The sequence below is a fragment of the Tauraco erythrolophus genome, chromosome 2 (assembly GCF_009769465.1).
Source record: "Tauraco erythrolophus isolate bTauEry1 chromosome 2, bTauEry1.pri, whole genome shotgun sequence".
In the NCBI taxonomy this organism is placed as follows: Eukaryota; Metazoa; Chordata; class Aves; order Musophagiformes; family Musophagidae; genus Tauraco; species Tauraco erythrolophus.
In genome coordinates, this window is record NC_141466.1 from 35,118,934 (window position 1) to 35,179,881 (window position 60,948).

Here is a 60,948-nt window from a genome sequence, read left to right on the forward strand (position 1 = left end):
CTAAGCTTTTCATTTAAAACAAACATGGAAAACTAGATATACATTCCACAAGTCACCTATATATTATATGAGCCAAGAGGGAAAGATATCCTTTTCCTCTCACAAATTAGGTAAACATTATTCAGGAGGAATGAAATACTGGATTTATTACATATTTACTACTCTCCACACCTTCTTCACTACACTTTCCCACAGAAAAACATCAAATGATTATTTGCTTTTTCATTATGTGTTTCCATTTAATCTCAAATTCCACCAAATAGGCTTGAATAATTAGTAAAATGAATATAGTTTCTCTCATTAAACACTCATAAATCATTTTACAAACATCATTGGAGTCCTTGAGTTTTCTTTACTTCACAGTTATGCAAAGCTAATAGTATCTAAGATGTTATCATTTTCTTATTGGGAAGGAGGATTTTTGAACTGATGCTCGGATTGTGATGCTGATCACCCAATTTGTGATGCTATTTCTGGGGAATACCTAGGTGACTTGCAGACTGACAGGGCACTCATGCCCCAAAGCAAAAGGTTCTGTAACATGCATGCTTAGCTACAGAATTAATTGTATAGGGGAAGGAATTTAAATTGAATCTCCCTAGCTATCTTGCTGAGGAAAACAGTAGTAAAGCAAAGTAAATGTCCAATGGGAGGTAATAGCTGGAGTGTGCTCCACCACTGCTGCTTCTGCACCGATTATGTAAAACAGCTGTCAGTCAGGAAATTCCTTTGGGAAAACTGCTCTTCCTTCTTTCCAAATTAGTAACATTAAATGTGGTGAATTACATTAAGGAATGGGAGCATGGAGGAATGGTTGTAGGAAGTGTACTTCCATGCTAACAAAAAGTTTCAATCAGCTGTATTCATGGAGATGCACAGTGTAACTGAACCTCCCATACTAGTTTCTTGTCCAGCTGGGATAAACATGGAAAAGACTTGGAGTTTTCATTTTAAATGCATGCAATGTTGTTTTATTTTGAAGAAAAAATCCTCACCTGCTTCCTTCTCATGAGCTATGAAATGATACATACTCCTGAACAATTGCCTGTAATCGGCTTTCAATACACATGCCAGCATTGATGTTCCTCATATTCATATTTATAACCTTTTCAGACTCAGTCTTTCGATAACATTGCCTCCACACATCTAAGACAGATGTTCCTCAATGGTCCAACATCCATTAAGCTTAGCATAGAACAACAAGCTGACAAAACTATTCACGATATATTTAAAAATCTAAATGCTGCTGCATGGCCTGTTATCTTGACATCTAGCTATCTCCTTCAGAACGAAAAAAATAAAAGCTTTTCTTCAGTATTCTCTTTAGTTCCACGTCTTGTGTCCAAGGAAGATGGTATAAGCTGGCTTTACTTGTGCCTACAAAATTTTCCAAACAGATTCTAAAGGCCTTCTGAAAAAAACATCATTCTGCTTGCTGAGGTTTGTGGATTTTTTTCAGTGTACATGTTGTTTGTCTTGAATTCAGATTGCCATAGCTATTTCCTATGACCAATAATCACTTTTATCACTAAACTCTCCCATTAATTTACTCGCTGCTTCACTTTGTGGTACAAGTAGTTCAACATGCTGAATAACTCTGATTGTATTTATTTTTTAAGTTAGCCATTACTTTTCTGATCCCTGAATGGCAGGAGGCTGGATCTAAAGGCATCATTGAAATGTATGTCGCTGTAGTTATTTAACATTTATCAGTATCATTGTAGCATAGTCTCTACATGGCGGCCGAATTAACTCAGTCAAGTTTGAGGCCAAAATGAGCAGAATTTCACAATATTTATCACTATATGTATGTTAAGGTTTGCCATTTTACCAGTCAGTCGTTCCAAGCTATAGGTATCCTAAAGTTATGGCATTAATCTTATGGTACGAATTTTTCTTCTGAAGCTAATGAATATTCAGGAAGCTCTATAAATATTCCATTGCAAGAGATCTCCAGTGTCTCTACACAGAGGTCCCACCCTACATGCACAGGCAAGTATTACTACTGTGTTCAGTGTAATTATTCAATGTTCATAAAAATCAGAAGTAGTGGACAGAGTGGATGAAAATCCACCTCCACTGAAGACAAGGTATTGATGTCAACAAGACAGGATTTCACTCAAAGTACAAGAAAGATGGTCTCTTATTATATGGTCTATGCATCTGGAGTATACCTGAGGAAAAGCAATACTCTAACCATAGAGATAATTTATGTCATCAGAAATATTTAAAGAAAATCACTGTTTTAGTTAGTGAGTTATAATAACTACATCCAGCTGTTGAAATTGCTTATGATGCACCAAAACCAAACTCACAAAACATCTGTGATTGAGAGACCAATCATTTCCTGATATTTAACTGAAATGTAGCCCATTAGAACAACAAACAGGATCACACAGATTTTCACATTGTATCAGCAATTTATCTTTCACGATACATAGCTTTGATTATAACCAATTTTTTTTCACTGAATTCTGTCTAAACGTTCTCTTGGCTTCTCAGTTCAAAACTCCTTTAATGCATTTTTTAAAATGTTCTAATTTACCTGTTTCTGCTGCTGAACTCACTTGAGCTCTTGAAAATAATTTGCAGAGTATTAGTTTCTGTAACACATTATCTTTGCCCTTCATGTCATATGGCGGGTGCTTGTGGTACAAAGTATATTAATTTCAATATTGTAAGTTCCTTTGGTCTGAAGGATCATAGACAGCTCCAGGGAACACAGACAACCACTTCAAACCATTTTAACAAGTATTGTCATTTTATCTCGACTAGAAAGAAAGTTTAATCAACTTCAGTGCCAGATAGTCTGATCACCATTCACACTCAAAAGGATTTGTGGTCTCCAAGTATGTCTAAAATTCTGGTTATCAGGCAGGATTCATTTTATTCAATTTTAGCTCTCTAAAAGGAAGGGGCTTAGTGTAAGCCAGTTTCTAGATTTTGTCTTCTCTCAGTGAAGAGAGACAGGCACCTCCAAAATGTGTTTCATCCTGTCTGTCCTAGAAACTCGTGCTGTGTTCCTCCAGAAAGGGTCCAGCACTGATGAGGCTGTGAATGGTAAAAGAATGAGAAGATGAAAGTACATTATAGGAAAGCTATTTCTATGGAAGCAAAAGCAAGAAATCAAGAAATTGAGACTAAGCAGTGCAGCAATGCTACTCGAGCTCTCTCACCAGCTTGCCCCACATATTATGACTGGCCACAGATTTCATAGTCAACGTCTTCACAACTCTCACCCACCGCTGCTCTTCACAGCCACTGCTCAACAGGACGGATTCCTCCGTTCTCGAGCGTTGCCTACATGTTCTGTCCCACAGATGTACAGTTTCCCTCAGACTGTCCTGAAGTGCATGTTCAACACACTTGAGGAGCAACCCATGCTGCTGTGTGCCTTAGTCTCTTTGTTACTCATGGCTTTCACACCTTCTTGTGTGATCTTCAAATATCCTTAGTATCAAAATTTTGTTGCAAGTCCCCCAGCTAAACCCTGTTGCACCTGTAAGAAGCACCAGGTCACTAGTGATTTCAAATTTATGACTACATTTGGACACTGTCAGTTAAACAGTTTATCCTTCTTTTATTACATACCACATACATATCAGTACACTTTAGATGTGTACGATTCTCAGTCAAAGTGTTATGACATAACAAGTCATGTATTTTTTATTTATTCTATTACCTTTATAGATTAAACATGAAATCTCATTTTTTTTAAATCAACATAGTAGTATTCAATTCATTATCAGTAAACCCCTGTTAGCTGGTATTAATTATATTCCCCTCTTTTAATTCTTGATGAATCAGGTCCTGTATCAGTCATTCCATTAATTTGCCCAGGATTGATATCAGGCTGTCAGAACTATAATTAGCTGGGTCATCCTGTTTGGCTTTAGTGTAAAAACTGGTCACGCTCTTCTAAAGTTCTTATAACTAGATTATGCTCATTCTCTTTAATTAAAAAAAAAATCCATTAGCTATGTGATTAGTTGCTGTAAATCTGAATTGCTTCAAAGCAATCCTACAAAGCAGAGCTGTATAGTATTAAAGTATCACATTAACTCACAGTTTTCTTGAGGCCAAGAGAAGCATTCAGGAAGGATGTTCTCCATACTTAGGCTGACAAGGACTTGGCTGTAGCTTCCCTTCACAGCCTTTGTAAACATAATCATTTGTGGCTGTTTGTGTGGCTGTTAAGGCAACCTCATCAAGCACAGAGACTAGTCTTCTCAGTCTAATGAGAGCGGGGCTGGTCCCCGCAGGCACATTTCCAAACTACAATCCAGCTGCTGCCACAGCTGTGCTTGGCTGCCAAGCAGAAATCAGAAGTTATCTCAGACTCCTGGTCTTGAACGGACAAAGCTCACAGTATCATAGAATCACAGAATCATTTAGGTTGGAAAAGACCCATAAGATCATCAAGTCCAACAGTTAACACTGCCAAGACCACCACTAAACATTAAGCACCACATCTACATGTCTTTTAAATACCTCCAGGGATAAGGACTCAACCACTTCCCTGGGCGACATGTTCCAATGCTTGACAACTCTTTCAGTGAAGAAGTTTTTCTTAATATCCAATCTAAACGTCCCGTGGCACAACTTGAGGCCATTTCCTCTCATCTTACCTCTTGCTACCTGGGAGAAGAGACTGACCCCCACCTCACTACAGCCTCCTTTCAGGTAGTTGTAGAGAGTGATCAGGTCTCCTCTCAGCCTCCTTTTCTCCGTACTAAGCAACCCCAGTTTCTTCAGCTGCTCCTCATAAGACTTATGCTCTAGACCCTTCACCAGCTTCGTAGCCCTTCTTTGGACACTCTCCAGCACCTCAATGTCTTTCTTGTAGTGAGGGGCTCAAAACTGAGCACAGTATTTGAGGTGCAGCCTCACCAGTGCCGAGTACAGGGAGACAATCACTTCCCTCATGCTGCTGGCCACACTATTTCTGATACAAGCCAGGATGCTATTGGCCTTCTTAGCCACCTGGGCACACTGCTGCCTTATATTCAGCTGGCTGTTGAGCAACATCTTTTTCCACAGGGCAGCTTTCCAGCCACTCTGTAGTGTTACCTCCTGTAAGCGTTGCATGGGGTTGTTGTGACCCAAGTGCAGGACCTGGCACTTAGCCATGTTGAATTTCAACAACATGGTGTGAGATATATTCTGAAAACTGTATCTCATACCAGTACTTTGCAAGTGTGGGACATGGCTTTCGAGTTCTTCCATTGCTACTATCCTTCTAGGTACGAACATAAGAAATGGATCGCACCAGTGGTCCACCTAGCCCTGTGCTCTGTCGCCAAGCGCAGCAGTAGCAGAGGCTGTTTAGAGTGCACACAGGGGCCTTGCCACCTTCTGAGTTCATTTCCTCACACATCTCCGTAAGTCACCCTCATTGTGTCACAGGGTACATCCTTGCTTGATTTCTTTAGTATCTGGCTATCAGCCCCTTGGCCATTAATTTGTCCAGCCCCTTACAGAAGTTCACGGTCCACTACATAAAGATGTACTTTCTTATATGTGCTTTAAAATGCTCTATCACTCATTTCAGTGAATTTCCCTAGTTCAAATATTGCAGGTTTCAGTGAATAACAGTTCCATTTATCTACTATCTAGATGATTTTTTTTAATCCCCATTAGCTTTCTCCTCTTCAGACTGAAGAGTCCTGTATTTTTGCAGTATCTCTAGCCTCTGGAAAGGAAAGAACAGAAGGTTTTATACCTGTCACCCTCTGTTTTATCCCGTTTCTCACTCCAGAATGGCCATCCTTTCCTCTCATTCCAAGTCTGACAGAAACACAGATAGCACCGATGCTACTGGATGGGAGTGGGATGCAGAGGTTGCAAAGAGGTTTGACTTTTCCTATGGTTGTGGCACAGCCCTGTGGTTCACAAGACTCTTCCATATATCCCAGCTCTGTACCTAATCCCTGCAAACAGCTGTCCCCACAGGACTGCTATTCTCACAGGATTTGTGACTAGGCAGTTCATTAAACCCATAATGTTGACATACATATGAGTGAGAGGCTCAGTGCACTCTTTCCCCATCCATGCTCTGACTGAGGGGCTGGAAGCTACTCATGATGGTGCTGGTGTAAAGCAGTTTCTTCAAGGGTGACACTGAGTGCTAGTGAGACTCCTCAGCAATAGATCATCTTTTGAAAGTCCATCAGTTGAAGACGGATGTGCCTCTTTGTCTTTACAATTTTTTAAACTGCTAGTGCTTAACACTGTCTAACATGTGCTTAGTAATATATATTTGGCCAATTTTCTGCTTGTCAGTCTGGAAAATCAGCATGGAGGCATCTTTCAGTATTGAGCTTCGTACACAGCTAATGTTAAGGGAAAACACGGGACTATTAACAAAGACAAAGAGCATGAGCTGACATTATTTCCTTCAAGCCTCATTCAGCAGCAATGCCCTGTCAAGTGGAGAACATTATTCCCAAAAGCATTTTGGAAAAGAATGGGTGAACATCCTCTGTCATTCTGTAACACTTGTCAAATATCAACAATGCTGTTGGGAGGGATGTGCAGCACCGAGGGTGTAGCTAGAGGGCTGACATTCCCAAGCAAAGAGCAATACAACTCTTGCAATTTTTAGTTATGTTCTTTGTAAAATAAATAAAGAACAGTTTAAATTGGTGAAAGATTGAATATAGCCTGGCCCAAGTTTACGGCTGGAAGGTATGGACATGGAAAATAGAGGACAGAGCCCTCTCCAAGCGAAATAATCTGCCTGTATGTCAATGAATCTGTAGTACATCATTTACAAAAGCAAGAGTCTTACAAACGTTTCTTTAATGGTTTCCTTAATTATTCTAATTAATGAGTGTCTAGCAGGTTGCTTCAGTCATTGGTGAATTCATGTGCTGTGTTTCTATGCCTGCCTTGTCTTCAGGAATCCTGTAAGACAAGTCGTCAAGAATACAAAACAGTGATGAGGAAGTGGCCAGTGACTGGAGCTTGAAGGAAAATAATTTTTAAAATAATTATCATGATTTAAAATGTAGATACAGTGCTGGAAAAAGGCACTGCTCCCAAGAACAGAGGAAAGACGGTTTACTGTCTTACTGCATGGCACGATTAGTTGTGTTGTGGATTTCTTTGCTTTTTTGTTGGTCCTAGTGAAAAGAGAACATACACTTGATAGAGCCTTTTTATTCAGTATATGTTTAGCTGTAACCTCGCATTTTGAAAACCATAGAGAATAATGTATTACTAGGCAATCTAATATCAAATGATGAGCAAACAATTCAGGAATAAATTAAAGTCCCACTGAACCCAAATTGCTGCTTAAGCTGAACAAGCTATGAAAACATAATTATATTTTCAGAGTTCATCTTGTCTTTCTGAACAGCTCTAAATATTTATTTCACAAATCTGTTCATAGGTTGGTTTATTTAAAACTTTCCTAAGTCACTTAATGCAGTATAACATGAGAGTATTCACAGTGTAACAGTGCCATAACACTAGAGATGCACGTTCATGTTTCTTTCACTCATGTGGCTCTAGAAAGAATACTCTAACATGTTATAGACTACTAGGGCATCATTGCTTTGCAATGAAATCCTGGTTGTCTGAGTCAGCTAGGTGACATCAAGGATTTGCAGCTAATTGCAAATCAATACAAAAGTGGAAGATAATAGTGAAAGAAGTACCTCGTTAGAGGGCGAAGTTTTGGTCACAGCTTTTCAAATACTGGGGTTCTGTTGTGTAATTAATCTTTGTCTTCCCAAGGTAAAGCAGATATCTGCTGTAAAATAATACTACTCATTTTTTCTTTAGGAAGTATTCATGGTGGGAGCCAAAAGAAGCAGGAAAGTCATTAAGGGATGCCAAAAAGGTGGTTCAACGGGCTTTATTCAGAACACACGAGCAGAATTCTTTTTGCTTGAAGAAATAAATCCTTTTTCCTACTAACAATGTCTGAGTCCCTAAAAATCATAAACCCTGACTGTACAATCTGATCCTTATGAGCACAGTGTTATATGCATGAAAAATGCTCCCGAAATCCATGCTGCTGACAGGGGTCCATTACACTGATCACCTTAGAAAACCTGCCCACCACGGTTCATTTCTAGTTGATTAACTTAGTCATGGAAGAGAGACATGATTCTGCAGTCAGCCCAAAAACATTAGCAGCTCTGATGCTGTTAGTTCAAAAAGAAATTATTTGTAAACAGAAGTAGAGCCTCTATGATCTGATCACTAATGTCGAGAGAACACAGTGAGCATAGCTGCAATTTTAGAGCAGGCAATAGCGCTCTACAGCTCACTAGCTGAATTATTTTCCTTTTAATGTCAGACCGAATGTGCTGCTAGAGGACATTCAACATAGTAACACAGAGCATTGCGTTAACTCTTTGCTTAGCAAAGGCTGAGCTTCCCAAGAAAGGATGATAGCAATAGCCAAGAGCTAGAAATCCATCCCAGTGAACTCTCTCTGTCTGTATCTCTCCACTTCAATGAGAGCTTTTGAATTTTAATTTCTTGGTCTCCATTTTACATACTTTTTTTCAGAGTATAGAATTATCACAGGAAATGTAGCATTTTTTTCCTCATAGTCTGTCTAATGATGGGCTGCACACGGCTCATTCTGGACCCCAGATGTAATACATTGTCTTAGAGACCCATGTCAGTTTTCGTTCCTCTCTTTTCCTTTCATAATTACCGGTGACAATATAAAGTGATCTCAGGAGTGAACAGAATAAACCACTTCATTTCTGCATGAGGACAGGAGGAAACATTCAGCAATCTTTTCTCCTCTTCTCAGTGTACAGTACTGCCAAAGTTAGAATCATAGAATCATAGAATCATAAAATCATAGAATGGTTCGGGTTGGAAGGGACCTCAAAGATCATCTAGTTCCAACCCCCCTGCTATGGGCAGGGAAACCCTCCACTACACCAGGTTGCCCAAAGCCTCATCCAACCTGGCCTTGAACACTGCCAGGGATGGGGTATCTACAACTTCTCTGGGCAACCTGTTCCATTACCTCACCACCCTCTGAGTGAAGAATTTCTTTCTTATATCTAACCTAAATCTGCCCTCTTTCAGTTTAAAGCCATTGCCCCTTGTCCAATCACTACATGCTCCTTGTAAAAAGTCCCTCTCCAGCTTTCCTGTAGGCCCCCTTTCAGTACTGGAAGGCTGCTATAAGATCACCCCAGAGCCTTCTCTTCTCCAGGCTGAACAGCCCCAACTCTCTCAGCCTGTCTTCATAGCAGAGGTGTTCCAGCCCTCGGATCATCTTTGTGGCCTTCCTCTGGAGCCACTCCAGCAGCTCCATGTCCTTCTTGTGTTGGGGACTCCAGAGCTGAACACAGTATTCCAGGTGGGGTCTCACGAGAGCAGAGTAGAAGGGCAGAATCACTCCCCTCGACCTGCTGGCCACGCTCCTTTTGATGCAGCCCAGGACACGGTTGGCTTTCTGGGCTGCCAGCGCACATTGCCGGCTCATGTTGAGCTTCTCATCCACCAGCACTGCCAAGTCCTTTTCCTCAGGGCTGCTCTCAATCCATTCTCCACCCAGCCTGTACTTGTGCTTGGGATTGCCCCGACCCACGTGCAGGACCTTGCACTTCGCCTTGTTGAACTTCACGAGGTTCTCACAGGCCCACCTCTCTAGCCTGTCAAGGTGCCTCTGGATGGCATCCCTTCCCTCCAGCGTGTCCACAACATCACACAACTTGGTGTCATCTGCAAACTTGCTGAGGGTGCACTCAATCCCACTGTCCATGTCACCAACAAAGATGTTAAATAGCACTGGTCCCAGTACCGACCCCTGAGGAACACCACTCGTCACTGGCCTCCACGTGGACATTGAACTGTTGACCACAACTCTTTGAGTGCGACCATCCAGCCAATTCCTTATCCACCGAGTGGTCCATCCATCAAAATCATGTCTTTTCAGTTTAGAGACAAGGATGTCATGTGGAACAGTATCAAATGCTTTGGATAAGTCCAGGTAGATGATGTCAGTTGCTCTTCCCCTATCCATCAATGCTGTAACCTCATCAGAAGGCCACCAAATTAGTCAGGCAGGATTTGCCCTTAGTGAAGCCATGTTGGCTGTCACCAATCACCTTGTTTTCTATGTGCCTTAGCAGAGTCACCAGGAGGATCTACTCCATGATCTTGCCAGGCACAGAGGTGAGACTGACTGGCCTGTAGTTCCCTGGGTCTTCTTTTTTTCCCTTTTTAAAGATGGGGGTTATGTTTCCCCTTTTCCAATCAGTGGCAACTTCACCAGATTGCCACAACTTCTGAAATATGATGGATAGTGGCTTAGCAACTTCATCTGCCAGTTCCCTCAGGACCCGTGGATGCACCTCGTCTGGTCCCATGGACTTGTCCACCTTCAGGTTCTTTAGATGGTCTCGAACCCGATCTTCTCCTACAGTGGGCGGTTCTTCATTCTCCCAGTCCCTGCCTTTGCCTTCTGTGACTTGGGCTGTGCCGCTGGAGCTCTTGCCAGTGAAGACTGAGGCAAAGAAGTCATTGAGAATCTCAGCCTTCTCCATATCCTGGGTAGCCAGGTCCCCCGTTTCCTTCTGGAGAGGGCCTACATTTTCCCTAGATCTCTTTTTATCACTGACATATCCATAGAAGTTTTTCTTGTTGCCCTTGATGTCCCTGGCCAGATTTAACTCTATCAGGGCTTTAGCTTTCCTAACCTGATCTCTGTTTGCTCGGACAATTGCTCTGCATTCTTCCCAGGCTACCTGTCCTGTTGGAGACTTTCTGTGAGGCATCAGCTTCTAGAACTGAACTGAGATGTTACAGTTGTCCTTTTTTTCTTTTCCTGTAATGTATATTTCTTATACTCTTGTTTGCACAGAGAAGTCTTGAAAGCAAGACCTGAATGCATCCAGCAGTCTTAGAAGCCATAATTTCTTTATTTTTTAATTTATCTTTGAATGCCACAAATTGGGGGACTTTTACATGTGATTGGTTAGAATTACTTGCAGCTAAAATATATGATTCTTTTTCCAAATAATGATTTCACAAATGTTCCCTACACCTTCAGACCTCTTCTGTCCACAGCAGTGAGGTCACTGTGGACAGCAACTGGTTAAGATAGTATGGGAAAATTTTGCCTTAGCCAAAAATGGTAAAACTGATTCTACAAAAATCAAAACAGAGGAGAGAAAGGGACATCCTGTATCCTCAAGTTCAACATGGAGTGCATGATATATGAGGACAGGCTGAGATATGAAAAAGCCAGAAAAAGAAGGCTTAGGGGACTACTAGGACCTATAGAGAAGATAGAATCAGAGCCTTCTTCAAAGTAGTCAGAAAAAAAGATGAGAGGTAACAGGAACAAATTGTTACCAAAAAATTCTGACTGGATAAAAGAAGAAAAAAAAATTAATTCACAGGAGAATGGCCAAGCACTGGACCAGGTTGCCTAGAGTGGCTGTGAAATCAGTTCCTGGAAATACTCTAAATTCAACTGGACAAAAACCTGAGCAACCTAATCTAACTTTGAATTTAGGTCTGCCTTTGAGAAAGAAGTTGAACTGAGTGACCTCTAGAGATCCCTTCCAACTTGAATTATCCTACAGTTCTCTTTGTGTCAATTCTCATTTTGCTAAGCTACCCAAGACAAAGTTTTGTCTCCTCTCATAAAAAAGGAGAACCTCAAACTCATTTTCATCCAAAGTGGTAGATTATCATCTTTTCCTGTGTTAGTCAAGAATCTATAATGAATAGGGTGTACTAAACTCATGTAAATGTTTGTAAGAAGTACATTATCCTATTTACAGGTTGAAATAAAATAGAAGTTCAGTAGATGAAGACACGTCACACTGAAATGTAAACACAGCGTCATGACAAAGAAAGATGTTTTACTCCATGCAAAGTCAAGGTCAGTGAAGTACAGATGACACCTGCTCTGGCAATGCAACATTTCTGTCCTTGAAAAGATGAGTCTATTCCTAAATCAACAGCAGGAAAATGATCTCTCAAATAACTAAGTGCAAGTAATTTTTTGGGCAGGATGTCTGAAGCTGAATGGGTCTAAAACATCATCATAATAATAACTCTGGTGTGTGGGTGTGTATGTCATAGGATGAGGTTCAGTTCAAAGTGAATGTAAGGACTGTGCTGGATGGAGCCACCAGAGTGCTGCTTTCATATCATGATGGTGAAAGTAAATATTGCTTACTCTGGGGGCTGGCATCAGCCCAGTGGAGTTCAAGTGTGTCTTAAGCCTTCTGGGCTAGTGTTGGAGGAACATGAAGGCCCAAGGAAGCAAGATCTAGCAACTAGAAGCCATCTCTGGCTGCAGGGAACAATCCCTGGGACAAATGATTGCCAGAACTGCACAAGAGAATAGTAGTCCATCCAAAAGAGTCCATGGACAGCTTTGCTCATGGTGCTGAGCATTCCTGACACATCCTGGAATCACATTTGTCTCTTTCACAGTCATAGTCTCTGGGATCTGGGCACCACATAGTTCTCCTGTGGTCATCTGATGACAACCTATGTAATAGCAGAGATTCCTGTTCTTTGTTCCTAAGTCTATTGCTTTGCACTTAGCATTGTTAAATGCCATTCCATCCTCAAAATCTTCTCCAATCCTCTTTTATACCCTCTGATCCTGTTTCATACCCTCGATATTCAAATCATAGAATCATAGAATCATAGAATGGCATAGGCTGGAAGGGACCTCAGAGATCATCTAATCCAACCTCCCTGTCATGGGCAGGGACGCCTCTCAACTAGATCAGGCTACTCAAGGCTCCGTCCAACCTGGCCTTGAACACCTCCAGGGAGGGGGCATCCACAACTTCTCTGGGCAATTTATTCCAAAGTCTCACCACCCTCACCACCACTTCTTCCTAAGATCTAATCTAAATCTGTTCTTCTTCAACTTAAACCCATTTCCCCTTGTCCTATCAGTGGACACTCTTGTAAAAAGTCCCTCCCCAGCCTTCCTGTAGGTTCCCTTCAGGTATTGGAAGGCAGCTATTAGGTCCCCCCGAAGTCTTCTCTTTTTCAAGGCTAAACAATCCCAGCTCCCGCAACCTGTCCTCGTAGCAGAGGTGCTCCAGCCCCTGGATCATCTTTGTGGCCCTCCTCTGAACACGCTCCAACAGATCTATGTCTCTCTTATGGTGGGAACCCCAGAACTGGACACAGTATTCAAGGTGGGGTCTCACAAGAGCAAAGTAAAGGGGGAGAATCACCTCTCTTGACCTGCTGACCACGCTTCTCTTGATACATCCCAGGATGCGGTTGGCCTTCTGGGCCACATGAGCGCACTGCCGGCTCATGTGAGCTTCTCATCTATAAACACCCCCAAATCCTTCTCTTCAGGGCTGCTCTCAACCCACTCTGTGCCCGGTTTGTATTGGTGCCTAGGATTGGCCCGACCCAGATGAAGGACCTTGCATTTTGACTGTTGAAGCTCATGGAGTTGGCACTGGCCCAATTCTCAAGCCTATCAAGGTCCCTCTGGATGGCATCTCTTCCTCAAGTGAGGTCCACAGCACCACACAACTTGGTGTCATCGGCAAACTTACTGAGGGTGCACTCAATGCTGTCATCCATGTCACTGACAAAGATGTTGAACAGCACTGGACCCAGAACAGACCCCTGAGGAACGGGGCTTGGACACTGGTTTCCATGTAGACATCACATCATTGACCACAACTCTTTGAGTGCGACCATCCAGCCAGTTCTTTATCCACCGAGTGGTCCATCTGTCAAACCCTTGTCTCTCCATTTTAGAGACAAGGATATCATGTGGACAGTGTCAAACGCCTTGCACAAGTCCAGGAAATGACATCCATTGCTTTATTCCACGTCAACCAGTGCTGTAGCTTTGTCGTAGAAGGCCACTAAATTAGTCAGGCACGACTTGCCCCTAGTGAAGCCATGTTGGCTGTCACCAACCACTTGGTTATTTTTTATGTGCCTTAGTACAGCTACCAGGAGAATCTGTTCCATGATTTTACCTGGCACAGAGTATTGCCTCTCAATTTCGCATCATCATCAGATTTCATTAAGATATGCACATTTTCCTGTGACAATATATACTACGTGAAAACATTAAATTAGAGATCAAGACAGAGAAAAACTGTTCCTGGAGGAATTTTGCTACATACTTCCCTCTAGTATTATAAGTGTGTTTTCAGCACAAACTCCTGTCATCTGCATTCTAACTATCCTCTTTTCATTTCTTATATATATCATTTTCTTCATAAATTGATGATTCTCTGTGTGGAATAGAAAGTGAGTAAGCAACATCCAAGTTGATTAAAGCTATTGCCTTTCAAGAGGAAGAAAACACAGATAAAATATTTTTGTCTTAAAAAATATTGTAGTGTTATTCTATAATCTACTTCTACTGAACACAAAACAGATTTTGTTCCATTTATCCCAGACATACTGGCAAAAAGCAAGTAAACTCAACTTCGCTACATAAGACCCTCTCTTCTTCTTTTCTAGTTTTTTTTTCTTGATACAGCTGAAATGAAATTCTACTATTTTAATTACCTTTCCAAGATCTAATTCATCTTAATTTTCAGCAATTCTTAAATTAGCTCTACACTCTTGTCCTCCAGGAAACTGTTCAGTCTCTTTTGGTATTTCTCTAAGGATGTCTACTTATTTCTAATATCCCTTTGAGGTGGTTAATCGTCCAGCTTGATTCTGAACCTTTTCATACTAGTTTCTAGATGAAAATTCCATACCAATTTTTGCAGTTTTGACTACAGAAAAATCCCGTTCAAGCATTCCCTTCCCTAAGCACTTCAGTCCAGCCTGCTTCACTATATGGTTTTCCCAGCTTATCAAAGTTTGCCCATTTAAAATCCTCACTGTGGCTACAGATCACTTCTGTTAATTCTACCATTTTATTGCCATTCTTCCCCAGACAACAACGAGCTCCGTGGTGAATTCTCTTAGTCTAAAAGATTATGACAGCATCGGTGGACAAGGGTCGACCAACGGATATCATCTACCTGGACTTGTGCAAAGCTTTTGACACTGTCCCACACGACATTCTTCTCTCTAAACTAGAGAGGCATGGGTTTGATGGATGGACCACTCGGTGGATAAGAATTGGCTCAATGGCCGCACTCAGACAGTGGTGGTCAACGGCTCGATGTCCAAGTGGAGACCGGTCACGAGTGGCGTCCCTCAGGGGTAGGTGTTGGGCCCGGCCCTCTTCAACATCTTTGTCGGTGACGTGGACAGTGGCATGGAGTGCACCCTCAGCAAGTTCGCTGATGACACCAAGCTGTGTGGTGCCGTCAACACGCTGGAAGGGAGGGATGCCATCCAGAGGGACCTCGACAGGCTGGAGAGGTGGACCCGTGCCAACCTCATGAAGTTCAACCAGGCCAAGTGCAAGGTCCTACATCTGGGTCGTGGCAATCCCAGGCACAAATACAGACTGGGCAGAGAATGGATCGAGAGCAGCCCTGAGGAGAAGGACTTGGGAGTACTGGTGGACGAGAAGCTCAATATGAGCCGGCAATGTGCTCTTGGTTTACACGTCCAGATGAATGAGTTTGAATGAAGTTGGTTTACCTGAGGCATTTCCCTTGCATTGACTTGCAGAGAAGATGAATGTAGTGCCCCTGGCTTTCCTGTCCTACCTGCATGTATAAACATTTGAGTGCTTTAAAACATAAGGTCTTGTGGAGGAAGTCCTGTAAACACTATGTTTAAGACAGTCACTGCAGGTCCTCTTACAGTCCCTGAAGAGAAGCAGACATTTTAAGGTTGCAAATCAGAAATGAATAATTCTAGTCCTTCCAGTGACTAATTTTCAATAGGGAGGCCAAACAGTTAGCTCAGATGTAGGCATCTATGCTGGAGATAACTACTGTTAAAGAAGGGTGAATCAAACTCCTGCTATGATTTAACCAGTTGTTTCTGAAACAAACTATTGCACCCATTTCAGTGCTAATGAGGTTGTGCATTCTCTCTGCTACCTATCACCACTGCTGGGGACAGGATACTGAGTTACTAGGACCTTTGATATGATACAGTGTGCCATGTTCTTATTGCAGACATTTTTCAAGATAATTATGTCAGATTTTAGTTCACTGATAATTAATAGTAGTGAGATTCACTTGCTAGATAATAATTAGTATTATCTCTCAATAGTCTTGTATATATTAAGTACAAAAGACAATGCTTGCTTAAAATGAAGTACTGATCTGAATATCTGCATTAAATTATATATTAGGTTTCATACAGAATACTATAGTTTCTGGAGACCTCTACATTAGATGGTGCATGTAAATTGGTATATATTCATACAAGTTTATCTACTAAAGATAGCTACTCAGTTGTCACACACTGCAAAAATGATGTCTAATAAACATACAAATATTTGTCTAAAACTCTATAGTTCACTTAAATTTGCATGGCCATGAAAAAAAAGCACGCAATCACTTCCTTCACACCAAGTCATCCTGATTAACCTTGCTTTCCTTACTTAAGCAGTCAATAAAAGATTAGAAATTTACCTTCAAGCCAGTAATTGTTTTTCCTCTGTTTGTCCATACAAAATTTACTACTGAAAATACTGTTCTAACAGCAAATAAGCAATTAGGTATTTCCCTTTGTTTGGTTATTTAATTGTTAAGTCCAACATACCTTTTCTGTAAACATATGTCTTGGTGTGTTATTATGTCAATCATATATGTATAGTAAATAATTCTAAAGAAATATGTCAACTTTTACTGTAAGGCTAAGGAGAACAGAGAAAATTGCACTATTACAGAATAATGAAATACCTTGACATCTAGACCACTTTATGATACTATTATGTCTTCAGGCTGACATACAAAAGAACAAGAATACTGATACTAAGCAGTATAAAAATATCTAGTACTACCGACATTTTGGCATAAGAAAGCTTAAGGTGATATACAGATACTCAGTGCCAAAAGATTACCTGATTTCCAGAAGCTCAGCTGTGGCGATAGTCTAGTGAGGTGGAGGTGAATTTCCCCTAGAAGGTGGTGTGCAGTGATGGAAGGAAAGAGTACCACTTCCATTTCAGGAACAGGAAGTTCTGCATTAGGAAAGTTGCTCATGGACTATTGAGCTGTATAGTCATGATGTTTTCCAGGTAAACACGTTTCATCAGTTTAAGCCCTTCTTGTAGTTGTGAATGTTTCAGCAACATTCATGACAGTATTTAGGTTTGTAATATTTGCAAAGGTCACTTATTTTAAAACACTTATTGATGATTTTTTTTCACATCAAAATTGTGTCTGGGCTTTTCCACAATATTAAAAGCAAGTTATTCTCTGGTTTCACTTGTGATGAGTAACACTTCATGTCTTTTCTACTTATGGATCAGACAGCAAATTCTTAAAACAGTTAGGTAGTAAATGATGAATGGCAAGAACTATTTGTGGAACAGTCTTTCTTTTTACAAACACACAGCTACATCAGTGAAGAATAATCTAATGGTTGTGGTGAGCATTTAAAACCCATTACACAAGAAAGGCAGTTGGGGCATTGTTGTACGAGGTAGTTCTTCGGAATTTGAAAGATACATGCCTCTTACTGTAGTTTTTCATGTAAAACTGGCACAAATTTGAATATTACATGGGATGGAGGCAGTCAAAACAGATCAGATTTATACTTGGTTATATCAAAAGAGTCTAGCCTGAATTACCTTGTATTAACAAACAAAACTCAGAAGTTATCTAACATATATGTGCAGCAATACTATTACAGACATACACGGTATTTGCCAGTAAGTGATCTTTGAACATTAGCAGCTAGGGAACTCAACAATCAGATGCATTAAATTTAGCTGTCAAGTCATACAGTGACTCATGAGAATTTAGAATGCATTTAGGAGTAAAAAACTACAAGTAATTCCAGCTCAGTACTTGTGTGAGACAGAGTGGACTCCCCGCTCATTGTGGCTATGATCTCAAGAGCTAGTCTGAAAACCAAGTTATTTTACGAAGCTCCTGATGAGGAACACAGGAGGTTGAAAGGAAGGAAAAATAAATTACTTCATTATTTTTTCCCTCTTTCTTTGTTTTTCCTTTGGCTTAAAACATAGCAGAAGTGCCCCAGGGCTCTGAGCACCCCGTCAATTATATTGAAATTTAACTAAACCACAATCAGTACAATGAGATCATGCTGTACTACCAGGTAGCTGTATGCATACTCCTCTATTCACCTGCCTGCATGTTACTCCTCCAACCACTCCTCAAAATGCAGCTAACACAAATAGGTGCTGGACAGGGGGAAGGAAGCAGCATCCCAGAGTCTTCATAGAGAATAAGTTCCCAACCCACTCTTTTCAATTCTGTTGCACTGGATCTAGCAACAGCATGCCTGCAGACTACAGCCTAGTCTCTCTTAGATATTGCATGTAAAGATCTCCTAGGATGCACTTGGCTCACGCTACTTTTAATTTGTCTTACTATGCTAGTTCAGGAGACCTTTACTGAAGCAGACTCACGTGGATTTACCCCCAGCTGTTTAAGGATAGAAAATAATAATGGAATTTGTAATTAGGCAAATGACAGTTTCATTACTTCTGACCTCCATATCGCAGTTTGAGAGAAAAGAACAACTTCTCCATACTCCTAGATGAAAAAACCATTTAGATCAAGGCTTGGCAAGAAGCCTTGGACAAACCTGATATATCTGTTTTAGAGCCATGACAGAGAAGAGCAATTTATCAACATCAGTAAATCCTGATGAATGCCAAGACACACAGGCCTCCTAAATCAAATAAGGGCCTCAACCAGGTTTTGTCTAGTAATTGCTTGCTGAAAGCTGAATGCGAGGTAGGACATAATTAATTGGATTCTCCCTCCTCATAGCATAGCATAACCCTAGAGCGCAGGCTGCGAAGGTTTCGGATGTCAAGCAGGAACAGGAAATTAACTTGCAGAAGATACAGGAACAGAATTCTTACCTTCTCCAGCAGGTAGGATCATGTGAAACTGGATGGGTTTTTTGATTGACCTTTCCAAGCCCCAAAATCTGTTCTGAAAGTGAGGAGCTCTGCACTCCATCTGCTATCCCTGGCTGTCCAATTTAGCACAAATACTGTGAAGTTTCTGTATATACTTGGCAGATAGGAGAAACCTGTTTATGGTTTAGGTACTAAACGATACTTAATCCCATCATAACAAGGTACTGATCTAGAGATGAAAGAGTTAAGGCAATCTTTTGGGCTTGTGAAACAAATAAGGCCTTGCTCTGCCAGGGAACAAATGTGATTTTCCATGACTATGAATATATGTAATGTTGGGCAAGTCATTTACCCCTTTCTTTTTTCTCTTTTTTTTTTTTTTTTTTTTAAATGGGAATACCAGTGCTAGTTTGAGTGCAATGGATGTACAGAAAATATATATGTTAAAATGCTGTAATAGTGGAGCTATGTAAGTATCTTCCAATCAGAACAGTGACACTAATATTCCTCCCACATTCAAATGAGGTACAGAGCATGTCGATGAACCTGCAGGACCTGTGGCATCCAGCAAGTAGCAGGAATAAGTGACAGAGGGGGAGCTTTATTTATCTAGCTTCCCGATGTTTCCTTGAGATGTAGATAATATGAGAAAAGAAAATGCTAGGGTCTGCACGCGATGCGTTTGGGTTTTGCCACTGGGATAAAAATATCACACAAAAACACACGCATATACATAGAGGAAGAATTCACAGGAATAAGCGAGCTTCCTTTTTTAATTATCAGTGTCTCCTGTGCAGGGGGAAATAGGATCCCGAAAAACTCCGTCTTCTTTAATTTGCCAGAAGACAGCTCTCCCTGAGAAACAAGCTTTCAAGCTAGAAGGCAGACCAGCTCTAATAGCCACCCATCAGTAATCTCATGTAAGGATTACACATTTTGAAAAGAGAAAAGGACATGTTCTGTGAGGAACCTTATACTTCTCAGCATTTTACATAGTTGTTCTGTCAAAAAGTACTGCTTCTTTGAGAACACAGTCCTCATGCAAGTGTGTAGATGACTAAGATTGTTTACGTTATTCAAAACCTACTGGTAAAAATCCCCAAATCTCAGAAAAACTAAATCCCAGGCATCAAGGCAACGATTGCTAAGATGCAGCTTATGTAGCTTTGCTGTCTAACATGGAGGCTTCCTGTTGCAAAATTAAGTAAAATATTAGCCTCATTCTCAAAAGTGATCATCTTAGGGAAAAAAAAAAAAAAGTCAGAGGAGATACACAGGAAATAGAGTCTAACCTTAAATGTTGAATTTCCACTGACTTGTGCCAGCATGCTGCTTGTGCCAGAAAAATTGCAGATGATGTACAACATAATTAGTACCTAGCTAGTGGAAGAAAAGGTAGATTAAAAGAAAATTTAGGGAAAGTGTAACCTGTTTCTTAACCTGCCCATGAGAAAACCCCATGGAACCTGAATCTTGTAGGTCCATGAAAAGTCACTCAAAATTCCTATGTCATTGGCTCCCACTGCCAACAACGAAGCAGGGCTGCTATCAACATTTATGTAGCCAGAGCCAGTGCTGTGAGCTGCAGGGCACTGACATCCTGCCATAGTGGATTTAGGGAAACTTAGGATGGTTGGGATAGTCCTTAGAGTTAACTGGAGACTGGAAAGTGTTCCTGTTTTATGAAGGGACTTTCCACAAATAATGACATTCTGGAGACAAAAGAGAGGGTGATGATACGGTGAGTCTGTCCCCTGAGAATGGGGAACTCCCCAAAAAGTGTTTTGAGCTCAGCATAGTGGCTTCCCCCACCGCGATCTATGTTGCCCTTTTCTGAGTTCAGTCAGCTGTAGCAGGTAAAAATGAACACTTCGCAGGTTGAGTAAAACCTTGCTGAAACGGATGGATACAACAACTGCTCTTTGTTCAAGTCCATTGTAAGGAACCGTGCAAGGGGCCTCATACCAAAACACAGCCATTTGTTACCACTCTAAACAAACGCATGCCCTGTGAGATCCCACTCAGGAATTTGAACTATCTGGGTGGAGGGCTTAGATAGGTGGAGTTTCTGTGAGTGCTCTTGTGGATGTGTGTGGGTGGGACAGAGACCAAGAAAAAGGGAGAGACAAAGGCAGGGAGAGGACGCAGGAAAAGAACAGAGAGGATATGTTTACACTTTTTTTCTTTTTTTTTTGCAAGCAGATGTGAGCTTGCTTTGGTTGTGCTCCAAGCAGACACAACTTGTTGTGCCCACGCTATCAGCTTAGTAGCTCAGGCTTGCTAACCATGGCTACACTGTTTACGGTTTGGAGCTGACTCATGCCCATCCAGAGTGAAGGCTCTCAACTGTACAGTTAAAACCAGCAGAGACCAGAAAAAAATTCCAGGCACAGGAAGAAAAAGCAAGTTATGTCTCCTCAGAAAAGTATATAGGTCTTAGACTTGCAGCAGGGCACTGTCCATAAAAGTCTAAATTAATATTAGCACTGAGCCATGGGAATTTATCTGGCAGTTCTTGTGCTCCAATCCAGTAATTTAGCACTGAGATACACATACTTTCTGGAAAAACTTCTGTTCTTGATTTTGAAACTCAAGGACACTCTTCAGTTACCTGCTCCATAAGTGAGCTAGCTAATCCTTATTGCTATTAAAAGTTTTGCTGACTTCATCTTTCAGCTGCAAGATTGTGTTTGTCTCATTTCTCTGTTCTCTGCCATCTCTCCCATATTGTGTGACATTGACTAAATCCATAGAATCATAGAATGGTTAGGGTTGGAAGGGACCTCAAAGATCATCTAGTCCCAACTCCCCTGCCATGGGCAGAGACACCCTTCACTACACCAAGTTGCTCAAAGCCTCATCCAACCTGGCCTTGAACACTTCCAGGGATGGGGCATCCACAACTTCTCTGGGCAACCTGTTCCAGTGCCTCACCACCCTCAATGTAAAAATTTTCTTCCTTATATCTAATCAAAATCTATCCTCTTTCAGTTTAAATCCAGCTGATATGTATCAAATCAAATACTGATATGCACATAAAAAGAGAAATCAATTATTTCAGTTCCCAAACCTGGATAAGAAATGCCCAATCTGAAAACCTCTGCTCATTCTGAACATATCGCTACAAATCTCTCAGCTTTCTTCTGAAGGTGTGTGTGAAGCATCTCAGCATCTATCTCCCACCCACACCGGCTGAGGAAGCAAAACCATGCTGCTTCTCTATTCCCCTGAGAAGAAAGAGGGAATATAGTCAGGAAGCCTGGTTGGCCGAGCCCTAAGGCTGAGAAGCCTAGGATCACACCCTCTTTTCCACTGGGTGCAACTCAAAGACTTTTTTCATTCCTCTGGCACTGATAAATTATTGGCAGTTGCAGCTCCAACAGGCTGCAGATGTCCGGAAATCCTAGCCAAAAGACCACTGATCTCAAGTTTGTAGAGCTGTTCTTCTGCTTAAAAAGACATTGCTGCCATGTGCCCTGATGAGAGGAGAGATCCTTCTTATAATGTTGAATGCCTAAGTCCCAGAACAGAGCTGGAATTACAGTGAGCATTGGCTAGGTATAGGCAAGCCAAGACCTTAGGAGTGCGCTGACCATAAACGCTCTCTTAGTGCTGCCTTCCGCTGACCACACGCAGTGCAGGAACCTGAGCTGAATCTATACAAAAATTTCAAAAATCCTGCATGAGATCAAAGAGATTGCAACTTTCAGCACTGTGATACTCACTTTTAAACATAGATGCAAGCACCCAAGAAAGACACTGATTTCTCACCTATGGTGGTGTATTGCATTTATCTTGAGAATATGTATCCTTTCAAGGGCAATCACTCCAGGTCTCTTCATGTCTTGATATGTCCTATGAATATGTCTGAACTCCACACTGCAACAATCTTCTCCAAGGACAATAGGATGATGATTTCATATCTTGTGTTTTGAAATTTTGACCCTAAGCAATTCAATGGAAGGTTATGGGTGGTTTTTTCCCTTAGTTTCAGTAAGGATAAGACTTCATTCTTCACGCACATCTCTTCTCTGTGTCTCACAGCATGATGGTCAAGCCTGGCAATGTTTTCAGTCAGTGGTGGAGAGCGTATCCATAATAAATAACAAAGGGTGTTACAGAGGGCTACCAAACAGAGCTGACTGAAGCTGGTTGCTTCATGCTGAAGCATGCAGTACATGCAGTGCGTTACAGCGCCATTCAGGCACACTGGTTCCAGAATAGATATTACCTCTGCATTACGAGGTAACAGTAATTCTGACAAATTTCTTTCTCATATGCTGCATACATAGTTTTTGATAAGCTATGTAAAGGGAAAGAAAGAAGCAGATGAACAGCAGATGTATGAAGCTGCAGAGGTGGGCTGGAGGCTGTGACCCCATTCATTTCCTCTCTAAGGACCAAAACAAACTTCCAGTGAAGAAGCAAGAGAAACCTTAAATCAACAATGTAACTTTTTAATGTATATCTTATTCTATATGTAAATATAACGTCATATGTAACATAAATTACAGTAATATATAATTATATATAATACATGAGTTAATGTACATTGTCTTATATTTTCTATTACATGCCAATTTATACATTTTACATATGCGTGTATACATATAATTATATGTATAAATATAAAATTGAGTTTACTTCTTAATTTAAGGAAAGATTTTAACATAAATGGCCCTCAGTATAGCAGAAAAACCTCACATCTCCTCTCTTTCAAAGACGTGTCTTAGTATGTCTCTGGCATACAGAGAAACTGCAGCAGAGAATACTGTAGCAAAACACCGGGGCAGTTTAACTTTACAAAGTACAATGTAGAAGTGCTTTCAGAGTACATTAGCATACTGTGCTTCAGCAGCTTTGATTTCTTCCTACAGAAGTTAAGAAGAAATTCACTTAATCAGTACAGCTAGGCTCAGCTTACCAACTTCTTTTAATACTTTAATGTCTTTGTTGGAGATAGTACTGTGAACCCTCAAAAATCAATCATCACAACTGCTGGCAATTAGGATGAAGAAAATTAAACCCAGGAGACACACTAGTTGTATATACAAAGCTGATCCCCATGAGGGTGATTGCCTCACCTACTAGAGCATGCTGAAAACATCTCTTAAGGCTTTGACATAATCACCACACTGGAAAAAAATTACTCTATAAAATGGCAGTATGTTTAATATATGTTGTAGATGTCTGAAGTTTTCAGTTAAAATACTCTGACTTTGGCATTGCTACATCAGTAAAGACCATATCAGGTATACAGCCTCAGCTATGGATACCAGTTTGTTAAACAAAACCAAACAGAGACCTTCAGTCAACTTCAGCTAACCCTCTTCCAACTGAAGTTCTCCTCTGTTTAAATTCCAAATGCCTAAATTAGCAACTATGGGATCCATTCAGCTCCCCACCAAAAAGATTTGTTACTGTATTTGCTGACTTCCACTGTTCACCCAACTGTACAGGTTGCCCTAAGACAACAATGACTGCAATAGCTAATTGTTTATCACTTGGGGATTAGAACCAGCAATGTGAGTTTGCAGGAAGATTGGTTTCTTTTAAGCTCAGTTTGTGATATGGAGTCTACAGAGTTAGCCATACAGGCTTATAAACATTGTGAGTACAATACATATTTTCAAATTATTTTCATCTTTGCAGTTGACAGGGAAAGGACTTGTAGAAGTGCTCAGCTTTGCCTAACTTTGCTTCCATCAAAGACAGTGGCAGCAGATAGTTGCCTTTGGGAAATCCCACCAGTGATGTCACCTTGGTTTGAGGAGGATGCATGATATAAAGTTTTGTGGGTTTGGGGGTAGTGGTGCTTGTTTTATTTTTGTTTGGTTTTACTTAGGGTGTTAGGAGACAACTTGTAGCAGAAATGGGTGGACTAGTTATATTCTCATACCTGTTTTTACTAGAGGGGATAATTTTAAGTTAATTCAGAGAAAAATAAAAGGTCTGCTTATGAAAAAAGAAAAGAGTGAAAGTATGCTGTAAAGAAAAAAAAAGAGTTTTGCAAATACAGCCAAATTTAACACACCAAACTTTTTACAAAGATATCTTTGTAAAAAGATATATTAGAATATACCATACCTGCATGCATATACAGGTTTTGTTTGGTTTCTTTTTAATAGTGACAAAATTTCACCAACAAATGCTGCTTCAGTACAATGACTATATACTGTTTACTGTACAGAACCAAGAACCCTTCCAACGACAGTCCTATCATGCATTCCTGAACTTTAAGCATTCTTTGAGCATTAATGCCTCTAAATCTCCTAAGTGGTTAGGTCTAATTGAGAACAAAATATATTTTTCAAGGATGAAGCTAAAGCAGCACTCTGGAAACATTTTTTTAAAGAAGTGTTTTTAGAAGTTGTAATTTATAAAGTCTATAAAATTATATACTATCTCTATTTCCTGAGTTTCACTAACTGTTCCTGTCTTTGTTGACTGCTATGACTAGAGTTTGATATATCAACAAGCATAATTCATGACTTTGTGGCTGGTTAATATGTTTACATACTTAATGGCTAATATGTTTTCTTACTATATTATCTAGTAGTTGATTTAGGATTTCTCATTTAAATTACTCTGGATATTTAAAAGCCTTACTTGACAAGGTTTCCATTGCTTTGTCTTTTTCTTCCTGTCAGCTCAATCAATTATTTATTGACATATTTATCATTAAATACCCACAAAAAGGGAGAAGCACAGTTAGCCCAGGAAAACATATGCAAGGAAGATGGAAAGACTTAATTAATATATATTTACACTACTTCCTTGCTACAAAATAGCTGATAAACTAACCTCTACATCCCTAGTGCAAACTTACAGAAGACTGATTCATAATTAACATCTAACAGCAGACTCTTACCCAGTAGCAGATGCAGCCTCAGTGTAAAGGAGAGACAAGAACAATCTCATTGCTGTAATCTCAGGAACTCTGTGCCAGACCACTGCAGCTACAGTTTGCGTTCTCCTGTACGCTTGCTACCTTTCCAGTTTGAGGAAAATGAATTGATTGCAGAGAAACTAAGCAAAGATTGAAAAGAGCTAGTAACAGGGCATGCAGAGGAAGTGCTTGTTTTGTTTGGCTGGCCCAGAATATTTCAACAAAACACTAAAAGCATTGGCTTGAGCTGTTCAAAGTGTTACTAAATGACGAGCTCAGAAATATTACTGGTCCTGTGTTGTAGCAGCATTTTGTCTTTAGTCAAGGTAGACTCATCACACCTTAACTAAGATGAATTTTATACAGTATCTGCACCAAAAACTCACTTACCTTCTGCCAAAGTAAATAAATGTATATGAAGCACAATTAGAGAATTTTTAAACAACATTAAATTTTAGCTGATCCAATTAGGCCCTTATAATATTCCCTACAGTTAAATTCTTACTGATTATTGACAGCAGCTAGGTTTAATGCTGTGGAACAGAACGAGGTCAGTAGGTTTTTGTTCGGTTTGTGTTTGTCCTCTCACTTACTTAAACTTGCTTTAAAATTAAACTTGACTTCAAATTTCAAACGAAACTCTTCCTTAGTTTTGTCAATCAGCTGTAGCATTTCAGAGAAGCACGATTGTGACGAAATGCTACTCTATACTATGAGGAAGACATGACGCTAGATTTATGAATCTCCTCCCACTATTTCTGTGGTCTTTGCAATTTCAAAGGGTGATTCAGACCCTTAGTGGGATAAAGTACCTGCTATAGCTGCCCAGCTCTCTCCATCAATTAAAGAGGATGCTCAGGGTAGCTGGTTTTCTGTGTTCACACAGCTAGTGCTGGCTGTGTAGCTACGCTGAGCGGAGAACACTTGAGGCACCCTCAGCTGCTTATTACCACCCCACCATAGACTGCCACCTCCCAGGTTCTGCCAGTGTAACTTGTCTGATTGCTCACCAGTCTGTGTTGAAATGATCCAAGCCCACTCACTTTCAATGACAGGTCTTTGCAGATCCACTTTGGTTCTCCCAAACTGAAATAGGGAGCGACCGTTTGAAAGACTGGGCAGCAGAATTGAGGGCAGCAGCTTTCAGAGGATTTTTATGGTCAAAGAGGTGGAGGGGTCCTTTGACCTAGCAAAGCTGCTACTGAAACAGGACATCACCACAGTTAACTGTCTGAAGGCTAGAAGGCAGGACAAATTTAGCAGCAGCTAAATGAAGCCTCTTGCCTCCAGCTACAGACTACTGCCCTGCCTCATTAACTGGAGGTTAGCGTTTGCCCAGACCCCACGCTGTATCTTTGATTGCGCTCAGACTCAGGTCTATTAAATGATTTCATTAATTAAATAGTTGTGTTTCTAACCCAGTCTCTTTGATAAGTAGTGAACTAGGGTGTGGCTACATAAATTGGTATATCGACAGAGCTGAGAGGAATCTCAAGCTTCGCCTTGTTCAGTCATAGATGGAGCAACATGTAAGACCTTTGTTAAAGCCCTCTGAAGAGGAGTCAGGTCTACTTTTGTCTGCTTAATGTACACCGCAACGTGGAAAGCACTTTAGGGTGCTTTCTGTTCTCATTTATTAGATGCTTCCTCCTAGAAGGGCTTTAGACATGCTAAGCATAAATGTGGAAATAATCAGTGGAAAGGAATGTATTCAAGGTAAGACTCCTGCATTCAGAAAACAAATATTAACATCACACTGGAAGTAGAATGAGTGTATACTTACAGGTATGTGTTTGTGGGTGCTTTTAGAAAGGGCTGGTGTAGAATTAAAGACAGTCCTGAAGACAGAGCTACTGCAAGTAGAATCACTAAGGAGAAGGCTTAAGACGATAGAATCACTTCTCTGGAATTCTTGTCTAACTGAGATCAGAAAGGCTATTCCCCTGGCTCTGTAGATTAATTCAAGATTTACTTTTAATACTACTTTATCTCAAAAGATGGTATCTTACTTGGTCCAGCTTTTGTACAAAAGGAGATTAGAAGGTAAGAAGCTGAGAAAAGAGAAAGAAAATATTTTCGAAGAATGTTGTTAGTTGTGGCAATTTAGTGTCTATGTGAGTATTTAGAAGGCATCACAGCTGGAGGTGTTGCTGAACCTGAGACAGATGAAGGCCTTTGCTCTTGCCTCAGCGAGACATGCAAAACAACACGATTGTACAAATAGGCTGGAAGTTGCCCTGCGGATTTATGTAATAGAGTAAGAAAGCGAGAATGGCAGGCGGTTGCCTTACTTTGACAATGGGATGGATAACCATGTGGTCTGCTACTCACGTAACTTCAACATGCAGTTTCCTCTCCAGGGTGAGTGTTTCTACTGTACTACTGCATCAAGGCTTAACAGACTTGTTAGCCATGGAGCCCTGATTCTCCTCAGCTTTTTATGATTTATATTCCTGCTTTTTTTTTTTTTATAAGTCACAGTGAATGTTGGGGATATCTAACTGATAGGGCTTTTCTCACAGCAATCTCTGGTATCTGAAAAGAGTTGTTTTACATGCTCAATAAGCCCTCAAGAATTATCTCCTTAAAAGCTTCATTTTTTCATTTGTTCTTGATTGTCTGGAATCAAAGCGGTTCCAGAAGATTCCAAAGAAGTTTCCAAACAGACTTGCTTTGCTTGGATATTTTGAGAACTCACATGATTGGAATACTGCTGTGGATAGATGCAGGCTCTTCAGGAGGGGCAGGCAAGGATGACAAGAGTGGGAGTTGCCCTTTATGTGAGAGAGCTGCGGGAATGCATGGAGCTCTGCCTGGGGACAGCTGAGAGCTCCTGGGTGGGTTAAAGGGCAGACCAACGTGGGTGCCATTGGGGTGGGTGTCTGCTACAGGCTGTCTGATCAGGAAGAAGTAGATGAAGTAGTCTTCGGACAATGAGAAGCCTGACATTCATAGGGCCAGGTCCTCCTGGCAGACTTGAACTGCCTCGGTATCTGCTAGAGGGATGACATGGCAGCATGCATGCAATCCAGGAGGCTTCTGCTGTGCTTCCTAGCTCAGTCCATTAGGGAGCTGACAACAATAGGTGCTCAGCTGGATCTGACAGTTCCTGTACTGTGTCTGGCTAGGATAGAGTTAACTTTCTTTATAGCAGCTCATATAGTGCTGTGTTTTAGACCTGTGAGCAAAACAAAGCTGATAACACACAAATGTTTTAGCTATTGCTGAACAGTGTTTGTACAGCGTCAAGGCCTTCTCTGTTTCTTACTCTCCTTTTCATCCCCCAAAATAGATTGGGAGGGGACAGAACCAGGCAGATGACCTGAACTAACCAAACAGCTATTCCATGGTATGTAATGTCATGCTTAGCAATAACAAGGGAGAGAAGGAGGTGTAGGGAGGTTGGCTAGTTCCCATCTTTTGTTTGGTAACTGACTAGGCATCAGCCTGCCTGTGGGAAGTGATAAGTAATTGCCTTCGCATCACTTGTTTTCTTTCTCTCTTCTTCCACTTCTCTCTTGCTTATTAAACAATTTGCATCTCAACCCACAAGCTTTCTTGCTTTTACTCTTCCTTTCCTCTTCCCCCATCTCACTGGGGTTGAGGGGAGAGTGAGCGAGCAGCTGTGTGGTGCTTAGCTGCCTACCAGGGTTAACTCACAACACCTGCAAACAGTGAAGAACTGCTTGGGGTTGTGAAGGTCAGGGGCAGTCTTGGCTGCAGTGACCATGAGATGATGGGATTCAGAATCCTGTGAGGGTAAACAAGGCAAAAAGCAGGATCACAACCCTGGCCTTCAGAGGAGCAGATTTTGACCTGTCTGGGGTCCTTCTTGGAAGAATCCTGTGGGATATGGTCTAGGGCAGAGAGGAGGGGTCCAGGACAGCTGGCTGTTTTTTAAGGATCACCCCTTTCTAAACTGAAGGATGGTCCATCCTGATGTGCGGGAAGGCAAACAAAGGTGGCAGGAGGCCTGCATGGATGACCGAGGAGCTCCTGATGAAACTCATAAAAAGGAAACATGGAAGAGGTAGAAGCAGGGACAGATGACATGGGAGAAATACAAAGCCACTCTCTAAAAGTTCAGTGATGGGTTAGGAAAGCTGAAGACAGCCTGGAGTTGAATCTGGCAAGGGATGTGAAAAGCAACAGGAATGGCTTCTTGAAGTCTTAGCAGCAGCAAAGGGAAGACTATGGAAAATGTGGGCCTGCTGATGAATGGGGCAGGAGACCTGGTGACGGAGAACACAGAAAAAGATGAGGTGCTTGGCTGTGTTCTTTGCCTCAGTCTTTAGTGGTAAGTCTTGTCTTAAGGAGTCTCAAGTTCTTGAGACTAGAGGGAAAGTCTGGAGCAAGGAAGACTTCCCCTTGGTGGTGGAGGAGCATTGGGCTAGGGAATGTTTAAATGAGCTGACCTTACACAAATCTATGGGATCCGATGGGAGACATTGGCAAGTGCCGAGGGCATTGGCCAGTGACACTGTGAGGCCATTCTCTATTCCCTTTGAAAGGCCATGATGATCAGGAGAGGTTTCTGAGGGCTGGAAGAGAGCAAATGTCACTCCTGTCTTCAAGAAGGAAGAATTACAGATTGGTCAGCCGTGCCTTGATCCCTAGGAATGTGATGGAGAAAATAATCCTGGGAATGTTTCCAAATGTATTAGAGACAAGAAGGTGATTTGGAGTAGTCAGCATGAATTTATGAAGGTGAAACCATTCCTGTCCGACTTGATAGCCTGCTATGATGAGATGACTGGTGGGGAGAGTAGGGGATGTTTTTTATCCTGACTTTAGCGAGGCTTTTGACACTCTCCCATGACTGTCTGATTGACAAACTGATGAAGTACAGGCTAGATAAGTGAACAGTAAGATGGGGTGAAAACTGGCTGAACTACCAGGCTGAAGCCTGGCAATGTATTTTCACAGGGATGTGATTAATGGCATGAAGTCCTTGTGGAGGCTAGTCACTGGTGATGTACCCCAAGGGTTGATAGTGAGGCAACTAATGTTTAACATCTTCATTTATGACCTAGATGAGGTAACAGAGTGTTTTTTCAGGAGGTTTGCAGGAGATGCAAAACTGGGATCTCCGGCTCATATACCAGATGTGTGTGCTACTGCCTCTGAAGGACCGACCTTGACAGCTGAAGAAATTCCACAAAGGGAAATGCCAAGTCCTGCCTCTGAGGAGGAACAACCCGGTGCATCAGTAGACACTGGGGGCTGACAGGCTGGAAAGCAGCTTGGCAGAAAAAGTTCTTGGAATACTGTTGTTCAATGAGTTGGACACAAGCAGTATTGTGTCCTTGTGGACAGTAGTGTCTGGGGCTGCGTTAGGAAGAGTGTTGCCAATGGGTCAAGGGAGGTGATTCTTCTCTACTCAGCCCTGGTGAAACATACCTGGAAAGTCATGTCCATTTCTGGGCTACCCAGTACAAGACAGACATGGATATACCAGAGAGTCTAGCAAAAGGCCATGAAGATGACGAAGGCATTGGAGCATCTGATGTACAAGGTGAGGCTGAAACAGCTGGGACTGTTTGGTCTGCAGAAGAAAAGGCTCAAGGGGGATCTTATCCATGTGCATAAGTACCTGATGCGAGGGAGTAAAGAAGCTGGACCCAGGGTCTTTTCAGTGACATTCAGTGACAGGACAAGAGGCAATGGCACAAAGTGAACTACATGAAATTCCATCTGATGGTAAAAAAAACACCTACTGTGAGGGGTGGTCTGATACTGGAACAGGGAGGTTGTGGAGTCTCCATCCTTAAAGATATCCAAAACCCAATTGGACACAGCTCTAAGCAACCTGCTGCTTTGAGCAGAGGGTTGGATTAGACAATCTGCGGAGGTCCTTTCCCACTTTCAATCATTCTGTGATTCTGACCTTAAATGTTAACATAGGCTGACCATAGCATGGAAGTGTCCAAAACAGTCCAAGTTTTCTGGGTTTTATGGTGTTAGCAAAACTCTGCCAAACTTAATTGGTGTGGTTCATGGTGACTTCTATGGAAACTGTATATACCACCTGCTCTATTTTTGCAAATAATTAGGAGAAACTTAGGGGGAAAAAAAAAGGGAATTATTAGACTTTCAAATTCAACTGCTGTTCTGATATGTGTGTGGAATGATTGAACTTTTCTCAGTTACTGTGGTAGAAAAGTTGGCATTGTTCTGTTTTGTAGCAGACAGCTACTATGTGTCCCTGTTCTGCAATTCCTTGTGGTATTTGTGCAGAGCACTATTGAAAGAAAGTTGTGTTCCTTATAGGAGAGGGTTAAAGTGTGGTTGTACTGGTTCAAGGTGGTAGAGATATTCATGAATCAATAGTAGAAGTAGCTTTGCTGAGAACTGCGATGTGTTCCAAAAGCTTGATAGCTTGGGAACCATCGTGATAATACTGTGGTGAACGTGAAGTACTTGAACGCTTTTCCTCTTCAGAGATAAACCATAAGGCTGTTCTGAAACTAATTTTAAATGGTTTATGGGAATTCCTTGAACTGCTTGACACCTTTCTTTTCAAAGGTAACTGCCATAGATTACCAATAATCTGGTGCTGTTGAGAAATTTGTTACTTCAGAATTGTTACTTGTGAGGAAAAATAATGATAATAAAAGAAAATAATTGCCAGACTTCAGGGTGCCTATGTTTGTAAGAGTGGAACTAGCTAGAAGTGTGTTGATTGCTTAGTTTGTATATCCGTAACCCCTTACCTCCGTCACTTTGAATTACTGGCCTACAGCCACATGTTCATTTATGAGGATCTGATCATAATAATGTCTCTTTTGACAGTTCCAAGGCTATTTCTCTGGGTGGCTCTGTATTACAAGTGTCATCCTTCGGACATGAAAGGTGATGTAGAGCTACGTTACTTTGATCTGTGTACTTCTTAAATGTTACTGTAGAAAAGTGGTACTATGTTACGGTTGCATCCTCTATTTACTTATAAATAGAAAAAGTTGTGAAGTTAAAATAAGCTACAAACTAATTTCTATGACAACCAAAAATATGGTCAAAATATGGCTTTTCTAGCATGGCCTACAACTGTGGTACAGAAGTTTTCACCACGTATTGGAAGACAGCGTTTTTGCATTTTCCCTTTTAAAACCTACAGATCATCGTTTTTCTTGTTGTCAGCGGCAGGGTTTTTCAGTCAAGAGGCATCTTTCAACACTAGCAGGTCAGGTCTGATGGAAAAAGACAACAGCTGCAGAAAGAAGAAACTACCAGACAATTCCCATGCTTTTTAACTGGAGGCTGCAGCAGCAGGCCAGCCAGTCTGAACATGAATTCTGTTACCGACACAGGAGGGCCGAGTACATGAGTAGCAGAACAACAACTTGATGCTATTCTCACATCTCAGTGAATTTACCCTACAACCTGCCACTGTCCAGAGACCTGATAGGACTTGCAGTGACAGAAAGTGACTAGAAATGATTCTGTACTGATCCAGAAAATACCGAGGGAGTGAAGGAGGAGACCAACTGGACTGTTTTACTGAGCAACAACTGTCCTGAGTGATGTCATCCTGAGGTGCAATGTTTCCATTGAACATGAGTTTGGCTCAGTGGAGGAAAGAAGGTATCTGCAAATAAATTATCAACTCCACCAGTTCTTTCTCTCACTATCTTGCTGCTAAAATTTTGCTTTTCCTTCACACTGCTCATTAGTTTTAGCTAATTATAATTGAAGTGTCAACAGGATAGCTTCTCCCCTTCCCATAAAGCCAGGAAAAATTACCTGTTCAAGTCTACTGGCCTTTCTCTCTACCTATTCCCAGGCTCCTACTGCTCTCATGGAACTGTTGTCATCATCTTCTAGCTGAAAGTTTAAAGAAACTGGAAGAAGTGACTGGAAAGAAGGTGAGGACAGTTTTACAACTGAACTTATGCATAAGCAGGGAAAGAACCGAAAAGTTAGCGTAAGGGGCCTGGAGAGATCATGGAATCTGTTTGCAGAGATATTGTGAACTTGACGAGGTCCTCAGCTGCCTGCTCTAACTGAGCAAAGGGTTGTATTTACTGACTTCCTGATGTCCCTCTCAACCTGAATTATCCTATGAGTTTAAGAGTAGAGGGACAAGATGAAACAGCAATATAACAGAATGAGGAGGAAGAAGCTGTAGCTCACAAAGCTAATCAGAACTCTTAATATTTGTCCCTCCTCAAAGTAATTTCAGTTTTAAATTAGATGTGGGCTTAATCTAAATTTTTGGATGGCATAGGAAGAAACATTATGGTTATGCTCATCACTGCAGTTGTGGCAGTTCTCATCTCAATAGTATTTATCTGTATTAATGGAGGCCTAGCTCCGGTTTCTCTTCCTGAATGCACAGCCCACAGTGAAGCTGTAGAGCTTGCTCCCATAATCTGTAAACAATTAAGGACATGTGGCAAAAATGCCAGGGAGAGGACAAGAAAGAGACGGGGACAGGTTAAGCTACAGAGCCATTCTGACTTGTTTCCTTCCCACGTTAATCGATATCTAGGCATTTCTCTATGTACAGCTGGACTACAGCTTTGACTAGCACAGGCATCTCCTGCAGAAGGGGGTGTTTCTCAGTCTTTCCATATGTACTATGTACGAACTACTTAAACGTACGGAAGTAGCATGCAAACAAGCGGGGACTCCCCCCTAGTTTGGTGGTTTACACACTTAACTGGGAGCAAACCCAGCTGGGTTCTTGCCCTGGTGAATTATTAGTACAAATTAATTAATTTAATTTCAACAAAGCTGTTGATACGGTATCAGCAGGATAATCTAAGCTCTCCTACTTCAGAGGTGCTGTAGTCTGTTGTCAAAATAATGTTGCGGGAGAACAAGAGGTATGAGTTCAAGTGCCCTCAGGTAAAGAGGAAAGTCAGGCCTACGGCTGCCACATCCCCGTGCGCATCCTAACCACTTAGCTCTCGGCTAAAGGCAGGTAGCCAACGCCTTGGCAAACCTCTGGTTTCAGTCCTGCTGCTTCCGCAGGTGCTCGAGAGGGCTCGTTCGATTTCAAGCCAGTAAAAAGTCAATCGCTTATATTTTTCTTGTTAAGTTTTTTAAAAAGCGTTTGAATTTCACTGAAGAATTGATTACACCACCTGGTAATGTGGTGTTTCTCTCGACAGCACTGCTGAAAGGAGACGTGAAAAAAAACCCCACAACTTCCTTACGCTTGAAGGACTGGAGGATGAATGGATTCACACGGCAACACAGACCCCAGGCTTTAGGAAGGCAGAACGGTCACGAGGCGGAAAGACCGCAGCGGATTTCAGCCGAGGCGGAGAAACCGGAACCAGTGGGCGGCGAAAACGAAGGGAAATTTAAACGGGTCGGAGCAATTCGACTAGCACGACGAGCGCTGTACTTTCTTTGGGCGGGTGCCGCTCGCAACTTGCCCGACGCACCCAGACCTCCGCTTCGCTTCGCCCTCCCGACCGTTCGCGAAGCACCGCGGCACCTGCCGGGGCCGCCCCCCGGCCGCAGGCAGTCATCCCCCCCTCCCCGGGGGCGCCTGGCCGCCCGCTCCCCGCGGGGCCCGGCGCCGGCCCCAACGGGCCCCGCGCGCCCGGCCTCTGACCCGCGCGGGCTGCCCCTGATTAGCCCGCTCCCGCCGGAGAGCGGGGCGCGACGCAACCGGGGAGCCAATCAGCAGCCGCGGCTGCCCCGCTCTGCCCGCCCCGTCGGCGAGGCGGGCGCTGGCGGTGGGGGCTGCCGGGGCGCCGGGGCGGCGCGGCGGGCACCGGGCGCGGGCAGAGCTGCGGGCACCAGCGACGCCGGTGTCGCCGCCGCCGCCGCTACTACCACCACCACCACCGGGCGGATCCGCGCTTCTGCCGGAGCTTCTTTCGTCGCTTTACTTTCGCGGCCCGGAGCAGGGACATTATGCCGAAGAGAAAGGTAAGGCGCCCCGGGCGTGCGGCGGGTCGTGCCTCTGCGCCTCCCCCGGCCAGGGGCGGGGGGCTGGTGGGTGAAACGCGCGTTCGGAGGCGGGGGTGCCTGCTGCTCCCCCGCCGCCGTTGCGTGCCGGATTGCTCCCGCGGATTGCTCCCGCGCCCGGGTATTTTGCTGCCTGTTGCAAGCCCCCTCCACCCCTCCCTGCGCCGCCGTCGCCTCCTGTTTACTTTCCCGGTGCCGCGCGGGGCGGTGTCGCCCTCGTCCCCGGGAGGTGAAGTCGCTATCACAACTCCGGTTCCTCCCTCCTCCTCCTCCCGCCCGCGCCGGGGAGAAGCGCTGCAGCAGCTGCGGCTTCGCCCCTGGCCCCCGCCGGGAGGAGTTTCCTGCTTGCAAACTCCGGCGCCGCCGCGGGGGGAGCGGCGGGCAGGGGCAGCCCCCACCCGGGGCGGCCGGATCCCGCCGCCGCCTCCCGCCGTGCGCGGGTGATGGCTCCGAGGCAGAAGGAGGAGGGGAGAGGCAAGCCATGTTTTAAAACAAACTACACCCTTCTCCTCGCCTCCCGCGGCAGACCCGTATGTACCAACTCGGGCGCCCATCCGGGCAGGGCCCCTCGGGGGCGGCGGGAGGCGCCTCCCGAGGGAGCGCGCGCGGCCCCCGCCGCCCCCCGCCGGGACGGGGAAGCCATGGCGGGGGCGAGGGGGCCCGGCCCGCCCCCGCCGCCGTCTGCGTTTTTGGCTTTCGGGGCGGGCAGCCTCCGCGGGAGGGAGCCGCCGGCGGGGACCGGTTGTGAGACCGCGTTCCCGAAGGGGGAGAAACTTGGGCGGCCCTTCAGCGGCCGGGCCCGGTGCTGCGGGGTTTTTTCCATCCCTCTTTTTTTCCTGCTTGAACCCGGAGCCTTCGCTGCGCGGCGTCCTGGCCCCGGGGAGCGCTTGCGGTGCTGGCAGGAGGCGGGCCGAGCGCGGACGGGGGCAGCCGGCCCCCTCCCTGGCAAGATGAGGGGCGGAGGAGGCGCCCGCCCGGCCGGTCGGCCCCGGGGGTGGGCGGCCGAGGGCGGCCCCGGCGGAGGTCCTCGGCGGGGACTCGCTGCCTGCCTCCTGCGGGCGCTCGTAACGGGAGGCTTGACGCTGACAACGCGCGATGACAAAAAACGCTAGCTGCAATCCTTTAATTTTAACTAGGTCAACCGAGGCAAAGCGATTTGTGGTTTTGGGGGTGTCCCAAACGTCACCTGTGACCTCCCGATACACCGCATCTGGGCTGGGGCTTGGATCTGTTGTAATAAAGTTACAGGTAGATGGTGGCTTACAGGTAGCTCAGTGTTAGTTCTCCTCCTTCCCTTATTCCTGTGGAATGTATCAAGATGTCAAGTTGTCAAATGGGCTACTGGATTATTTAATTCATAGCAAAGAACCTGATTCCAGTTCTGGAAATGGATACAACTGCGGGGTCAGTGAATGGTGGGCAGTTTTTCCTCTTGCTCTTCTGTCATTGCACCCTCACGTAGGCCTCATGCTCTTCTTGAGCTGTTGCTTGTCATCAGGAAAAAGTTGAAAATTAGCCTGTGCCCGTAGCACTCTCCATGACTTTGAAAACCTTGCAGACTTCCTACTCTGTTTCTTTCGCCCTTGTGTGTTCTTACACAGTGGATAATGTTTCAGGCTGTCCTTCCTAAGAGGGGGGGTAGAGTTAAAGTCACTTGTGTAGGTTTTTGTGGTCTGTTGTGAAATGTTTATTAAGAGAAAACTATCTTTGAGTAGTAAGTCCACGAGAACGTGTCTTTTTTCTAGAAGATTGTAAAAAAGTAATAGAAATACTACATATGGAATCAGAGCGATGTAGATAAATTTTAACAGTGAATTTTAATTTCCATAGTGTTGTATGGGTAGACATTTAAATTTTAAGATTATATATGAAGTATAGATTTTAGGAAGCATTGGTTCTAGGAAGAGTGTGTGATTAATGGCTTCGCTTTTTGAGAAAAGTGTGATTGCCATAAGTATTCTACAATAGCAATTTTTTTTTTCCTGAATAACATCCTGTGAGAAGTTAGTGATAGAGCAGTAGCTGAATAATTACACCAGTCAGCTTCCACATGGAGACAAAACCATCATGTGCAGCTAGTAGTCAATTCTTCTATTAAAATTTCTAACTTATAAAAAGGCTGCTAACACGGAAAGTTTTATAAGGAAATAAACATCTCAAGTCAAAATGAGAAATTTTCGCAGTTATGGGGGTAAGTAAATAATTGTTGCAGAAAGGGCATGAATCTGCCTGCACTTGGTTTTGTGTATGCCTTAGTTGTCTAAACTAGCTTGTCTTTTTTGTTTGCTTTTCTTTTCATCTCTGATTTTTTTCATCTCTACGTAAACTGAAGTCAGTTGGTGAGTCCCTGGCCTTGTGTTCATTATGAATATTATGGGCAAAAAAAACGTAGGCTGTCTCCCCTTCTCTAGAGAGCTGCGGCCTAAGGTATTAAGGTGTCATTAGTTGAGGGTCAGGGGGAAAATGAAAACTTAACGTGTGTTGCAGTGGCGTTAAATACTGCGCTAAAAGAAGAAGAGGTTGAACTCTGGGCTGCTTCTGTCAGATTTCTGCGCCCTTTGTCTGTTGTAATAACGTGTTGTGGTGTGAACATTGCCTTTCACAAGAAGAATGGCATGCCAGTGTGGGATAAACCAGAACACTTGTTGTGGTATTGGTAGCAACGAATGCCTTGAAATGGATTGGAGTGTTTTTGTTTTGTGGCTTGTCTTGCTGGAATTAGCTCTTGGGTCATACTGGAAAACTCCTTGACCTTGAAACATCCCCAGTAAAAATGTCTCAATGTTAGCCATAAAAGGATGAAGAACCGTTCTGCACCTGACGACAAGGAGAGTCATGGTATGGTCATATACACCCACGTGCATAAGCATACATACATAAGCTTTAATGTGAGCGTCATCAAGATGAACAGTACTTGCACCTTTGTGTAGAACCTGCACCATCTCTGAGGGATATTAATAGATCAAGCGGTGACTTGTCCAGTATTGAATGGAGAACTTGTCAGTTATTTGGGGTTGCACTCCAAAACGACCCAACTCATTCTTTAATCTGACTCAGTGCAACACGACCTGGACCTTGCACGCTGTTTTGAAAATGCTTGGAGTTGGATCAGATGTGAGGACTAGATGCAACTTTTTCGTCTTAAGGGTTTGAGGTTGTTTTTTTTTAATATAACCTTTTCGTATATTGCTGTTGTTTCATAGCAAATAAAAAATATTGTGGCCTGATTGTCCACTTCAGTGGACTATTTGCTGCCTCCTTGTAGTCAGGAATGTTAGTTTCTGCAGTACAGTTGATGCTGTGAAAATGTAATAGAGAACATCTGTGGCAGGTTCCTGTTCCATTACGCAAACTCGCTTTCTTTAAAGTCAGATAGACTAGTTGGTTGTATTTACTACAGAAAAACAAACCCTCTGAATGTTTTGCTTGGAATGCTGCTGCTTCAGTGGAAGTTGGAAGGTGCCATATTCCAGATTTGTCCTATCGTAGTTCATTTAGTTACATGATAAGTTTTTTGTGAGACTCTTACCTTACTAGTTGTTTTGTCAACCAGATATCAAACAATGTATTTTCTAACCCTTAGGGTTAAATGCACGTTCTTAAATGTACTAACTAGAGCTGTCAAATTCTACTTAGACTTTTTTGTCTGGACCTAAACTCAATTCTGTTTGTGAAATCTTTCTGTTTGAGTTTGCATTTCTGAAGTGTCATGAATATTAAAAGAGAAATATTATTTCTCATTCACTGGTAGGGAAATGGGGCACAAGTAAATGGCTGAGTTGATGGAATGATCCGTTCCTCTTGGATTCTCAGGTTAAGATGTCTATCCTGATTTTTTTTATTCCTCCTGATAAGCACCTCCTGCACTCTGAGTGGTGCATTTGTTGTTGTTACTTCTCCAAATTTGTCGTCTGAGTTTGTGTATATAGAAACTGAGGAACTGGCAATAGTAACCAGTTCCTGAAAATTTGGTTGGAGAAACTTGTATGTGATCAAACACCAATTAGCTAATGAAGCTGAGGGCCTTGCAGGTGACGGCTCTGTTTGCTGTGGCTCTGAATGATCCTGCTGTCGCTGTTTGGTCCGTGGAATGAAGTGTATGTAGATCTTGTGCAAAGACTAGCAGGTGAGTTGTACACTCCAAGTGCTGTTCAGCTCCACTTTGTGCCCCTTTTTGTGTCCACTTCGTGCCCCTTTCCATGTTTTGATGCTTCAGCTGTGTATCAGTCCAGGTCAATTCAACATAGCAGCATCAATGTAACATAGAGTTTTTTCTGCTAATAATATCTTTGTTTCAAAGCTGCTTGTCAGTAAAGAAGCTGCAGTGATGTTGTGGGGACTCGCACGTTGCCAAAAACTTGTTTCATCACTGGAGTTGGAATCTCTTGGTCTGCGGCAGAGGCACTTGTCAGATTATAATGGACTACAATCAACAGGACACACTGTTAGCAGTGGGATGTAGAAATGGGGAAAGTTCTGTATTTTATTTCATGCTCTGAATGTGATTATAGTTTAGAAGGGGAAAGGGGGTCAATACCAGATCCAAATGTCTTGGCTGCTGCCCTCTCCCCACTTCCATCTGTCCCGCTTTTCTCTCCAGACTTTTGCTTGAACTCCTGTGTTTCATGCTGACTCTTCTTTCCTTTCTCCCTGTGCTACGTGAGGACTAAGAGCAGAAATCGGAGCTCTGAAAAAATGGTTTCTCTTTCCACTGTTCTGGTTAGATCAATCCTAAATCATGCATTAACTACTGGGAAACAGGCTAGGCAACAGCAGGAGGCAACCCTCTTTGCACCTGTGTCACTCAGGTACCCTTGACTTCGACAAACTCCGCCTAATGTGCCAGCAGAGTCCTCAGGTGGACTTCTCCCTTTGGCGTCCTTTGCAGGGACAGGTTAAATGATTGCTGTGCAGACATGCACTTAACATTCAACCAAGGCAAACAGCATAGAGATGTTGGAGCATCTTAAAAGATTGCAGGAGTCTTCAAATATAAGAGGAAAGGACGTTTTGTAACTTAGCAATTTTAGGAATTGTACTGTTTGTACTAAACTTGTAACTACTGAGAATTTTAAACCTTGATGTATTTAAAGCAATTGAAAACTGCTTAGTTGGCCTACTCCAAGTATCTGTTAACCAGGCTGACTCAAAGGATCTACATCTTTCTTGGAAAAATTAAGCAGAAAAGATCACAAAGTTTTATCTGCCTATGGTACACTTAGATATAATACAGTGTAGCAGTGTTGAGTGGCACTGAAGAAAAAAACGTGGTGGAGTAATGCTGCTATGCCATGTTGCAATAAATTATGTTTACAGGGCAACAATTATTTGTCCACGTTTTATAGTCAAGATACTTTTTAAAATAACTTAGAGCTAATTATATAGTTTTAGCTATGACTGTTTTTTAGAGTTATGGAGATTAAAAAGCTCATTGACCAAGAATTTATGGATCCAAAATGTTTCTGATTGTTTTATATGTCTGTAAAAATCTGACACGTTTATCAGCAATTGATAACGTATATAAATTTTCTTCTTGGACCACATTGAAATATAATTGGACTTAATGAATGCGCAACCTAAAAATTCCTGGATTTTCACCGAATTGTCAATTAAAAATGATTCTTAATGCTCCTTGGGGGTATTAGAGCATGGTATCTGATGAGGTGTAGCTGCTAGTACAGTCTACTCTTTAAGTCATCACCAGAGTTCAGAACTAACCAGGTGCAGATAATCTTTTTATATATAGATAAATAGAGACATAGATTTGTTGGAGCATGTTCAGAGGAGGGCCACAAAGATGATCCAGGGGCTGGAGCACCTCTGCTACTAGGACAGGTTGTGGGAGCTGGGATTGTTCAGCCTTGAAAAGAGAAGACTTCGGGGGGACCTAATAGCTGCCTTCCAATACCTGAAGGGAACCTACAGGAAGGCTGGGGAGGGACTTTTTACAAGAGTGTCCACTGATAGGACAAGGGGAAATGGGTTTAAGTTGGAGGAGAACAGATTTAGATTGGATCTTAGGAAGAAATTTTTCAGTACGAGAGTGGTAAGACTTTGGAATAAATTGCCCAGAGAAGTTGTGGATGCCCCCTCCCTGGAGGTGTTCATGGCCAGGTTGGACGGAGCCTTGAGTAGCCTGATCTAGTTGAGAGGCGTCCCTGCCCATGACAGGGAGGTTGGATTAGATGATCTCTGAGGTCCCTTCCAGCCTATGCCATTCTATGATATACAGTAGGTCAGCACGCCACGGGAGGTAATATTATTTTGTATTGTAGAGTATCGGTATTGTTTTAAAAATAAAAAAATCCTGTGTGTAAATGGAATGTAGCAGGCATATTCTATTTAGTTTAAGGCTGCTTTTCTTCTGTCTTACTTGGTAAACTTCACTTTCTCTGCGGTTCGATACCCAAGCAGTAGCTGTGTATAGGCCTGGTATGTTCCAAGGTGTATCCTTGTTGTTTCGTAGAAATTGTATGAAGCTGACTTTTTCTTGACATGATTGTGATACTGTCTTTCGTGTAGAGTGTAAGTAAACCAGATCTAGAGATTTCTCTTGCAAATTAGCGCTTCGTAGAATCATAATGGCCATCATCTCTTTTCTGTTCTTTAACTGCACTAAGCTAGCACAGTGTCTCATGATCCAGTAGCCAAAATGATGTCTTCAGGTGCTGGACTTATATTTCAGGCCATGATCCTCTTCAAACCTGTTAAGTAAGTAAGTAAGTATTAACATGCTTTTGAGGTTTTTTTTTTTTAATTCTGAATCATTTTACTGATCCAATTTAGAGATGCTGCACAGTGGCACAATGAATGTGTGGTAACCTGTTAGAAGGGAGCAGGGCTGGGAATGAGCAACTGGCTGCATGCAGAAGTAAGATGCCCTTAACTAATTTTATTGTCAACAAAATTAATGATATGAGACTTTATAGTTCGGACTATAGTTCAACAGATATTTCAAGCTGACATGTACAGGCCAAAAGAAGCAATTCGAGTTGCTCATTCCTGCCCTTACTCTGATTTAACCTGTGGGATATCATGTGTGTTTGAGGTGGTTTTTGACCAGACCTGTTGCCCATCTATTTTCCCATACCTTGGCACAAAGAGTTAAGCTGGCTTAATGGCAGGAATGATTAGGTGGTAAAGGGAAGAACTGTTCTTAGCAGCAGCCAGGGGTTAATCAGATGGCAGCCTTAGAGTGCATAGAGGAGTATTCTGTAGTTCATTAGAATCATCAGAACAACTCAGGGTCAAATTGTGTCCTTGAACAGTTGTGTGGGGGTAGAGGGGTGAGGCACAGGGGGAAGGCAGGCATTTGGCTTGTTTTTTGTTTTGTTTTGGGTTTTTTTTCCCCTTAGTGTCTTTGGAAATTACCAATTTTCAATTAATTACTCCCGTAACTTGGAGATACAACTCCTGTATTCCCATAGTAAAAAGTGAGTATACTTGGTAACAGTGCAAGCTGCAAATATAAAACGTGGTGTTTCCCAAGAATGTTGGGATCAGTCTGCACAGAAAAATTGCATGTGTTCCCATCAACACCGACTGTGTTGAGACTGTTGAGTGTGTTGGCTCATCCCACCTAGCTTTCTTCATTGTCCTAATGCTACCCAAGTTAGCAGTTACAGAAAGTGCTTCCATAGTTGAAAATTGAGTGTCTAATGAGATTTTTACCTCTGCAGTGTTTTGTTCCTCTGGAGCTGAGATGTCCGTGCTCTATCTGTAGTAGGAAAATATCCGTTATCTTTGCTGCATCCTTTCTTATCCCAGCTGTACCTTCTTGGAGACTTTTTTTTTCTTGAAACTGCATTTAGGTTGTCTGTCAAGTTCTCCATTCTGACTGTTATAGTAGAGCAATACTGTTAACCCCAGCTGGAATTATTACTGGGATGCAAGAGTTCAGTGTATCGAAGGCATTGTACCAGTTGTGCCTTTGGTACCTACCTCTTACTTGTGGACCTGCTATTATCATCTTGAAGGTGTGATGTTCTGTGGCACTAGTTAGTTGAAACAACAAAAAAGGTTCTTTTCTAGATTATTGTGGTTTTATCATAGTTATGTCCTTTGGGAAGGAAGGAATTATACACTTTTTTCAGTCATTCGGAGTATTTTTCTTGGCCAGAGGTGTCTATTTTCCAGAATCATTTGTTACTGAAAGTATTTATCTAAATTTAATCTTTAAGTAGATAATGTTTTTTTGTTGTTGTTGCTTTTTGTGTGGGTTTTTTTTTCCCCAAAAGTACTTTGTACAGGTTTTGCTTTGCAGATATGATCATTTCTATTTAGATACAGATTTCAGAACTTAATCCTTAAGGTTTTAAAAACTCTGGCTCTGTGTATAAACTTGCATGAGTCGATCAGCTTCATCTCACTAGCAGAACTGGCATCAGCCTTGAAAAGTCGGAGAAATAGTATTAGGGATTTAATTTCATCCATCGTATTCTTTGAATCTTGCCTTTTTATTTTATGGTGGCAGTAAAATGGTTAAACAAATATTGAGACAGGAATTTACATATTACCTAGCTGAATTCTCGTATTTGGTGTTCAGGGGAAACTGAACAATTTCAAATGCACTGTGCTCATTGCTCCCATGTCTGATCTGTATTTTTCAAAATGCAGCTGATTACTTCACTGTCTGAAAAAGGAACTGTCTGTCTGATTTTAAATTACAATGCTGTTTTTTTAAATCTGAGCCTCTAGAAACTGCTCTTACGTCTTCACTCTGCTATAGGTAGATAGGAAGATGTCATATTCAAAAAACTGACTATAGGGAAGACAAACTTGGAAGGAAAAATAAAAGCCAAACCAGTTGTGAGACTTTTAAAATGTCCCATCAAATTTAAATGCATTTTAAATTATATTGGTCAATCATTGACCTCTTTTCAGTGAGAACAGCAAAGCCTCAATCTACAGCGAAGGGCTTTCCTCTTTTGGAAAAGCATTTATTCTGACTGGTTTGGGATATTTAGAAATACCCCAGGCCTAACTTGTTTTTTGTCTCTTCTGTCTTGCCTGCATGAGCATAAAGCTCACAGAAGTTACCTGTTAAGGATGAAGAAATTTAAAAAAATATGTTTTCTGAACCTACTGATTTTGTTTATAACCAGGCTGTTTGTGTTCTTATTTTCTCATATATTCTTTGAAAATGCAATGGATGTTAACCAGTCACTGTTTGCCTTGACTCTCTAAGCCAGAATGGAGGCTTTGGTCAGGAGGTGTTTTCCCTGTTTTTTCCCCCACCTCCTCTGAATGCATGTAAATACCAGGGGATATTAATGGTGATCTTTATAGTTAAACTTTTAAGTACTGTTTGTCTTTTCAGAACTTTATGATCTTGATGTTCTCCTCCAAAGAATTAGAAAATTAAATATTCTGCTCCTAGTATCTATTAAGATGGAGGGATTTAAATTCTAAAAATGAAATACTGTATAATATTTCGTTATAATACTTCTTAACAGAAAAGATTAAAATATTATGTACTTAAAGAATAAATATTTAAGCAGAGTAGGTTTTTTCTAGTTTTTGTTTTGATTTTTTTTTTAGTGAAGAATTTATGTACATATATATACAGTGTGTGTGTGTATATATATATATAAAAAAACCCTCAGATTTTTTGGAAGAGAGTAAGGCAGATATCATTTTGAATGTTTAAAAAGTCTAGTCACTAACCAGATTTATTTTGTACTTCACTTGTGGTTCTGGCAGAATTACTTGCATTTTAAATTAGTGGGATGCAACTTCCCCCCCTTTCTGGGATCAGGCTCTTGATAGAAAAAAGAAATGAAGGGATGTAGTAGGAAGAATACCTGATTTCTTAAAGCATTTATTAGGGAGAATTAATTTTATTTGCAGAGTTCATTCACATTGTCTTGGCAGTGAACACTGTTCTACTGTTGAAAACAGATCAAAGAACTAGCTATAAACAAAGGTTAACAATAACTGGAGGAGCTAAATGAGGAAACAATGATTAGAAGGGTGTTGCAGGAGTTGGTAGGTGTTACATTAGTCAACACATGGTCTTCATTAATCTAAACCAAGAAATAAGCAGCATTTTAATTACGTTTATGAACTGGCACAAAATTCGGAACTCTGAAGGCATAATTAGAAAATCTCAACATATATGGGGAAACAATTCATTGAATGAAGTTTAGTTTAATGCAGAGTTCTACTCAGGGAAATGAGAGGAGGAAAAAATTTAGGAAAACAGTGCGGTAAACCCTGAAAAAGGCTTAAGACTTGATATGTCTGTCTTCTTTTCTTGCACTGGGGTTTTGTTGCAAGCTTTTATTGTATTTTGGTTGGTGAAAAAAATTATTGGAGAAATGACCAAAGCATTACATCATGGAAATTGCAGCTAAAACAGTGAGCCAGGGAAGTATCTACAGGCAAATCCCGTTGCAGACAGTGTATTGAGATGTGGCCGAACAAAACAGCTTCCAAAGATGGGAGGAGACGCTGTAGAGAATACTCAAGTGCTAGGATGGTTACAGCTTTCTGCCTTTCTAACTTCTTAACATGGTAGTTAGAATGAAATTGACATCTGCTTTTTGTTTTGTTGTTTGTTTTTGGTTTTTTTTTTTTTTTTTTCAGGTGGATATGAAAGGACTCATTTCTGTCCCATCAGAGCTGAGGTGTTGAGTTTCAGCTAGTAATAAGATCCTTCAGAGAATGAACAATCTATTTCGTTTTATAAGCAAGCTTCTGTACTGACTGTTACTTCTGGCATACTTGTGTTCTCATTCTTCATGCTTTTTAATGTACCCCTTTATAATATTTATCCAGAAGCTGGTCACTGCAAGTTCAAACATGTACTTTTGGATCTCTCAAACAGACATCAATAACTTCTCTACTTTGTGTTACTGTACTCTCATTACATCCTGCTTATATTGCAGGGTTTGGTTTTGATTAGAAAAATTGAAGCTTTCTGTTTCTTTTGTGGTGCATCTCTGCCAGGTAACCCCGCTTTAAGAACAATTGAAAAAAAGGAAGTTTGCCTGTATGTTCTATTAAATGTTTCCTTAAAACAGTTATCTAGTTTTCTGTTTTCAACTTGACAGTTCTGTAACGGTGTTGACATTGCAGATACCACAGTATCGTCTTGGTGTGTGGAAACACCGGTCCTTGTGTATGCTTCACAGCTGGTGAAATGCAAGAACTGTGTATTCAAACAAGCTCAATTTTAATATTCCATTCATTTTATTCATGTTCTCTATTATATTCGTGTTTTTTTTTCCAGTTGTATGTCTCAAAATAATTTTCTAGGTTGTTCTTAAAAAGGGGTAGGGGAAAAGCAAATTAAAAAAAGCAAATTGCTGATAGACGCAGGGAATCTTCCATGCAGCCTTCCAGGTTAATCTTGTGGTATGAGTTACACAGCTCTGACAGATCTTACAAAGCTTAGCTACAGCTTAATTTACCATCTTATTTTATTATTGTATGTTATACCAACATATAGTCCTAACTGAGGTATGACACAATGTGTGGTTATCTGAACTTAACACTTGCTATTGGTTTAAATGACAAAAGCATATTTAGAGTTAGCCAGTCAGCTTCTTTCCTTCTGTGTACCTGTTATTGGGAAAAAAAAAAAAATCATTATTATCTGTGTCCATATTTGCTTTTTTCGTTTATCTGTCTTGTCTCTTGTAGGTGTCCATACAGTATCAGGCACAGCAGGCCCACAGGGGCTACTGTATTAGTGTAATACAGGCATACGACAGAGTACAGCTGAAGAATTACTGAGGGTGGAGTACTGCCCTTGTCAAGTGATTCAGTGCTCACATTGGTCTTTGATTTTGCTGCACAAAACTTGCAGTGTGGACAGTCCCGTTGCCGACTGGTTTACGATGTAAGGCACAGTATTCAGGGTGCGTTTTTATGTCGCTGGGGTGTCATGTGAAATACAGTGAGCCAGAGCATTACGTCATGTGGAAAAACGTGCCAAGGGGATGGGTTCCTGAGTACGTTTGGTTGCTTTGAAGCCAGAGTTCCTTCAGTAGTTCGTCACCAGTGCAAAAGATGGGGAAGGGTTCCTGTGGAAGAGTTAGGGGCAAGGACTTCAACATTTTGGTGGTATCTACATAGGAGTCCTGTGACTTCCAGATACTAGTGCAGACAGTCACTGCGTGTGGCATGCCAAGTTTTTTGGGAACTGTGCTTGGCCCAAATCCATTCGTGTACAAATCTCTCTGGTCCTTAGGGAGAGGAGAAAGTACTGCAGAAACTAGCATGAAGATCCATATCAGCTGGAACTCACAGGAATGTCTAAGCAATACTCGTAGAGGGGAAAATAAGTAAATAGGTTTCTGTTCCTCTTTTAACACACATACTGTAGCTGTATCTTAACTTGTGGGTTTTTTTTTGTTGTCTTTGTCAGCTTAAAAAGTCCCAGGCTGCTTGCTACTGCCCTGTGAGACTTCATTCTTGCCTGTTCTACTGGCTCAATTGTTTGTGCAGCTGTGCAGTAAAATGATTCTGCTGGAGCAAGGAAGACTATATATTTATAATTTGTATGTATATTATGGTATTTATAAATTTGTTTAAGCAGCATGCTATTTTTCAGCTGGATCAATTGCCTTATTCATGACATGGCCTCCCACGCGGCTCTGCCAGCGTACTGGGGAGCCAAGGCCCTGGGAGGGTGCACACAGCCTCCGAATGCCTGGACTTGCAGAGAGGAGGGAGCAGATCTGAAATGGAAGCAAGTGTGTCAGAACCCCTTGCTGCTTATTTACACCTCTGAGATTATTACCGTGCATGTCCCACCATGGAGAAAGTTACGTGGACTTCAGAATTGCTGTTGGATTTTCTAACTTGAGAGGGAATGCTGGACTAATTAGCTAACTTTATTGAAGTATGTTATGTAATATATCATAGTAGTATATGCTGGTTGCATTAAGAGTATTTTAATATTTTTCCCCCCCTGCGGTTAGCTTCATGAGTAGTTTTTAAAATCTGTTGGCAAGCAATAATATTGGCATCTAAAATCAGGCTGTCCTGTCTATCAGGAATATGAGAGACATTCACTAGTGCTAAAGAGAATGGGGTAAATTACTGTGTGTTAATTGTGCAGTATTGCAGGGTGAGAGTTTGCTCCTGGGCAATTACTGCAAGGCTGTTGGCATGTGGCAGTGCCGGCTTGTGATGATTTAGCCCTGTTCCAAAGCTTTGTGGTTCCTAAAAGTGAAGAAGGGTAAACCAGCCCGATTGCGGAGTGTCAGTCAGATTCATTTCGTTTACAGTGAGTTTTTTAGCCTGGCTTCCAAAGGAAATGCATCGTGCCGTCTTGCTGTCCCTACCCCCGTAAATCTTGAGCCTTTTGGCCGCTATGAGGAAAAGATCATGAAATCTGAGACAACTTCCATATAAATAGGTGCTCAGGACAGGAAGGATGCGATTCGAGTTCCCTCCCAGGGAAAGGGTGCAGTGCAAATTTGTTAGACTTGAGAAAATTCATATAGGAGAAACAGACGTTATGAATTCATGGACTACAGAAAAGCTGTACCCAGAGCTTGTACCATGTCATGAACTGAAGAGGGAAGTTGTAGGAAATAAGACTTTGGTACTGGCAGCGACCATGGAACTACTTGTTCCTGTTTTCCTCATGGCTTTTGATGCTCCCAGCATCGCACCATCGAGCTGTAGCAACTCTTCAGCAAGCACACTGACAGGCTTTTCGCACTGCAAACCTGGAACAGCCCTACAGGCGGCTGGCGAGGCTGCCGTAGCGCAGGGAACCGTCAGGCTCCATTTTGGATGCCTGACTGTTGCTATTCCGAGCTGCTCTACGCTGCGCGGTGCTGCTCTACTTCCTGCTGTTTTCTGGCTACTTAGATGATCAGTCCTCGGCTTTTTTTTTTAAGCCAGCTGCTTTTGTGGCGTGAGCTCTTTCTGTCAGGAGGGTGCTCGGTAACAAAGCCACGTTTTATTCCCTGGTGGGGGGGTGTCTTTCTGTAAGGATGTTAGAGCCCAGTGCCAGGAGCAGGCAGTGGCCAACTGCTGCAGGCTAGCTGGTCTTTTTCTGTGCTCCAGGATAACTGTAGAACTCCGAGATGCTCAGTGTCACATCTGGGGGGAGGTTTGAGTTAGGACTGAAATGGAAAGACAGAGGAACAGATAACTAGCCTGCTCCCTTACTGATGGAAAAACAAAACAGCAACCAAATTGCCTTCTCCGCTGCCGGTTAAATGCCTTTTTGAAACACATGCCGTTCAGGTAGTTCTCCTCTAACTGCTGCTGCTCACTGTTTTTCCATGAATCGCTTGCATCTGGGTGGAAACTCAGTAATTTTCAAAATGTGGTGTAATACGTCTAGAGTTGTAAACAAAAGACAAGCTTTTTTTTTTTTTTTTTGCTTCCCCCCTTCCCCCTCCCCTGTGGTTTAACTAATGTTTCTCTAGTACCTCTGGAAGACCAGCCTTAGAATGGTCAGGCTGATACTTTGTTCTTGTGAAGAAACATGTTTGTCCCTAGCTTTCTTGTCAATGTCTTGGTGTTTTACTGTTTTTTTTTCTGTTCTGATGGAGGAGATGAGATAAGGGAAAGATACTGTTAAAGCTTCCAACTGAGTGAGCCTGAGGCACAAAAGGAGTAAATGAGGTAAAGAAATCACTCATTTCAGTAATGCTGTGCTTTTTTGGTTCATCTCATCACATCCCATTACTAGTTAAGTTCATGTTTTGGAAGAAATGTGTTAAATTTCCCAGGGATTTCAAAAGCCCTAGTAGAGCAAACCTCAGATTTCCAGTTCATACTGTTGCGCTACCAACTGCTGATTAGATGAAGCTCCCACTGGAGCCTGTGGATACTTTAGTTAATTGACTAGAGGGACTGCTGAGGGATGCTGTGTGATATGATATGTATGTACCAGGTGATAATCAGTCCTTGTGTTCCTGCTTGGAAAGTCTAGAATGGTCTTGGTACAGTGCTGCTTGTAAATGCTAACGTAAATTTGCCAGGCTTCTTTAAGTTGTTGCAATGTATACAAAGAAGAATCTTCACCATGATGTTTCTTTTGCTGTTGTGTGGGTGCTTTTAAGTCTGTAATAAAAACACTGGCTTAATATTTTCTTTCAGTCTCCAGAGGGTGCTGAAGGCAAGGATGCAGCAAAAGTAACTAAACAAGAGGCAAGTATATTTCTTTTTTTCTTTTTTATTTATTTATTATGGTATGTAATTATTTAACTGGAGATCTGCAGTCTTGTGTATCAGAAGACCATGTGTTGCTCTGGCACATCTAGTGAGGTGTTTCCAGTGGGAATAATGATGGTAAACTACATTTGTAGCTTATCTGGCATAATTTGGTTTTGGTGCACTGAGGATTCATACAACTTATTAGTACACAAAATAAATTTAGAAACACTTAGGGCTTTGATAAACAAGCTCTGGTGGATCTTGTGGCAGCAGTGTAGGATGCTACTGCCTGGAACTGTTGCTCTGTCTCTTGCAGGTTGTAAGAAGAGGGTTAATGCACACACCTCAGCCAGTCTACTTCAAAACTATTCTTAGCTTAAGTGACTGATGGAAGGGTGTCTTGAATTAAGATACCAGGCTCTAAACTGGAAGCGCACCTGACACATTTGTGGGTTTTCTTTGTCTGAATTTGTTTTAAAGGCACAGTAACTCCTGTCAGCAAGGGCAAGGAGACAGCCAGTGATACCTTGACCTTTACAGTAAAGTTTGCTAGTTTGTTTGTCACAGCACTTAATGTGAATTTAAAAAAACAGGTAGAGAATTATAAGGATTAATTTTCTTAGGTTGTCATCTTTTGTGGCAGACAAAGTTAAATCAGGACCTTGAAAAGAAAAGGTGAATATTCAAATGAATTAACAATAAATTGTTCTTCTTGTAGATCTTTGAGCATATTTGAACAGGAAAAATAGACTAATGAAGTTTTACACTTCCTGAATTGAGAAGCTGGTCGTTGCTCAGTCCAGCAGAAAAAGATGGTACAGTGGAAATGTCAAAATATTTCAAACAATAGTAATGTTTACAGTAATCCCCTGAAAAAAACAGGGGGACTAAAAAGGAGCTCTGAGAGGAATAGATTTTGATACCTGAGTATCTTCCAATCCTAGAAGATAAATCAGTTTATTTTTCATAAAGTATGAAAAGGCTGACTAAGTTGTAGTAAAAATATCATCTCCTTTGCTCTAGTGAATGTTTTTCTCTGTCCAAGTTTAGATATTCCTCCTCCAAGAGCCAGAAAAGTGAAAGTTCCTTCCCCTAAAAATTTGAGACCAGACTGCTAGAATAAAGACTGAAAAGCTTACAGAAATACACAGGCTCTCTTGAGCTGACTCTGAAATATGAGAGCTCTTAGAGTAGGCTTTGGTCAAGGTGAGATGATAGTGGCTGTTGCTACAGAAATTAAAAAAAACCTCGAAACCAACAAACCAAACAAATCAAGATAGTCTCAGTAGATACACCTGTAGCTCTTAGTGTGGACTGTAGGAGCTAATCTTGTAGGATTAGATTAGAAACTGTGGGAGCTCTTGGAGTAGGTAGAATTTACACAGGGAACATGGCTTCAGTCTGAACCAAGAGAGACCTATATGAATGGCACTGAGAAGATCTCCTGAATTATTTTAAACTAAACATCTGAGAGGAGTCTGGCCAGTTCTTGAGAGCACCTAAGGTGAAGTCAGAGCTCCATATCGAGGTGGAGAGTGAGGGCTAGCACAGAAGCTATAAAAGTTTGCATCTGAACAGGTAATCTTAAGAAATAAAGCCCTGTTTAATTCATGCCTATGAAAACATGCAGTCAAACCAAAATACAAAAGCTGCAAATCTAAGTCTGGGCAACTTGGACTATCTGGCCTTAAATGAGGGCATTGATATAATGGGCAACTCAGAAACTTGTTGGGACACCGTGACACCAAGGCACAAGTTATACAGAGTTGAGAGCTAAGTTGCATTAGTGGCAGAATGGCTTTCTGTTAAGTGTCTTTAAGTTTCTCTAGATTAATTGTATCAATAAGAACAGCAGAATCCTTTATGGATTGCTAAGACGTGTAAATGGGAAGTATATAGTGTAGAAATTGTCAGGTATCATCTGACCACAACAATAAAAGTGGCAATAGGATGTTAAGGGAGATCAGAGAGGCTCTGAGGACAGTAGCAGTCAGATGGAGATTTCAGTTACCCTTCAGATATTTGGGAAAAGGCACAGAATGGCATTACAAAGACAAAACAGTTGAAACTCTAAATGGTTGCTTCCTGGTGGAACAAATCAAAGAACCAATAAAAGGATAATCAGCTCTTCATTTGGTCCTCAGTAGTTTGTAGGAGCTAGTTAAAAAGACACTTGTCAGAGAACTATTCTGTAGTTATGACCATGATATATTCAGGTTCATCATCCTTGCAAGAATGCAAGTGCAAATAAACTCTTCTATGGTAAGGTTTGATATCAAGAAAGGGAATTTTATTAAAAACAAAAGCCTATTAAAAAGAGCAGCTAAAAAGTTTAATGATTTCAGGTGGCAGAGAGGCTTTGTGGTGTGCCATGCTAGAGCCGTGCAGAAATGCGTATTATTTTTCAAAAGCCCCCGCTCCACCTCAAAAACCCAGGATGGCTTAATAGAAAAATAAGGGAAATTTATTGTTTTGGAAAGATGTTTTTTGTATTGATGGAAAATAATGAGGAAAAGAGCAAACCCTGCCTCCAGCATGGCAAATGTGAAGCTGAAAACCAATAATGAAACTTCTGCTATGGAGAATTCTTTGGGAGGTTCTTACAGTGGAGCCATTTCTCATGGGTGTAGGGTTGGAGGACATTCTATAATTGAGTGTGAGCAAGAGCTAGACAGTACTCCCCAGCAATTGCCAAACTGTTAAGTGCAGTATGTAATTTACTGCTTGCCTTGGCCTCAGTACCAGAGTAACTGAAAGTGATGAAATGCTCCCAGGATATTAGATAAGGGATTCTGGAAAATAAAACCTGTGAGTCTAACTTGCAAAACTAGTTTTTTAAAAAAAGTGTATGTGGACAAATGTATAATGGGAGAGTTGACAAGAATTTTGCAGAAACAAATCATTCTTCAGGCAGTCGAGTTCTTTGTAGAAGTCAACAGGTACAAAGATGATAGCATGCTGCTTGGTATAGTTTATTTGCATGTAAAGAACACTTGGATAAGGATCCCCAAGCAGGTTCTTAAAGAAACTAAGCTAGCATGGATTAAAAGAAAGATCTTCCTAAGAATTGGTAACAGATAAAGATATGAGAAGAGAGGAGGGAAGAAGTAGTTAATTTTCATAATGGAGGAGAGTTACCAATGGAGTATTGGAAGGATTTGTGTTTGGGCTTGTGCTGCTGAAGATATTCATTAATGATTTAGGAGAAGGAGTGCTGGAGAAATGATAAAGTTTGCTGAAGCTTACAAAGAATTATCAGGGTAGTCAGAAGCGAGAGCGACTGAGAAGGCTGTTACGTTACTGATAACTAGGTGATAAAATATCAATAGAAATTCAATATGGAGAAATGCAAATGAATACACAAGGGGAGGGGAGGTAACTAGAATATAGGAAAAAATACTAGAGGATAGAGTGTGAAACATCAGTGTATCACAAGATTAATTTGTGTTCCCAGATGTGAGACTACTAAATGAAGTTGTCCTGACTCTTCCTCAGAAAGGCCATGATAGAATGAAAAGTATACCAAGTATAGTGGGACAAACAGAGAATGCAGAGCAGCTTGATTAGAAAAAATCCAACAAACCACAGCCCAGATTTTCTAGGATTCTCGACTTTTTATATAACAGAAGTGTCATAAAATCGTCAGTAACACAGAGAAAGGCGGTTAGGGAATTATATAACCCGAAAACAAGAGGAATCTAGTGAAAGTAAGAGGCAAGAGGTTTAAAGGAAGGACAACAGAGGGGGAAGGTTTAGGTTTAGCTTTTTCTTTTCCACACAGTGCATAATCCTATTATGGAACTTAATGCCAGAGGATGTTATGGAAACCGAAGGTATAAACAGGTTCACTAGGTTGTTAGGCAAATTTATGGAGAAAATGACCCTTGCAGACTATTAAACACATGATGTGGATATAATATCCAGGTTGGAAGGTTCACAACTGTAGATTACCAGAAGCTGGCACAGTAGGAAAGTGCGAAGTGTTGTTCTGTGTCTGCTCCGTTTCATAGACTCTTTCCGTAGGTATTCGCTAGTGGGCCAGTGTCAAATAGACTGTTGGATGAGCTGCTAGTTCCTGGCTTAGTACAGCTGTTTGGAGAGCGACAAGGGTTCCAAAAGCACATTAAATATGACCTTTGCTGACTTGTCTGCAGTTCCCTCCTTATAATCAGATAACACGATATACCTACAAACTCTGTAAAATTACTTGCCTGTCAGGCATTTTTAAAGAAGCGAGGGTTTATGCCGACTTTATGGCAATACAAGCTGCCTATGAAACCAGTCATGGAACAGGAACCGTTGAGGAATATGGGAGAGAATTATAATTTATCTAAACCAGTATATTATCCTTTAAAGAGTAGATGCTAACGTAACATTCCAATGCCCAAATGCTGAGAGACAGAAATCATCAGTTAAGAAAATTGATTTGTGAAAGAAGATGCCTTGAGGTGGGAGTTCTTTGCTTACCTGACCAAGTGAAATGCTTCATTTAACCTGTTGTAAAATAATGTTGGGCTGCTTAACAAGCAGTTGATACTCTGAATTGCCAAGGAAAGAGAAGCTTACTTTTTTGTTGTTGCTAATGATGCATAAATATTTGATAGCTGAAAATATCTGTAGGTGTTTTTTGACAAGACTTCTATTTTGCTGGATGCAGATCTGAGCTATTCACTGCTGCTTTCCAGTAAGAATACTTACGTGGCTCCAATGAATGCCAATTACTGCATTTTTCAGATATTAACAACAGCTCTTTCCTGTTGTAAGATGTGTGGAGCCATATTTTTTCAGCTCAAACTTAAATGCCTAATGTAATTAAGAAGATATTTTTGATTCACTTTTTAAGCTCTGTTACATTGGATATTTGTTGCGATTTAATTGTCCCTTTATTTTGGCTACAAGTGTGATTCTAGTTTTATGGCATAGACCAGACTTCAACTCTGTTTGATAACCATGCTGTGTGACATCTATCATGGCTTCATCTGTTTTAATGCATTCAAAAATATTGTGAACAAACTAATAAGTTTACAACTATTTCTAAGACTTAACTCATCTTCAGTAACAAATTTATGACAAAGAACAGTGAAGTAAAATTCAATAAGGAATGCGTGTTGAAGTGATAAAGAAAGGTGGAGGAAAGCAAAATATCTGACTTTCTTCTTTCCTTTTGAGAATTATGTTTAAATTGAAGAAATAAGTTCTCCCTCTCATGCTGCAGCTGTCTTTGTGCACCTGGACTCTCAGATGGAGCATGTGGGGAACTGAGGAAGTGGAAGGATCTAGTTTCGTGTTTTGAAATTTTAGCACTCTGATATCCTCTAGGGAAGGATGTTAACTTTATTCTGCTGTTAATCAGATGGTATTTTTACCTGCTATTACAAGTAGCATCTGCTAGATTATAGAAACATAATTCTACGTATTTATGAGAAGGGTTCAGTGTCTTGTGCCAGTGTCAAGCTTGCTGTATTTGTGAACCTTTCATAGAGCAGCAAGGGACTCAGAAGTACTTGTAAAATAGGGAGGGGGAAGTATTTAGCCATATGGAGATTTAGACGTCGTAATTCCTGAACAATTTTTACTACTAATTTTCACATCACTTTGTCTCTTTAAAATTTAGGTCGTCCAAGGTGAGGAAGATGTGAATTGTGTTCGGCAACAGAGACGTATTTTGCTTGGGGCATATTTTATGCTGTCACCATGAGATGACTGATATTATGTTGCTTTGGATACTGTTTGCTGTAAGCCTATACAAATATTTTCTCTCTTTTTTTCTTTTTCTTTTTCTGTAGCCCACAAGACGATCAGCAAGATTGTCAGCTGTAAGTATGTATAACACCTCTTGGTATATACTTTTCTAGGCATATGGTTTCTCAGACCAAATGGGTTGTATTCATATTTTACGTGTTATATTTTGCTTGATTCAATTTTTATTCTTACCAAGGCATATTTAAGAACTCTAGATCTAAAGTTATCTGTGTTTTCTTGGTTTCAAGTTTTCAGGTTTCAGGTTATTCTAACAAAAGTTGTATTTCCCCACTTCAGTGCAACACTGTCTTGTTATGTGCAGTATTGACTTCGTATCGTTTTGCAGGCTGATCTTAGTTGTGGAAACGCAACTACTTGTCTGGGAAGAAGAAAGAGCTGTCCTTCAAGGACTTCATTTGATGCCACCACTAGTATTTGGTTTTAGTTTGTCTTCTCTGTTAGAATGTATCTTCTTTTTTTTTTTTTTTTAATAGTTACTACTAATCTCCACCATTTTACTCTTAGAATGACCTCCAAATTGCTTTGGCCGCTAGATGAATGAGCTAGTGAAAAGGAGTGTGTACAGTGATAAGGTGCATTTGTGTGTTAAGGTTTTTCAGTGTTTTTCTAGATACATACTAATGAGCAGGAAGTAAGGGAAGGCGTGGGGTGGAGGTGGCTGGCTGCCTTCTGGTACTGTGTCTAACACATTGCGCAACTGAAAATGTTTTATAGAAACCTGCTCCACCAAAACCTGAACCCAAACCAAGGAAAACCACGAAGGTAAATACTCTTCTTTTTAGTTGTCATCATTGCAACCAATAGTAAGCAAATATACTCCTCCTTTGCATTGCAAACAGTTCTAATTCATGGTGGTTTTGTGAGGCATCGGCTCCCCTGCTCTCCCCGAAGCTCCCTGCCACCCCCCACGTCCCCCCCACTCCGGGAGAAAAAAAAACAAATTAGATCATTCTTTTCTTTCTGTTCCACCCCTTCCTGGCCTCCTTACTGGCCCAAACAAAATGTCTTGCCTGTTTGATATGCAAAGCATGTTAGTTTGTAGTGAATTCCTAGTTTAAGAAGAATCTTTACCTTTCCTACGCTTTTCCTGAAATGTACAGGTTTGGTTGATTAAGCTGTACCCAAGACCTAGCAATTTCTACAATAGGATTTGAGATTACTCTGTGCTGTTCCGTTTCCTTGTCTAGAGGGGCAGTACTTAATTTCATAGTGAGAAACTCTTATCTGTTCTTGAAGCCTGGCTGTTGCTGAGAATGCACAATTATAATTAAAGGTGAAATTCAATATATTTAAATTGAATGGTTTGGGGTTTCTAGGCCAGTTACAGTCAAATTAAAATCTTATTAGTGTCTGAAAGATCTTTTCAGGATTTCTGCATATAAACCGTGTACTTCAGAAACTGTAGATTTATTTGTGCCCAAGGGGAATGTTAAGTAAGAGCAATTGCTTTATCGGAAAAAAAAACCCAAAACCATACTGGAAACTGAGTCTAGCACTCCTCACACTTATATTATTTCAATTCTTTTTGTTAGTATCTCATTTGGGCAAGTATCAGGATACAAAGTCCATGTGTGAAAGTAAAACTCTGACTTTTAACACTTCATGATTTATCAAATGAAATTATCAATAAAGTCTTGCTGAGTCCATCCTGCTCCCTTCTTAAAAAGAGTATTAATGAAGAGGGGAATATGGTGGCTTCTGCAGCTTCTTCATGTACATGTTGTGAGATGAGCTTGGTGTTACGGAGTCAGTCTAAGCTGCATGAGAGACATATGAAGCTCATTTTAGGCGACTCAAATCCTTTACAACATTACTCTAAGTAACTTTTTTAATACAGTAATCTGCTTTTTTCCAAACTCTGTCTGGATCACATTTTAAGGAGTATATTGATCTTGGTCTCCTAAACAGAAATCAGCAAATGTGTACTCTGAGCCTGCTAGTAAGCAACTGAAGATGGTACAAATTTGAGATCACTTTTAGTGGTAAAAGCTTGCAAATTACAGATTTACTAAGTCAAGCCCTTAGCTCGTGTTTTTGTAGGTGAAGAGTTAGGCCTGTACTCACAGCACCAAGAAGCTTCTCAGTGTGTAAGGCTGAAGGGTGAAAGGAGTAATTCAGGCTGCCCTGGAACTAGGGTTACCGGCACTCACTTCTTACCACCCAACTCCTGTATGGAGATTGCTGGGGAAGGGTAGTTAATGAAGGGAGGCTGACCTTAATATCCCTGTTCACAGCTACTGTTGACATTTTGCATGGAGAATCTGGAGCAAATGGTCACATGGAAGATCGCCACAGTGTTTATTGGAACTACTTTATATACTAATGTGAAACATTCAGTGAATTATCATTTCAATTTTTATCCCATTGCCCTTAAAATCCTTAACCTATGTCTCTACTAGCCTTAGATCACAAATATAAATATGTACATAGAGTAAGGATTAAAAAGCACTAGACGTCAACATACGAATTGTTTGTTTAAGAGCAAATCTCCAAATGAAACTGTAGCTGCTAGAATAGTTCCTTTTGATAAATTCTCTGCTTTGTGTGGCTGCAGATGGAATTTTATCAGTGTTTGCCTCCCTAGTGTGTTGGTTGGTTCTTTCATTGACATGGAATGAACATCACAGATGTTATCAAACTAACAAAAGGACAGCCAACAAAAATGCTTAATTTTTAAAATCTAATTTAATATTTCATATTAATCGAACGTGTAGTGCTGTTACACAAGCAGTGTGTTGTTTGTGCTTGGCTGAATAAGCTTTCAGTATACTGTAATTGGGTTTGTTCATACGGATACCTTGTATGTACCTCTGTATGTACAGCTCAGTTGTACCAAGATAGTTTGAGGGGTTTTTGTATCCCTGTAAATTAGTAGAAACAACAAAGAAGCAGACATCAGCATTTTCTAGAAATTTTGGAAGTCTCCATATAACTGTTTTGGATATAAATTTTCCAGATAGTCTTTAGCTGGCTTTCTGCTCCAGTCTAGCTCATGCAGCTTGCCAAGATTTGCTTTTTAGTTCATGCAAAGGTTTTTTGATAAAGATGTAGGGTGCTGGTTGCTAATACGATGTCTATGCCCATGTTTTTAATCTTCTGTCAGAAGGAACCTGGAACAAAGGCCAACAAAGGTGCTAAAGGGAAGAAGGATGAAAAGCAAGAAGCTGCAAAGGAAGGTACTACACCATCTGAAAATGGTGAAAATAAAGCTGAAGAGGTACTTTCCAAACATACCTCCTGCTGATTGAATCAGTGTTTTTTAATTATTCAGCCTTTCAGACATTGATAGCATGTTCATAATGTTTCTTTTTATTGCCCATAATGTTATTGCAGATTCGCATCTCTCGCTCAGCTGTTAGTGTTTCAACATCCAGAGGTGCCCCAGCCAGCACACTGTCAGTAAAAGGGCAGATTGAAACAGTGAAAGTTAAGGGTACGGTAGAGCATTCAGCATGTGTGCAGTGAATAGAAACAGATAGTAGTGTGGTGCTTTTCAGTATGAACAATGGAAGCTGACAGGTAAGGCTCCTATTGCTTTTGAAAAGCTGGGACAAATGGAAGAAAAGTGTGTGAATGTACCTGTTTTGTTGCTGTATTTGTAATATGGACATAGGTTTGAAACTGAGCTGTTGCAAATAAGAAGTCGAAGGAGTAAGGGTAGTTTGGGTATTTAGGTATGTAATGGCAATTTACTATAGTGATTCATTTCTTTCTTTCTTCTCCACAGGCTCAGAAAACTGAATCTGTAGGTGACAAGAATGAATGAAATATGAAAATTTTGGGTTGATTTTATGTACCTCTTGGACAACTTTTAAAAGATATTTTTATCAAGTATTTTGTAAATGCTAATTTTTTTAGGACTATGATAGTTGACATATTAAACTGTATATGAACGTTTCCCTTCTCATAACAGTGCTTTTAGGAATTCCCATTGTTGCCAAGTAATAGAAATATCAACTTAATATTGCAAGGTATGTGTAAGATTGGATCACCATTCCATACACTTGCTTTAAGAAATTAAGTCTTGTGCATATGGTGATGTTTTTACTGTGCGTATTTGAATTTTTCATGCAGTTTTTCTAGAGCAATAATCAGTGGTGCTTTTGTACTTAGGGTTTATGTGATTTTAATGAAACATGGATAGATGTGGCCACCTGCTGACTATTTTGGGTTCTTTTAATGGATTAAAATAAAAGGTCTCCTTGCCTGCAAAACTACAGCCTCCTAATGTTTTCTCTAAATCTGAGGGATGCCTTACTCCTGCTTTCAGCTGTTACAAGGACGACTAAATGATTTAGCAACAATTGTTTTGCATGCAGTC

At 41.3% G+C, this 60,948-nt stretch overlaps 1 protein-coding gene across 1 annotated transcript; it reads left to right on the forward strand.

Moving 5' to 3' along the window:
• Positions 1-35,553: 35,553 nt before the first annotated feature.
• Positions 35,554-60,348, forward strand: HMGN3 (high mobility group nucleosomal binding domain 3). The gene is made up of 6 exons (XM_086631345.1): positions 35,554-35,696; positions 50,808-50,858; positions 56,651-56,680; positions 57,342-57,389; positions 59,731-59,844; positions 59,961-60,348. Exons 1-6 carry the CDS (start codon positions 35,682-35,684, stop codon positions 60,090-60,092), a joined length of 390 nt encoding a protein of 129 aa, XP_086487471.1. The 5' UTR covers positions 35,554-35,681; the 3' UTR covers positions 60,093-60,348.
• The last annotated feature ends 600 nt before the right edge of the window (positions 60,349-60,948 follow it).

Excerpts from the sequence above, each read along its gene's own strand:
- HMGN3 (XM_086631345.1), top strand. Across the intron at positions 50,859-56,650 it reads CAAAAGTAACTAAACAAGAG|CCCACAAGACGATCAGCAAG; the intron begins GCAAGTATATTT and ends CTTTTTCTGTAG. Across the intron at positions 59,845-59,960 it reads GTGAAAATAAAGCTGAAGAG|ATTCGCATCTCTCGCTCAGC; the intron begins GTACTTTCCAAA and ends ATGTTATTGCAG.